Here is a 68,099-nt window from a genome sequence, read left to right as displayed (position 1 = left end):
CGCGTTAGATTGAGCTTCCGATTTTGATATCCTTCTTCTTAGATTTGGCTTACTAGCTAGCTACAATACAAAGAGTTATATGTGGCCGCCACGATATGGGTCAATATTCCATCATTTTTGGTCTATTATCATCATCATCTTCAACTAGTCAATATCTTAATAGTTAATCTTCCTTAAACATTCAACATTTCCAACATACTTGGTAACATAATGTATAACTCATGTAGAATAAGCATTCAGCAAAAACAAGTATTGATGAGTTAATAAACTGAGGAATTAACCCAATCGATTTATACTAAATAGAGTAAACAGATAAATAAATTTTTTAGAATTTACATTTTGAATAGATTCATCTCTAAAAAAATTAATAAAGTTTTTTAAGATAATAAATATGAACATATTATCTTTAAATTAATCCTATAATTAGGATAAAAAAACTTAATTTAAACTAATTTGACTATGTTTGTTATCTTAAAAAATTTTATTAATATTCTTTTAGAAACTAATATATCTAAAATATAAATACTCATAAATTTATTTGTCATTTTATTCTACTAAATAATAAAAAAATCTTTTGATATATTATCATATCTAGCTGTGACTAAGGGTGAACGCAGATCGAATCGAATTGGATATGGCCAAAATTTCAATTTGGTCCGCACTAAAATCATCGGATTGGATCAGATCCAATATCCGCAGTTTTTAAAGGTAGATCCGATTCGATCCGATCCGCAATATCGGATATATCCGCAAAACACAAAAATATTTTTAAAAGCTTATTTTTATTAAAAAATATCAATAAAATTCATTTTTTTATTCTTTTAAATATATTTACTCTTAAAATAATATTAAACATACTTTTCTTAAATAATAAATTAAAATAGTACAATATATATGATAATTATTTGTTGAAATAAAACATGAAAAGAATATTTAGTTATTTATTTCTTTATTTTTGCGAATATGCAGATAGCAACACAAAATTTGCAATCTGATCCGATTAGTGTGCGGATTCAATTCGATACAATCTAAAAGCTTTGCAGATCAAATCTATATCTACAATTTTTAAATCAAATTCAGATAACACCACAAATATACGAATTACATTCGATTCATGAACATCCTAGGTATGACTTGTGAGTTGTGAGAGAGAAAGATTGCAAATCATGTTCATCAATCACGCAAACAGTAAGAGCAATTGACCAAAAAAATGCATTACACGTTTTAAATTAATTAGGTAAATACTAAATAGGCACTGAGAATAGTGGGCTTGTGGCTAAGTACGTAACATGAAAAGATGGGATAAGATTGGATAAAGTGGTAGCGGGCCAAGTTGACCTTATTGGCCCATAATAAGGGACAGTGTGTTGGACAAAATGCTCTCTAGGGACCCAAATCAGATACACCATTTAATCCTTTCAGCATTTAATTTGTTTTGACTTTTTAAAAATTAAATCTCCATAAAATCTTCATTGACAAAGTTGATCCTAAGTTAATGTAGTTCTAAAAAAATCCTTGTTCCGAAATTTCTGGAGAAATTTCTTATAATTTAAATTATATATTAAAAAAATAAATGAAGGTTTTCCATGTTATAAAATAAATAAACCAAAAATAAATAAATATAAAATAAAAAATATAAATAAAAGACTTTAATATTAATATTCATAATATTATTAGCTTAATATAATAAAAATTATTCATATATATGTATTAATATATGTTGCAAGAGAGAGGAGAGTTTTATATATTATTATTATGTGTCTTATCTCAGATTATACTATTTTATTTATACACTCATAATGGATATTCTTTTCAATCTCTATGAAATACAATTTCTCTTGATAATATAAGTCTCTCAACCTTAAAAAATTTAGCTGTCTATGGACATCTATATCACAACTGTTCATACCCTGGCCCAATGATAAGGGCCCAGGTCCAACTAAAAGGCCTAATCCAATAGATTAAGCCTAACTAAGCGCCGACCTTCACATACAAAGTCGGTGTTCATCACGACCTGCTCTAAAGAAGTCGGACATGAGATTAGCTAGCAGATAAGCACTCATTCAAATGAGTAACCGCCCCTGAAATCTCTCTAACCGCTTCACAAAGCCATATCTTAACCTCCCTAAGATAAGGGACGGTTATCATCCTAAAGATACAGCACTACTCCAACGGTGGTTATTGGCTCACCACTATAAGTACACTGACACTCCTCAGGTATCTCTAAGCCCAATACTCTCTAGACCTGCTCACACCCTTGCTAACTTAGGCATCAGAGTGTCTTTGCAGGTACCACCCCCCCCCCATTCACTTGTGAACACACGTCGGAAGGAGGCTCTAGCGTGCAAACCAGCTCGGAGTCTACCATCCTTAGACGATTGGGCTAACTAGCGCTATCCACTCAGTCCATCTCCGGTTACCCACCGTAACATTGGCGCCGTTGCCGGGGACCCGAGAGATCATCCATTAATGGCGGATAGATCCCACGAAGAAGTCCATGCGGAAACAGATTCCGAAGAAGAGAATCTGGACGCAGGTAATAACAATGCGAACTTAACCCTCCATCAAGAGGTTAATGATCAGCCGAGAGAAGGCACCTCCGGGGTAAAAAAACCCGAAGGCAAACCCCTCAGACGAGCGAGAATCGGAAAAGGGCGGACCATCCCACGTAACTGAACTGATGGGGTTAGTCCACAGCCGCCTGGAGCAGTTAGAACAAGAGCGGGAGAAACAAAAGGAGACAGAGAAGTACCTAAGAGAGGAGATGGAACGGCGAAAAGAGTTAGAAAGGAAACTCTCAAAGTTGGAATCCTCCCTCAAGAGTCACAATTCCCGCGACGACCAAGAAGAGTCACTCTTAGGTGAAGAGGATCCTTTCAGCGAGGACATAATGAGGGCAAAAGTTCCGAGAAACTTCAAAAGCCCTGATATGGACCTCTATGATGGAACCACGGATCCAAAGCACCACCTAAGCAACTTTAAAAGTCGGATGTACCTAGCGGATGCTTCCGACGCCACACGATGCAAAGCTTTCCCGACCACTTTATCAAAAGCAGCAATGAAGTGGTTCGACAGCCTTCCCCCACGATCGATCACTAGCTTTGAAGACCTCTCAAGGAAGTTTTTAATGAGGTTCTCAATTCAGAAAGACAAGGTGAAACATGCACCGAGCCTCCTGGGAGTAAAACAGGAGGTCGGAGAATCTTTGCGAGCCTATATGGAAAGATTCAACAAAGCATGTTTGGAGATCCAAGACCTGCCCACAAAGGCAGTCATAATGGGGCTAGTCAATGGGCTCAGAGAAGGTCCTTTCTCACAGTCCATATCCAAAAGGCACCCCGTTTCTCTAAGTGATGTACAAGAGAGAGCCGAAAAGTACATCAACATGGAAGAAAACGCCAAGTTAAGAGACCTGAGCGGACGACCTGGACCCCCTCCCTCGACAAAGGAGAGGGAAAGGGAGACCAAGAAAAGAGAAGAGCTCGGTCTCGAAAGGCCAAGGAAATATCACTCTTATACTCCACTGAAAGTTTCTATAGTGGATGTATACAGAGAGATTTGCAACACTGAAAGACTGCCACCCCCCAGACCTATTAAAAATAAAAAAGGGGGGAGCCGCAGCGACTACTGTGAGTACCATAAAATATATGGTCACTCCACCAACGACTGTTACGACCTTAAGAATGTGATAGAAAAGCTGGCTAGAGAAGGTCGGCTTGATAGATATCTCATAGAAAGGTCGGACGGCCACGGAAAGAGGAAGCGAGATGATATGGACAGAAGAGACCCACCACCGCAGACCCCAGAAAGACATATCCATATGATCTCAGGGGGATTCGCAGGAGGGGGACTCACCAAATCCTCTCGCAAAAGACATCTCAAAAGAGTCTACCAGGTCGGGGAAGAGTCACCCGACCTCCTTACAATTTCATTCACAAAAGAAGATGGGCAAGGAATAATCCCTGGACACGATGATCCAGTGGTAATAACTATGATCCTAGCAAACGCCCATCTCCACAGAACCCTAGTAGACCAAGGAAGCTCGGCGGACATTCTCTTCAAGCCTGCTTTCGACAAGCTAGGGTTAGATGAGAAAGAATTAAGGGCCTACCCCGACACCCTGTATGGATTAGGGGACACACCAATAAAACCACTGGGATTTTTGCCCCTCCACACCACTTTTGGAAAAGGGGAAAAATCAAAGACTCTGAGTATAGACTTCATAGTCATCGATGTGGGGTCAGCTTATAATGCTCTAATCGGCAGAGCCACCCTCAATTGACTCGGAGCAGTGGTATCTACCCCTCACCTCTGCATGAAATTTCCGACCTCAGCGGGAATAGCAACGGTAAGGGGAGATCAAAAGCTAGCAAGAAAGTGTTACAATGAAAGCCTAAACCTAAGAGGAAAGGGCAGAGAAGTTAACACAATAGAACTCGGCGGTGCGAAGGCCAAAGAAGAGCTACGACCACAACCGGGAGGAAAAACCGAGGAGATACAGGTTGGTGAAGAGGAAGGGAAAAACACTCACATAGGAGCCAACCTAGGGGAAACTCTAAAACAAGGGTTGACTAAGCTCCTAAGAGATAATTCCGACCTCTTCGCCTGGAAGGCCTCCGACATGCCCGGGATTGACCCCGAGCTCATGTCCCACAAGCTCTCGGTTTATCCAGGATCCCGACCTGTACAACAAAGAAGACGCAAGCTCGGCCCAGAACGAGCCCTAATAGTAGAAGAGCAAGTACAGGCGCTCCTGGAAGCTGGTTTTATTAGATAGGTCAAGTACCCAACATGGCTAGCCAATGTAGTGCTAGTCAAAAAACAGAATGGTAAATGGAGAATGTGCGTCGACTATACCGACCTAAATAAGGCATGTCCTAAGGACCCTTATCCCCTACCAAGTATTGATACCCTAGTGGACTCCAGCTCGGGGTATCAATACTTATCATTCATGGACGCCTACTCGGGATATAATCAAATTCCGATGTATGGGCCCGACCAGGAGAAAACATCATTCATCACACCCCGAGCCAACTACTGCTACGTGGTCATGCCATTCGGATTAAAGAATGCAGGAGCCACATATCAAAGGTTGATGAACAAAGTGTTTTCCTCCCACTTGGGGACCCTGATGGAAGTATATGTCGACGACATGCTAGTAAAAACCCAGAAAGAAGTCGACCTTTTATCCGATCTCTCACAAGTCTTCGACACCATAAGGCTGCATGGGATGAGACTAAATCCGGCAAAATGCGCCTTCGCGGTGGAGGCAGGAAAATTTCTAGGATTTATGCTAACACAAAGAGGGATTGAGGCCAATCCCGACAAATGTAAAGCCATCCTAGAAATGAAAAGCCCGACCTGTTTGAGAGAAGTCCAACAGCTCAACGGCCGACTTGCGGCCCTCTCCAGATTCTTGGCAGGATCGGCACTAAAATCCCTTCCACTATTCTCCTTATTAAGAAAGGGATGCCAATTCGAATGGACTCCGGAATGCGAGGAGGCGTTCCAAGAGTTCAAAAAGTTTCTAAGCCAACCTCCTATCTTAACCCGACCAGTACCAGGGAAAGACCTCGTTTTGTACTTGTCCGTAGCAAACAGGGCTGTCTCGTCAGCCCTGATAAAAGAAGACGAGGTCGGACAGCACCCGGTCTATTTCATCAGTAAGGTACTACAAGGCCCTGAACTAAGGTACCACAAACTTGAAAAGTTTGCCTACTCCTTAGTGATAGCCTCACGAAGGCTACGACCTTACTTTCAGGCTCACACAATAAGAGTCCGCACAAACCAACCCATGAAGCAAATCCTCCAAAAGACGGATGTTGCAGGGAGAATGGTTCAATGGGCAATAGAGCTCTCCGAATTCGATCTAAAATATGAAACTCGGACAGCAATTAAAGCTCAATGTCTCGCCGACTTCGTAGCAGAATACGCAGGGGACCAAGAGGAAAAGCCGACTACATGGGAACTCTATATAGACGGATCCTCCAACAAAACGGGAAGCGGCGCAGGCATAATATTGGTCGATGAAAGAGGAACCCAGATAGAGGTTTCTCTAAAATTTGAATTTCCAGCCTCAAATAATCAGGCAGAATATGAAGCCTTGATTGCTGGGCTAAAATTAGCAGAAGAAGTCGGTGCTACAAAGGTGATGATATACAGCGACTCGCAGGTGGTGACCTCCCAAATAAGTGGAGAATATCAGGCAAAGGACCCTAATATGAAGAGGTACTTGGAAAAAACTTTGGAGCACCTTGGGCGCTTTGCAGAAACCGAGGTAAAACACATAACTCGGGATCTGAACAGCAGAGCAGATGCCCTATCCAAGTTAGCAAGCACCAAACCAGGAGGGAATAATAGAAGCCTGATCCAAGAAACCCTCCAGGAACCCTCAGTAATAAAAGATAAGCAAGAAGTGCTTGAGGTAGTCGGTTGAAACCTTGGATGGATGAATCCCTTAGTCGAATACTTGAAATTCGACATCCTCCCTAAGGAGGAAAAGGAAGCCAAAAGAATCCGAAGGGAAGCACAGCATTACACTTTGGTGAAGAATGTCCTTTACCGAAGAGGGATATCAACACCATTGTTAAAATGCGTACCGACCTCAAGAACCACCGAGATGTTGGAGGAAGTACATAGCGGGATCTGCGGAAATCATCTCGGAGCAAGGTCACTAGCCAGAAAAGTTATCCGAGCTGGATTCTACTGGCCGACCTTGCAGAAAGATGCCACAGAATTTGTGAAAAAATGTCAACCGTGTCAGATGCATGCAAATTTCCACGTGGCTCCACCAGAAGAGCTCATTAGTATCACTTCTCCATGGCCTTTTGCAAAATGGGGAATGGACTTATTAGGTCCTTTTCCCCAAGCGCCAGGACAAGTCAAATACTTGATCGTGGGAATAGATTACTTCACAAAGTGGATAGAAGCATAACCATTAGCCACCATCACCGCTCAGAGAAGTCGCAGGTTCCTCTACAAAAATATCATCACAAGATATGGGATACCTTATTCCATCACTACGGATAATGGAACCCAATTCACCGATGCTACCTTCAGAAGCTTAGTGGCCAGCATGAAAATCAAGCATCAGTTTACCTCGGTAGAGCACCCACAAGCCAATGGGCAAGCTGAGGCAGCTAACAAAGTCATACTGGCAGAACTAAAGAAGAGATTGCAAGAAGCAAAAGGAGCTTGGGCTGAAGAGCTCCCTCAAGTGTTATGGGCCTACAGAACAACACCCCAATCCGCCACGGGAGAAACACCTTTCCGACTAGTCTACGGTGTAGAAGCCATGATTCCGATAGAAATCAATGAGCAAAGCCCAAGGGTAATTCTCCACGACGAGGTCGGAAATGTACGGGGACACAAAGAGGAGCTTGACTTGCTCTCCGAAGTCCGAGAAAATGCCCAGATAAGAGAAGGGCGTTGAAGCAAAGGATGACTGCAAGGTACAACAAAAAAGTCATCCGAAGAACATTTGCTCCAGATGATTTGGTCTTAATCAGAAACGACATTGGAGTCAACAAATCGGGAGAAGGAAAGCTCGCCGCAAATTGGAAGGGACCATATAAAGTCAATGAAGTCTTAGGAAAAGGTTATTATAAAGTAACCGACCTAAACGGCACTGAGCTACCAAGGTCGTGGCATGCTTGTAATATGAAAAGGTACTACAGTTAGAAGCGAACTCTACTCCCTGATGTACTCTTTTCCCAACTTCATGATTTTTTCCAAAAGGGTTTTTTTCTGGAGAAGGGTTTTTAACGAGGCATCATAGTAGAGACTAAGGGAAAATTAGGCTATCAAGACCCTTAGTAGCAAAAGAAGGTACCTCCCCAATTAATAAAGTTCTTTTTCATTCATAATATCTCTTATAATATCCTTCTTTATTTTTCTAAGTCTTTCTACGAAACGCGCCGACTTAAGCTCGACAAAACGTGAAAATCCCATGAACCGACCTAGATGGTCGTCAGGATAAAACGACGAGGTACAAGTCGGTGTAAAGAGGTTATATGAGTCGATCGTAAAAACTCGGAAACAAATCCGACTCATAAGTCGAAGCAATATTCCGAGTAGGAAAGCTCGGAAACAAACCGATCCCTAAATCGGAGCGTAGAACCGAGTAGAAGAAAAACGCATCGCAAAAATAACCTAAGTCATAAGAACTCGCTAAAACAAAGTTGAGTATAAGGGATAACAAAAAGAGATAGGAAAACCTAGGAAGAAGTTTAAAGGATGTCCCGAAAATCCTTAAACGAAAAACAAACAAGCCAAAAAGAAAGGTTTTCAAGAAAAAGCTAAGGGGAATTCAGAAAAGCATACACGCACAAGGTAACTTAAAACCCTTATCCAAAAAAGGGTATTTTGTTAAATCTAAACCCTTATTCAAAAAGGGCACTTGCCAAAGTATTTTGTTAACGGCCTTAAAAGGCCAAAAGAAATTGTTCAAGCGTCACCAAACAACATGAAAATGAGTTTAAAAAAGGGGGGACTCACAGGCCGAGCCCCCATATAGCCATAAAAAATAATTTACTTCTGCAGAGGAGTAGACGAATCACCACCAACAGAGCCGGGAGGAGCGCCACCAGGACCAGGAAGAGAAGCTGAAGAGGAAGTCGGAGGAACAACTGAAGAACTCGGAGCATCTTTGGAACGAGGAGGAGACTCAATAATCCTCTGCCCCCGAGTCTTCAAATCTGACTCGGAAACAACCTCGGGGACAGGAGGATCCACGATAGCACCATCAATGACGACTTTATCAGGATGTAAAGGAGAAAGGTCTAAGTCGGGAGCGATAACTCTGACTTGCTCCAGGAAAATTCTCCAAGACTCCTCGGCACCATCCGCAATAGAGTCCTCCAACTCGGCGTACGCATTCCGAGAATTCAGCAAATCCCTCCTCACAGCTACAAGATCCTGAAATAAACTTTGGTAACTATCCTGTGCTGTCTTCCTCAAGTTTGCCTCCATAGTACAGCTTACTCTCCTTCTCCCGGAGACTATCCCTCTCCTCCCTCAACTTGGCCACCTCCGCCTTTAACTCCCTCTCTTGATCTTGGAAAGCAAGAAGCCTCCCCTCCAACTCCTCAACCTTTGAGGTTACCCCCAAAGAGCTGAGGGGAGTCTTCTAAAAAAGATCTAAAAGTTTGCCACAAACATCTGCTGCCCTAAAACTCTCCTCGGCCATGGTGGTAAGGTGGTTTCGAACAGAAACATCATCCATACTTATAAAAGGATAGATGTTCTTTCGGACGAACGCAAGAGCATCCGCCTTAACCCCACCATCAAAAGAAGAAGAGCCAGACTCTGAAGCCTTGCGCTTCTTCTTCTCTGGCTCAGGAAGAAGTTGGGCAGAAGGGAGTGGCCGGGACAAGGTTGAAGAGGAAATTATAATGGGCCGAGAGGGAGTACCCACGTTTTTAGGAGGAGGAGGAGGAGGAGGAGGAGAGGCGATCGCCCTGGCACCACCAGACCTGGCCCGGGACTTGGCCTTAGCCTCCTGAACTCGTTGGTAAGACTCCTGAGCATTCTTCTTTGCCATATCTGCAAAAGAAACAACTAGCAAAAGTTACAAGTCGGTAAAAACTCAAACCGGCAGAAACAAGTCGGAAATGAGAGATGCATGCACTACCTAGTTGTGACTGAACAAAAGTCGGCGTCCCCTGGAGAAATTTTCTCGTATCTAAATACGGGGCCCTCCCCCACGCTTCTCGGAAAAACTCCACAATAGCCGCCTCCACCTCGTCAAGGTCATCTAGACCATACTTCTCACAAGGGGAGGCCGCCAACCAATAAAGGGGAAAGCGAAGGGAGGAGTGCTCATCCAGAAAAAAGGGGTGGTGACCCTCTACAGCTTGTAATTTGAAGAAATAATTTTTGAAATCATGAAAGGATTCGTCAAAAAGGGTGGAAATCCTCCGACCTTGTATGGCTCGGAAAGACACCCATTGCTGTTTGTTATTTAGCCCACTAAAGGGCTTAGTCATATGAAAGAGAAAAAAGAAAATCCTCAAAGAGGTCGGAAAATCCAAGGCGTGGCTAACAAACTGATAGATTTTCAGAAAGCCCCAAGAATTAGGGTGAAGTTGGGTAGGTGCAACTCGACAGTGGTGCAAGACAGATATTTCAAAATCCGAAAAAGGAAGGAAAACACCCAAGCGGGTGATCATACATTCATACATGAAGAAAAAATGAGGGACCGCCTCATCGGCCCTCCCAAAACAAACCCGGTCTTCCGGACCCGGGACTATCAACTCATACTTTGGCTCGTCCTCCTCCGAAGTACAAAGCCGGTGATGAGTACGAAGATGAGTGATAAACTCAGCATCGACCAAAGGTTCCTCCCCAAGGACAGTGTCATCAACCCACAGAGAAAGAACATCTACAGAGGCCATTTTTCTTTATGAAAAATGACAGAAACCTACAAAAAGGAAAAAGAAAAAGAAAATCAAAAAATACGGTCCCTAAAGGGGAGGGATGCGAAACCGAAAATCTACAGATCAACCTATCCACCCACAAAAACCAAAAGCATGCAAACATAAGGCATGACATGAAAAAAGTGAACACTAACCTTTATCCGAGAAATGAAGGTTGGGAAAGGCAGAAAATCTTCAAGCACAAGAATACGACACGTACAAAAAAAGAAGAAGTTTGAAAGATTGCAGAAACGGAAGAAGGAAAGAGAGGGAAAGTATTTATAAACATGCTAAGGGGCATAATGGTAAAAACGAGGCAGTCATTAATGAGATTGCACCGTTACCAAAGCCCTCAATCCCTAAATGCTTCCCCAACGGACACGACGCTTGAATTGACGTAACTGTCAGAAACAAAAGGTCGCGAAAATCACGTCGGTTTCAAAACCCATGAAAGTCGGCTACGAACCCGAGTTAAATACTTGAACCCAAGCCTTAAAAAAAATCTTGGGCTCAAGTAGGGGCACTGTTCATACCCTGGCCCAATGATAAGGGCCCAGGTCCAACTAAAAGGCCTAATCCAATAGATTAAGCCTAACTAAGCGCCGACCTTCACATACAAAGTCGGTGTTCATCACGACCTGCTCTAAAGAAGTCGGACATGAGATTAGCTGGCAGATAAGCACTCATTCAAATGAGTAACCGCCCCTGAAATCTCTCTAACCGCTTCACAAAGCCATATCTTAACCTCCCTAAGATAAGGGACGGTTATCATCCTAAAGATACGACACTACTCCAACGGTGGTTATTGGCTCACCACTATAAGTATACTGACACTCCTCAGGTATCTCTAAGCCCAATACTCTCTAGACCTGCTCACACCCTTGCTAACTTAGGCATCGGAGTGTCTTTACAGGTACCACCCCCCAATTCACTTGTGAACACACGTCGGAAGGAGGCTCTAGCGTGCAAACCAGCTCGGAGTCTACCATCCTTAGACGATTGGGCTAACTAGCGCTATCCACTCAGTCCATCTCCGGTTACCCACCGTAACAACAACTATTTACAATTTATGGCATATTAAATATTTATTTATTTATTTATTGTATTAAACAAACAAAGATTAACCAATCCAGTATTAAATTTGAGTTTTATTTAAAAGTTTATGAGTTGATATATGTACGAGGGGAATAATAAACTAACAACATCGATTAATGCAAGTTGATTATTGTATAATATTATTATAGAATAAAGACAAAGTTGCCCTTTCCATATCAAAAGCCCTTCTCCTTGTAGATACTGCATCATATATGAAAATAATTCAGTAATATAAATTTAAGTCATAATAGAGTGACATCCATCTTACTTTAGTTCATAACATTACTTGATGAATCATATCGTTATCCTAATACAAAAATAGGAGAAAAAGCATATGACAAAATCATATGATATATACGAATTTTTCTTTGGTACACACGGCTATCAACAACACTAAGTCACTAATTGCTCATTTTCATCATTAGTGCAAAATGCAATTGCGTCATGTTTTGGGACTAAATCTCTATTTTAGTCCTCACATTTATGCGATTATTCATTTTGATTTTTGAACTTTAAAATTATTTATATTGATCCTCCAAATTTAAATTTGGACATTAATATGATTTTTTGACTCTTTCCAGTGATGATTAGATAAATAGAATGTTGAGATAAAATCCTTTCTGTCACGTTGGACGTTGTAACGGCTAATTAATGTGGCGAAGATTGTATTTGTATCCAATTTAAGTACTCATTGTTTAAAACTGTGTCATTATAACTCAGATAAATAATAAGATAATTAAGGTTTTAGGGACTAAATTAGATACAAATACAATTCTCGCCACGTCAGCTAGCCATTGCAGCGTCCAGCGTGGTAGGGAGGGTGTCATCTTAGCACTTCGTTTGCCTTATCATGGCCGAAAATAGTCGAAGGACCACATTAGTGCTTGAATTTAAATCTCGAAGACCAATATAGATAATTTTGAATTTCGGAGACTAAAATACGTAATCGGGTGCATCAGAGATTTAGTCCATGTTTCGGTCATAATTTCATGTTAGGCCACACAAATGCGGAACAATAATATCAACGTAAAAATCCACAAATGTCCTAAGCTTATTACTTTGAGAAAGAAAAAACTTGAGGAATATGCATGGATGTCCGTCATGAGTGGCTTCACCACTATGATTGTTAATGGCACGGAATTGAAGATATTGACTTGACAGAGTTGACTTTCTTTGGAGGACCAAAGTGAAAATGATTATACCTATGAAACTAAACTAGTATGAAAAGAAGAAAAAAAGGAAGCTCAGATATATATTGAGTCCTTATGAAGGGTATATTCCAAGAATAAACTCCTCCACTCACTACTTCAATTTCTCAAAGCCTTTTTCTTTTATGTACCTTCCAAACTTCAATTTTTCAATTTCTTCTTCCCTTAGACTAATAATAGTAAGTACCACATTTGTTTATATTTTGTTTTAATAATAATAATAAGTACTACATTTGTTTTATATTTTGTTTTAATAATAATAATAATAATAAGTACTAATAATTTCTCAGAATTTGAGTTGTGCTGTAATGTATGTCCATAAATGGCACTAAGGCCTTGGTGCTAGCATGGTTTCTTCCTAATTGTAATGCATTTCCAACACAGAAGACACCACCAATTTGATTAGACTTAAGAGCACCACTAGCTAGTACCTAACCCCTCCTTTGGCCTCTTGCTCTATCTTAATCAAAATCATGGTCCATGGTGGAAAAGCCACCAAAATATGGGTTGAGCCTGTTATTAGTTCTTATGCTTACTTTGGATGATAAGAAGGAAGCTAAGAGCAGGTAAAAAAAATTGAAAAATATACATTTTCTTTTCTCATTACTTGAGTTGAAAAAAATAAAAAAACCAATTCAATACATAAGTATATTGCGTTAACACAAGATTCAAAAAGGACTGCACGCAAAGAATATAATATAGACAGTCTAACCTGATAAAGTTGTGACTATTATAAATCAATGAAGATTTTAATAGTTACCTTATATAATCAATGAAAATTATGTGGCTAATTTAATTTTAATATATGTTACACCCAAAGAGACCATTCTTTTATTCAAATTTATGATTGAGTGTCCTTAATAGAACCTTAAGTTCAAGTTAGCTTGCCAATCAAGTTAGATACTTTTTAAGTGATATTTCTTAATGGATGAACGTGATTAATTAACTTTAGTTTAAAACCAAAGTTAGTGCAGTATACTAGTATTAGAACAACACAGAGTGTTCCTTCTCTTCATTGACAAAGAGAAAGTTATGCTATGTTCTACAGAAATCTTTGTTAGATTATTTGAAAAAGAAGGAATCAAATTCCTGTCTGATAAAAATTAAAATGTATAAGTGAGGGGTTGATGTGTAACAATTAGGACAACAACAACAGCAAACAAGTTCAGCTGTCATTGATGGCAAGCCAATAAGCCATGTGTTCACATCAAACTTTTCTTTATTATGTTTCTAATTATTATTTTTTTTCTTGAAGAAAAAGGATCTCTAGAGAGAAACGGAATTGCATCCTGTCCATCCATTGTGTTCCTTTTTGAATTGGCTCTGAGGAGAGTATCTGATCCATCAATTGTGCCCACCTTATTCATGATCATGCATTCTTCTTTTCACTTCATATCAAGATATGATTATGATATATATATGGTTATGAATAATTTTGAATAACAAGTTCTCTTTTTCCATAGAAGTCATCACGCAACTCGCGCTCGCCGCGTATATTTCTCTGTCCCTTTCCCCTTTCAATCAGAATCTTTGTTACTTACAAGCCTCAATTCTCAGCATGTGTTCCATTCCCTTCACTCTTTATGTCCAAAAATCTAGCTAGCTTAGATTGCATCACAAAAACATTGGTGGCTATTGATATGTTAATGCAAGAACTAGCTAGAATCACCAATGGTTGAGCATGCTTAAACTTTTTGACTATTCATGATTCTGCACTACTAAGACAAGTACTAAACTTTTTTCAGTTTGTAGAAACAAGTAAAAAAAACAAGGGAAAAAGAAAAAATTGTTAGTGTTGCAAGTATGAGGAGTGTTGAAGTTAGTCCCACATCAAAGAAAACAAAGAAGAGTGAGGAGTTTATAAGATGAGAGACCCATTAATTTGACACTTTAAGGTTTTGAGTTGAATGTGGTGTCTTCTCTCTCACTTAGCGGTTATTCTCTCTCTCTCAAAAAACCGAATTAGGGTTGTGATACTAGGATAAAAATACACCCCCAAAATGTTGGGCTTGGACCTCACAAAAGGAGAGAAAAAAATCCAACAAAATTATGGTGCTGAATTTGTATTTTTATAAAAGTAGTAACTCACTATTGATATATATGCCTAACTTTAAGAGCTATTGAATAATGGATACTCTGGATTTTGGAATGTACATGCTGTCAATCTAGTTGCACATTTATTATGATTTTAGGTAGGTAATCTTAATAGTTAAATGATAGGAGAGTGACCCTTATGTCTCTAATTAGGATACACAGCTTGTTCTTATTACCAATTGAAAATACAGCACAACTTGTTGAAATAGTAAATTAAGGCTTTGCAGATTGCATAATTTACAGAACAAAAGATCAGGATTAGGCAGACCCTCTTTTACTGTTAGAAAGGGTGATTTGATTATTGGTGGGATCATGGTATCAAAATTATGATTATTCAAAGTGATCCTGCAACCCCCTTTAATTGAAATCAGTGGCCAAATTATGAGTTTGATGAAAAAATAAGTGACTTTATTCATTTGTCTTTATAAGAAGAAAAACACATGTAGGCATTCTAATGGTGAATCTTCAAAGTGGAGGGATAATAGATGGGGTACTATAGATTAATGTTGCCTCCCACTATTGTATTATTAACTGTAACATTCTCCTAACCAAACCTACCTTAAAGATTACTTGTATGTAGTTAAAGTTATAATTACATAAATTTATCAACTTAGTAACGCTAGGAAGATAAAAAAAAAGGTCGAAATTTACCTTATTTAACATTCATTCATAAATGCGAATGAATGTTAAATAAAGCAAGTTCTAACTGTTTTTGGCTAATATTTTTTTGTTATCAAACATTTACGTTATCAGCTAAGCGATTTTGTTTACTAATTAGTGTGTACTAATTCACAAAATATTTTACTTACTCGTTTTTATACTAAAATCTATTGTGTTCCATGTAACTATTCATAGTTTGATATATTTAATTTGGATTTGTATTTTCTAAAGTTTGAATTTCACTTTAGAAGATAAAGTGTAATCTTTCACCGTTTATTTTATAGATGGAACCAAAAGAAAATATGAGAGAAAAATCATTCAAGAATGAAAGATTACACTTTTTTTTTTTAAAGTAAAAATTCAAAATTTAGAAGATCTAAATTCATTTAATTTACATAAGGTTGGTCTAATTTTATATGAGCAAATTACAGTCAAAGATGGGTAGAACTTGGAGGTTTGACTTGTTTGGTGAGAGGTTAATCAATATGACAAAGCAAGCACTAGCTAAATTTTGCAGTGAAATAATTGCTGCTATTTATTCTGATTAAACAAAATCATACTTTTGGTCTTGAATTCCATGGAAAAGTGAGAAGATGGGGTGGATAAAAAAAGGGTAAAACATACTGCAGCCATATCTTGATTTTCTTGTTGTTGAAAATAGCAAGCAGAGAATGTTTAGAATTTGTTCTTGCTCTGAATATGTATTTTTAAGTGATTGAATTTGGAAGAGAATCACACACTTGCCTTAATTATTGGAGAGGTCAAACTTAAAAGGACTTTTGATATTGGTTCTTCATTCCACGGAAGAGTTAGGATTGAAATAAATATGATAAAAATAGAAAAATAAGAACAAGAATATAAGATGATAAGTTCTAAAGCCAAATCATGAACATATTTCTGGATTCACTTAATACAATATACAAGGTGACCTTTTCACACATTTGCTATAAGAAAGAATGAAAATAATTATTTTCCTTGTTAGAGAATAGAATCTATCACTACATTTCAATGATTTCATTGATCACAAAAGTGAACTTGATAAAAAAAAAGTAATGGGGTAAGTTCTATTTGTGTCCCTAACATTTAAATCCTCCTATTTGTATTCCTAATGTTTATAAAAGTGATTCAATGTTATCCTATTATCAATTATACTAACAAATCAGATTATATTTTTCAATTATTTTCACTTGGATGTATTCATTCTCAATTAGGTCTCACTTAGATGTGTTCGATTTTAATATTATACCCACTATTTGTATTTAGATTCAATTATATCCCTAAAAAAGTGAATTATGTAAATGTTGTAGGAATTAGTTTCAACTTTTGATAAGCTATTTTTCGGAGTAGATCATCGATTCCATCCCAGACATTTGTATTCTAACTTCAAAAAGAAATTCTTAAAACTCAAATTAAAGCGTTTATGGTGTGTAATTGATGGCAGGATAATATTAAATCACTTTTACAAACGTTAGGGATACAAATAAAATGATTTAAACGTTAGGGATATAAATAGGATTTACCCCAAACGTTGGGGACAAAAACGATACTTTACTAAAAAAAATAATAACTATTACAAGTCTCTTGTATATAAAGAATAAAGCTATTATCTCACTTCTTTATCTAATTCAATTTATTCATCTATAAATATAAACTAACTTTTTTAGAATAAATTAGGCCACTCAATTTTAAGTTAAAAGACTAAATTTATAGTAGTATTTGAATACATGAATTCAACATTTTTATGAACAATGATAATGATATGAACTAATTAAGGAGCAAAGGTGCAAGGAATTTATCCTTTGGCATAAAGCTATTACTGAACGGTGCTGATTGAATGGCAGTAATAAGCATTAAGCAGTGATTGTTTTCTTTTCTGATCGTTGAAAATGAAAATGAAAATAATAATTCTTACTTGTCAAATTCTAAACCATTCATGAGTTTTGCACCTACTGAATTTTTATATAGGTATATTTTGCCTCCAAAATTAAATATGATTAAATAATTAAATAATTATAATAATTTTAATTTATATTAAATAATTAAATCATATTTAATTTATTAATAATTATAATAATTAATTAATTAAATGATTAAAATTTTATTTAATTAATGATTTATATTATTATATTTAGTTAGCCGTTGCAAAATTAGCTATTGAAAATTAGTTGTTATTATGTTACCATTATTATTAATAAATTAATATTTTGTTACTCTATATAATATATATACCACTTAGATATAAATTAGTATAATCTCAAATTATATATTGTGTATTATTGTTATGTATGAATTTATTTAATATTAATATCTTTTAATAGTGAATTATTTTTAAATTTATAAATTTAAATTTTATTATTGAAAAAAATTAAATACATTAATTTTAAGTATTTTAATTAATTAATTAAGTGAAATTACAACAGGGATTAAAGTTAATTTCTCTTAATAGAGAAGAGAGATGCTTTGAGTTCCTATTTACTGTCTATGACGCGAGTTACTTTTTATGATAACAGAAACTCAAAAACTGAGATAAATTCTCTACTAAAAATGATCTAAATTTTTCTACCATTAGAGTTGCTCTTATTTCTCTTAGAAAACTAATTAATTAAAAATCACAATTGTACTTATCCTAAAGCAGTAAAGCTACCAAAAAGCGATTACTTAAAAACTCAAAAATATTAAAACTTTATTATACTTTCTGCATTATCTAACCTACTTTGTACGCTGCATTATTTGGACTTTGAAGATGTGATATTTAAAAGGCTAGACACTCACGCATGCTTGATTCACGAACAGGTAAAGTTAGGAAAATAGGTTTCTTCTTTTTTTGGTTAAAGTTTTTATATAAATCTTTCATGTATGATCTAGCTAGTACCATTAATTTAAAAGGTGCAAATCCAGACAAAAATATATAACATATGAGAGAATTATTGATAAGAAGATAACATGCATGAACAGATTATTCATTTTCGTCAATTAGAATGGTATCACAATATGCTATGATGTTGCCAAATTCAAGTAGCTAGGAATATAATATTTAATTATTTACACCCATAATTAACGATGATAGTAACAATTCAGCAGTGTGAAATTTCACCAGAATCATACAACTTCTAGTAAATAGTTTCAATGCTCTTCCATTTTTTTACGGAAGATAGAGAGACTCGAATCTGCGACCTCTTAGATAAATATAGGGACACTATATCATTTGAGTTATAACTCGCTGGTCAGTGCCGCTTCATTAATCAATAATTATAGAGGAATAATGAAAAAAAATAGTACCAAACAATTAATTAAAGAATAATTTTTCACATACAAGTTTTTTTTATACAAGTCTGTCATTTATATTAACGCGCTTTGAACTGGATGTTTTTACTGCACTTTTTTCTTCTTCTTACTGCACGTTCTTCTTCCTCTTCCTCTTCTTCTTCTTTTCTTTCGTTTCTTGCTTTCTCTTTCTCCTTCTTTATTTACGTGTTTTTCTCTCAGTTTTATTTCTTCGTTATTCTCGATTTCTATTATTTTTTGACATCAAGCTCTGAAATCGTTTTTGAAGAAGAAGAAGCAGCAGCAGAAGATGAGGAAGAGAAAGAGAAAGAATTCTGAATTATATATAAGGTGTACTTCAACGAATTTTGGGTGTATTTCTGTAATCGTTTGAGTGTATTTTCATAATGTATGGCGTGCTTTGGAAACAGGAAGTACTTGAATAACGTGCATTTATTTACTTTTGAATATGGGAGTGTAATGCGTGTATTTTATTAGGCTTGTACCAACTTGTAAGACTTGTAAACCAAAATGTTCGAAAGATAAAATAACTTTAAATTTATTTTATTTAATATTTATTAATAAATATATCTAATAAAATAAATTTGAACGGTATAGATTGAAATTTTTTTTGTCTCCTAAATATTATTGTAATAAAACAATTCCGTCAACTAGATATATAGTTGAGCACTTAGGAGAGAATGAACAAAAATATTAAACATGTCTATTATCACTAGAAGTTTTGAATTTTTTTTAATCTTTAACAAGTACCCTAATGACACTGGTCAAACAAATTCATATTAATAATTTAAATCAGATTTGTTTGTATGAAACAAAAAATATTAAAAACAGTTCTACCTTTGTAATAGATTGTTTGATTGGTCAAATTAATTAAAATGAATCTTAATTGAGATCATGAGAGACCACAAAAAAGGTAATCAATAGGGACTGGGTCTAGCAAAATGGTGACTGCCATTAAATCTTACCAATAGAGAGATATCATATATTTAATGTTCTATTATATTTTAAGTGACAATATTTGCACTATTTTTTCATATATATATATATATATATATAATATTAACATGTTTCTTATTAGCCATACTTTTTATTTATTTGTCTTTATTTTATGTGCATAATTTTATACTATAAATTTATTTAATGAATATTTCAAGACATACATATGAAAATATAATAAAACACAAACTTATTTTATAAGAACAACTAAAAAAAACAGATAAATTCAATCTTCGTTGTTCTAAAAAATTGGATAGTTCTTATTTTTCACATGAAAATGATGCCATTTGAATTAAAATAGACTAGTTTGTTTCAAAAAATTGAAATATCTGATTTCAAGACTTATTAACAAAAATATAAGATATTTACTATTTTAACTAATTCCACATGTAGAATAATTAGTACACATTTAATAAAAAAATTATTTTTATAATTTTATAATTACATATATTAATGTGTATTGAAGAATATAACAGCATTTAATAAAGACAACTTATATAAAATAAGATACGCTTTTAATTTTGATGTAGTAATAATATTTTATAGAATTATTTAATCATTTATGATTTTTTAGCAACTAACCATGCAAAGTAAAAATTAGTTATTTTAGTTAATCTAGTATTATATGATTAGACATACCTATAAAACTGATTTTTAATAATGTTCGATACGCGTATGTTTTTGTGTTCGGCTGTGTCTTAATAAAAATGAAAATTTCTTCTAACACATTTAAACACACATAAATATCATCTATGTATAGCCTTATATATATGTCATTTTTATATGTCTTATAAAAATTTTAAATTCGTGTGTTGATTGTCCAGTATCTGTATTAGTGTCCGTATATCATTGTAAAATTTGAATGGGAGTGAAGTGACGAAAATGCCCCTACAAGCTTGTAAATAGTAGCCAGTGATAAAGAACATGATACACCTGCCAATGCCACTGCCGTTGCCATGTTTCTTTCTTCTCTTCCCTTCCTTATAAATAGCCACCATTGCAGTGTGTGTTTCTCAGACAAAACCAACTAAGAACAGAGAGAGAGAGAGAGAGAGAGAGAGGAATAATGGGTGTGAACTCCAACAGAGTTGAGCACTTCGATTCCCATAATGGCCAAACCACCACCACCACCATCAAAATCTCAATGCCACCATCCCTTGAAATCCACAGAGTAGAGCTTCCACCTGAGAGAACCACTCTCCAGAAACTCAGGCAAAGACTCTCTGAAATCTTCTTCCCCGACGACCCTCTCCACCGCTTCAAGAATCAACCATGCTTCATGAAGCTCCTCTTGGCTCTTCAGTACTTCTTCCCCATTTTCCACTGGGCCCCCACCTACACCATTTCCCTTCTCCGCTCCGACACCATCTCCGGCCTCACCATTGCCAGCCTCGCCATCCCTCAGGTAACAACTTTGCGTTCGCTAATGTTAATGCTTCATACTACTATATATATATGAACCTACATATATTTGAACTAACTTGTGTTTCTGTTTCAGGGAATAAGTTATGCAAAGCTTGCAAACCTGCCACCTATTGTTGGATTATGTTAGTGTTCATTATCGTTTCTCAGTTGCATTATTGAATTATTATTGTAACCTGTGAAGTATATAAATATGGTTACACACATTAACTATGATGCAGATTCAAGCTTTGTGCCACCATTGATATATTCACTGCTTGGGAGTTCTAGACATCTTGGTGTTGGACCGGTTTCAATTGCGTCTTTGGTTATGGGATCAATGCTTAGTGAGCAAGTTTCTTGCACGCAGAATCCAATTCTGTATCTGAAACTGGCTTTCACTGCCACTTTCTTTGCTGGTTTATTTCAAGCTTCACTCGGTATATTAAGGTACTCATTCTAATTCATGCATGCATCCTCCTCTGTTTTATTAATCATGGTTGAATTGATTAATATATTATATATGTAAACAAACAGGTTAGGATTTGTGATTGATTTTCTATCCAAGGCAACACTGTTGGGATTCATGGCAGGTGCAGCCATCATAGTTTCTCTGCAGCAGCTGAAAGGGTTGCTTGGAATAGTGCACTTCACCAACAAGATGCAAATAATTCCGGTTCTTCAATCTGTTTTTAAGCAAAGACACGAGGTAAGTATGTTAGTTAACCAAGTTTGTTTTTTTTTTTTTTTTTTTTTTTTTTTTTTTTTTTATCTTTAGCTGCTTTACATCTTCTTAAGGTCAATGACTCGAGGCTAATAATTTTCCACTACTAAACTCTCTCAAACATTCTAATGGCACTTATTCTTTAAGACTCCAAGATTGCTACGACAAAGACATCTCTTTTTTTGAGATATGTTTTTGTAAAGAATTGCAAGAGAGAATTAGATTCCAAAACATTTTTCTTTGGAGAGTAAAACATGTTGTTCTCTTTATTCTTTTTCTTTAACTCTGTTGTGAATGCAAGTGTAATCTTATATACATGCATGTTCACTGAAATATTTGAACAATTTGTGCAGTGGTCATGGCAAACAATTGTACTCGGATTTGGCTTCTTGGCCTTCTTGCTGATAACAAGACACATTGTAAATTTCCCTATCTTGCTTAGATACAAGTATATACATGCCATTGTTGTTTCTTTGCCATTCATTTACCTCTTAAGTTCTGAAAATTCTCCATAATTTCTGCAGAGCTTAAGGAAACCAAAACTATTTTGGGTTTCAGCAGCTGCTCCCTTGACATCAGTCATTCTGTCAACTATTCTAGTCTTTCTTCTCAGACACAAGGCTCATCAAATTGCAATTGTAAGAAACCATTCATGATCTTTCATTTGTTTCCATAATACAGAACAAATGCATAAATACTAAGGGCTGCTCCTAATAACTCTGTCTCTTTCTTTTCTTGGACAGATTGGGAACTTACCAAAGGGTCTTAATCCACCATCTTCAAACATGTTATTCTTCAATGGCGCTTACTTGGCTCTTGCTATCAAAACTGGCATAGTCACAGGACTCTTATCTCTCACAGTAAGCTGATTAAAAACTAGAAAAACTGTTGGTTACAGAAGATTATCGATTTCATTCTATATTCACCACTTTATTTAACTTTCACTTACTCTCCTATTTCTATTTATTTCAGGAAGGAATTGCAGTAGGTAGAACATTTGCATCACTGAAGAACTACCAGGTTGATGGAAACAAAGAAATGATGGCCATTGGTCTTATGAATATAGCTGGTTCATGTTCTTCATGCTATGTCACAACAGGTACTGAATTCCTTCTTATTTCAATCTGCTATAAATGATCTAAGAAGCAATAATTTTGAGAAAATCTCCATCCATATTTAAAGAGACAAAAATATACTTGCAGGGTCCTTTTCTCGATCCGCTGTTAACTATAACGCTGGAGCACAAACAGCAGTTTCAAACATAATCATGGCTGCGGCAGTTCTTGTTACCCTTCTATTTCTCATGCCACTCTTCTACTATACCCCAAATGTTGTCTTAGCAGCCATTATCATCACTGCAGTGATTGGCCTGATAGATTATCAAGGTGCATATAAGCTGTGGAAGGTTGACAAACTTGATTTCTTGGCCTGTGTGTGCTCCTTTTTCGGGGTTCTGTTCATTTCAGTGCCTTTAGGCCTCGGCATAGCGGTGAGCTCATAATTCGTTAATCTGTTCCTGAAGAATATATACACATTGCATGAAAATGTTGTTCAATGTGATTAATACCATCTTACTTAACCAAAACCTTCAGGTTGCAATATCAGTCTTCAAGATTCTGCTTCATGTTTCTCGACCAAACACTTTGGTTTTGGGGAATATACCAGGAACACAAATATTCCACAACGTAAACCAATACAAAGAAGCTTTAAGAGTTCCTTCATTTCTCATTTTGGCTGTTGAGTCTCCAATCTATTTTGCCAATTCAACTTACCTTCAAGAAAGGTTTGTAAAGGATATTTCTTCTTTGGTATAATTCAGAATAGAGCTAGGATATGTCAGAAGCACTGAATGAATTCATGATGGAATATGATTGATTTGAGAGCTTTTCCTTCCACAGGATCCTGAGATGGGTTCGCGAAGAAGAAGAGTGTACAAAAGCAAATAACAGAAGTTCATTGAAGTGCATAATTTTAGACATGACAGGTACAGATTCCGTTGGAACTTACTGGCTAAGTACTAGTTAATTATCTAATGTTTAGGCAGAGTTTCACTAAACAAATAATTATGTTTTGTCAGCTGTAACAGCCATAGACACAAGTGGCCTTGACACCTTATGTGAACTTAGAAAGATGCTGGAGAAAAGATCACTTCAGGTACATAGACTGATGGAAACATTGAAGAAGGTCTAAAAAAATGCTATCAAAATTTTGTTTCTAATGTCTACATTACAATCATCTACTGCAGCTTGTATTAGCAAATCCTGTTGGGAGTGTGATGGAAAAGTTACATACATCAACAGTTTTGGATTCTTTTGGATTGAAAGGTGTTTATCTCACGGTGGGAGAAGCTGTGGCTGACATTTCGTCATCCTGGAAAGCTGAGCCTTGATTGTTCATAAATGGTGTGCTAGGACGCAGGAAATAGACGACGTAGAAACCATCAAACTTTTAGAACATTTGGAGTTTTTTGCATGCTAGAAGTGCTCTTGTTTCGAGCAAAGAAAGCAGAAAGGGAAAAAAAAAAGAAACCTTGAAAATTTTGGGCTTGGTTCTTTCAGAATGTATGTTTGTATATCAGGTTTGATGGTTAGCATTATACTTCCTGCTACTTTAACAATTTTGACGTTTGTTAGAGGGAAAGAGCATCCAAGAGAGATGTTTTGATGATTTAATTCTGGCAGAGAAAATGAGTAGAACTTGTAATGGAAGAGAAAAAACAAAGAAGAAAGAGTGGAAATATGGTTTTCGGCTCCTTCTATTTGACTACTTTCGTGTTCAAGTAATACGTTTGCCGGCCATTAATATTTTTAAGATTTCTGATTTCTGAGTTATGTATGATATCTTACAAATTGGGACTTTATTTCAACAAGTAATAGTGAAAATCATACAGATGAAGATCAATAAGCTAGCAAAACATTTAAAAGTTTATCAAAAAGACAAAAAAACAACTAAACTTATATGACACAAAATTGACCTATATTTCCAAAATTTTAAACATATCCAAAAGTTCTTGGGGACAACTATATACAACTATTGTTTTCTTTTGCAATTCATTTACCTCTTTAAGTTCTGAAAATTCTCAATAATTTCTGCAGAGCTTGAGGAAACCAAAACTATTTTGGGTTTCAGCAGCTGCTCCCTTGACAACAGTTATTCTGTCAACTATTCTAGTCTTTCTTCTCAGAGACAAGGCTCATCAAATTGCAATTGTAAGAAACCATTCATGATCTTTCATTTGTTTCCCAAATACAGAACAAATGCATAAATACTAAGGGCTGCTCCTAATAACTCTATCTTTCTCTTTCTTGAACAGATTGAGAACTTACCAAAGGGTCTTAACAACCAGCAAGACAATGCTTTCTCTTGACTTCAATGCTGAAGTTACATATGCCAATCAAGCATCTGCAAAGAACACAAGAGTAATAAATCATACAAAACTGGCACAGAACAAGTTTAAAATTGTGCTCCACAACCACAACCAAGATTGCAGTTTAAAACCATTGTCATATCCAATTAGCTGGCCAAACATCTGTAAAGAAGAAAGTTGCTTACTCGAACGATATCGTGTTATCGGTATCTCGCAAAGTTCGCGCCTGATGCAGAGATATTCCCCTAGCAGAGCCATCATTGCAATTCCAATACCATTCACAATCCACCAAGTTATGGAAGAAGGCCAGCCACCATACACAATGCATATAAAGCTATGAACAATGTAGAGTGTAACCGAAAAATCCAAGCATTTCTTTGCCCTTTCAATCACATAAAGCATATACACTGCCCTGCATCAAATAAAAACCAAACCTTTGAGCAACTAAAGAGTTCAATTCACAACCCTAAAGTACACAAAACCCAAAATAACTTAATAATCACAATTAAGCAGATTAAAATACGTACCCTGAAATTGAGGTGAGGATAAAGGAGGCAATGACACACCAACCGGTGAAGGTCGAGGTAGTGACTGTAACGAAATCGAAGAAATAAACGAGGGTCATTCTTGAGACGCGAGTTCCAACGAGTATGGCCAAGAAGAAGCCGAGAGTGACGTAGTACAAGCATTGAAAGCATACAATCTGAGCAAGAATGAGCCATGGGTCCCACACCACCGCACCATAGAACATTATTACTGAACTCCAAACCCTGAATCCTAAAAAAAATCCCCAATTGGAGAAACCCCAATAATATCCCTGAACTATTATTGCATTGCACTAACTTCCACCATCTCCAATTCTACTAATATGAATAAAAAGGAATGAAATTTAGAAAACCCAGCTATGTGGGTAACATCTTTCGAGATCAAACCTCCGCGTCATGGCCATGGGCACTCAGATCAGATTGGAAACACAGCAACAATCGGAATTTCGGTAATTTGAACAAACGGGGAGAGAAGATTCCTACTTTCTGTGAATATTCCGAGATGAGGTGAAAGTGTGAAACAGTGAGATTCAAGGAGCGAAATTGCAACAAATTGCGAGATAAAAGAATGAGAATTTTGAAAAAAAAAAGAAATTAAAAATTTGAGCTCAGCTAGGCAGTTCCATGTGTCGTTTCTACTTAAAATTGATCGTTTTGAATAATGGATATCAACAAAACGACAAGCTTGATCTTTTTCAAGCAAAAAATAAAAATAAAAAAGAGGAAAAAAAAGAAAGAACTGACTTCAATTTCTCCTTACATAAATTTTTATTGCCAAATGAAAATGCTTGAAATTGCATGAAGCCAAAGCCAGAATAAAGTACAACAACATCAACTTCCTCACATGAAAATTTATCACAAAGTAATAGTATCATTCTCCTAAGTTATTGGGGGTTAGCCTTTCTTCTTCTGAAATTCTTCCTGCCATCAACAGTGACCTTGCTTTCACTTTCATCTTTCTTCTGCACTTGCTCATTATTGTTATCTTCAACTTGTGATTTTAAGCTGCTGACCTTACTCCTCAAGCGCAATATCTCACCCTTTGCTAAAGCCAATTCTTCCTCCAATTTCTTCTTTCTGTTCTCCAAATTCTCTCTCTCCTTCCCAAGTCTCATGATGAGACTATGTGCATCCTCCATGTTTTCCTGAGCCACTTTGTATGCATTTCTTTGTTCTGTAAGGGACTTGTAAATCACCTCCTTCTCATTTTCAAGACCAGATATAAGAGATTTAGCTCTCTCTAGTTCATCAGAAAGAATCAGAGTGTTTCTGTTCATTTCGTCCAGTGATTTGGTAGCCTCCTGCAGGGCCATTTCAAGAGTTTCCCGAGCCTTCTTGTCTTTCGAGACTTGCTTCTCCAAAGCTTCTAGATCATTGTTCAGTGAAGTGACTAACTTCCTTTCTTCATTCAAATCCTCAGATGTGGTTTCAGCCTTTTTGTAGATGTCAGCTAATTCTCTTTGTAGGCTATCACGGCTCTCCAGAGCAGCCTTCAGTTCAACGGACACGCTTTGCAGCTCTGCTTCAACTTGCTTCAATTGTTTCTTTGCTGTTGCAAGTTCACTGGCTAGCAATTCCGCCTCACGGTTTGCATCATCAAGGCTACTCTGTAGTGACTCTCTAACTTCAATGAGCTCAGATGAAAGTTTAGAGACCTCAACTACAAGCTCATTGTTCATTTTATTTGATTCAGTCAGATATTTTTCCAATTCAGCTGACTCGGTTCTTGATTTTCCAAGATTCTCCTGAACGATTCGAAGTTCGAACTTCAAGTTATTCACTTTCTTAGATTCATTTTCCAGAGATTCCTTCAAAACCTCTCTTTCTTGGGATAAATCCTTAATGGTGGCTTGGTTTCTGCTTAATTCATCTATGACAAGTTCAAGTTGATCCTTTAGCTGATGAAGCTCCTCTTCTTTTTCTTTTAGAGCCTTAGCATCCAAAGCAGCCTTTGTTTCAACAGTCAACTTTAGGTCATTGTATTCCTTTTCCATGATCTTATACTTACTCTTAGAATCGTGGTTTTCAACAGTCAAGGAAGTTATTGTTGAATTTAGTTCATTCACGGCAGAATCTTTGGCTTCCAATTCCTCTTGGCTCTTTAGTAGTTCGTCTTTCAACCCTTGAATCTGAAGCTGAACGTTGGATAAGTCATCCTTGGTTTGCTCGTAGACAGAATTCAAATTCCTCAATTCCAACTCCTTTTCTTCAAGGGCTGAGTTGAGACTTTGAACAGTATCTTCTTTGTCCTTGAGATCCAAACTTAACAGATCAATTCTCTTTTGTAGATGTCCAATAGAGTCTATCTTTTCCTTCAAACTGATTTCAAGATCCAACTTGTCTGCATTAGTCTCCGATAGCTCAGTTTCAAGACTGTCAACTTGACGCTTCAGCTCCCCAATCAAATTTTTCTCACTTTTTAGCTCCTGTCCCAAGCGGCTGACGGTGCTGTTTGCAGATTGTAATTGGTTCATCAAAGATTGCTGCTCTTCCTTTGCCTTTCCAAGAAGCTTCACTTGTTCCTCCTGCTCATTCAGTAACTTTGATTCATAGTTCCTCTTTAAGGAAACAATCATCTCATCCTTTTCCTTCAGTTCGCGGCGCAACTGCTCACATTGACAATCAAGTATACACACGACTCAAAAGCTAAATAAACAAATACACTCAAAACAATACATTCACAGAAAAAAGTTAAGCATTCAAAACCAAACAAAAATCAGTCGATGCTGTTACTTCAATAGCAGGATAACAAGGAAGAATACTTATTCATTTCCCTTAATTTCTGCATGAGTTTCTTTGGAAAGATACCTTTTTTCATTTCCAATAAATACTTACCATTTCAATCACTATAACAGCCGAGGAATTCTCTTTCTGAGCAGATGCATAGAGAGCACCCACCATAGCAGAAGAAAGTATTCCTATTACAGCCAGCGGTGACATAAAGGATGAATTTGATGGCTTGTCTGTTTCAGGTGCCGTCTGTAGTAAGATAGAATCATTTCTACACAGTTTAGAACAAGCAAGGGGAACAAATATGATAACCCAGCAGTTAACTATTCAAACAAGAGTATAGTATCTGAACACAAAAGCAATCGAACCTCCATGTTCTTGTCATCATCCTGTGCCTTCACCTCACTTTCTTCTGTTACAAATTTGCCACAAACACATAAACAATGCTCAAGAAAAATACAAACAACAAATGTCAAAGTATGGGTGAAAACTTTCAACTTGAAACCCCAAAATTAATTTAAAGGGAAATGGAAAAGTTGGGAAATAGATAAATTACTTACTGGGTGATTGAAGAGAAAGAGCTGGGGTATTCTTGAAAGGGAGAAGTGGAAGAACAGCGAAGCCCATCAACAAAAATGCTCTCTTTCTGCAGATTGGATCATGCTGTTGCTGTTGTTGGCGCAAGTAGCACGAGGATCGGAACCTTCTGGGAGCTAAAGAAGAAGAGGGTAAATGATAGGGGAGGAAGGAACTCCCCGCCATAAAGGCCATTATTTTTGGGGTGCCACTTCACTCAGACATAAACACAAACACAAAGTATGCCTTGTTCTGTTTTGTGAGTTGGTAGTTCACTCCATGATTTTGTGCTATCGAGGGAGTCAACTCATGTTGGTAGCGACTGTAGTTGGTGATATTCTCGGTGTGAGCTCAAAAACAAAACAAGCTTCCTTTTCCAATTATTTTTTTATTTTTTATTTTCAAAAAACGAAAGGGTCCTTTTCTTTTCTTTTCTTCTTCTCTTCTTCTCTTCTATGAAAAATGGAAACACCAAGTTAATCAACTATCCCATTAAAAAAAAAAAATCAATTATTACTTATTAGTAGTACCTCCTTAAGTTTCTTTTGATAATTATCTTCTTAAATACTACTAATCTACTATTATCAACTAGTAAAATTAATTTTCTGTTTTTAAGATTCAACTTTATGACAATGTATTTACAGAATTGTGTTTTTTTTAAGAGAGATAAATCAGAATTTATGCTCATATTCTATAAGATTTAATTCATTTTTAGTATCCCCCACCCCACCCTTTTCTATTTTCATACACTAGATCTTCAATTCTTTATAATTATAAACCTTTGCCAAACTCTAATTTATTAGGTATTGATATATAGTCATTTAAAGTATTGAAAAAATAATTAAATTATTACTTTTTTTCTTTTAAATAGTTACATTAGTTGTCAATGAGTAATAGCTCAAATGGCATAGTCTCCTTATACTCAATTAAAAAGTTGCAGGTTCGAATCTCTTATCTTTGGTAAAAAAAAATAATAATAATAATAATTAAATTAGTTATGTTTTGTGCCACTGAAAATTTTATTCAGTGGAACGTGTCTCAAGAAAAAGAACTGTGCAAAGTATTGAGAAGTAAATATCATTGATATCCATTAACCAAGAAAAAAAAGGATCCAACTCCAGTTCAATTGAATCAAATTAATTTATCAAATGGTTTTAAACATCACAGACTACGGGTTAAGAAAGAGGAGGAGCAAGATATTTACCGAAGCAAGAAAACTTAAAACATTGAATAAAGGAGGTAAGTCTAAGCTAAAGCTGCAAGACATTTTCTCTTATGCAAGGTGTGTATATATATATATAATAAATTACAACAAATGTTATAGCAGGTTGATTTCAAGAGTCTAGTATATTAGAATCTTCATCAACCTTACCAACTGCCTCAAGTATTGATGAGTAAGTGATAAGGTCATACTGAAATCCAAGTGAACTCATTTCTTTCATAAGTTTTGCAGCTTCTTCAAACTGACCTGCTCTGCTGAGACAACCAAGAACGGTGTTGTAAGAAACTGCATCTGGCTTATTAGTAGCAGAAGCCTTCATTTTGTTAAGCATTTCCATTGCGCGCTTCGGTCCACCTGTTCTAGCTAAGCCATTTAGGATTATATTATGCGAATTTACATCCGGGGTGCAACCATGTTCTTCCATGGCCCTAAAGAGGGAAAGAGCTTCATCCATCATGTCTACTCTCACCATCCCAGACATGAGAGCATTATAAGCATAAACATCTGGAGCGCATCCGAGTTTTTTCATCTCGTTAAAGAGATTGATAGCTTCGTTGAGTCGACCACATTTTCCGAAATGTTTAATCATCACAGCATAGACACGAGCACTTGAACGTCCGCAGTTCTCTTTCAATTCCTGGAACAGTTCATTTGCAGCCTCATAGCGTTTTGCTTTTCCAAGGCTATTGATCAGGCTGCAGTAGGCAGCAGGACAGGGTGGGAACCCTTTTTCATCCATCTCCTCAAGAAGCAACAAAGCCTTCTCCAGTTGATTTGTTTTGCAGAAACCATCGATGAGAATTGAATAGGTAAATGAACTTGGGACTACTCCATCTTTTTTCATCCTCTCAAGCCACAAAGAAGCCTCGGAGGGTGGAGCCCTGGCATCAAATAATGATTTAATAATGGTATTATATGTCACAACATTTGGGGTGCAGTCCAGCAATTTCATGTCCTCAAAAAGTTTAATAGCATCCTTTAAGCGATTTGATCTGCCCAGGATGTTAATCAAATTATTCATCAAAACAACATCAGGTCTACAACTATCTTTCAGCATATTCTTGTATACGCTGTATGCATCATCAACCCTCCCAGATTTCCCCAATCCTCTTATGAGTTCTGTATAAGTAAAAACAGTTGGGGAACAACGTTGTGTTCTCATCTCCAGGACCAGGCCCAAAGCTTCATCAACCTTACCTGACTTAAAGTATATCCCCATCAAAGTTGTATAAATTTTTTCAGTTGGTTGCAAGCCATTCTCCTTCATTTCATCAAATAATCTAACAGCAGAGTCACCACGATTTAGCTTTGCAAATGCTGATATAAGTGCGTTATATGTAACAGTATCAGGGAAGCAGTGACCCTCACTGCACATTTCATTATACAGCTCATGCACTTTCTCGTGATGCCCCTCTTGCATCAACATCAAGATAACGGAGTTGTAAGTGCTTGCTGTAGGTCTGCACTTGCGACCCTTAACATGATAAAACACAGATAAAGCCTTGTTGACCATCTTAGCCTTGCCCAAGATCTTCACTATTTCAGACAATTCAGCAGGACCAATTGGACATGAACTTTTAATCATGTCTTGTATAGTCTTCCACAGTTCACCAGTGAATCCGTGTTCATCCAAGCAGCGTATCAAAGCCATGTAAGTGGTTGAATCATGTTCAAAGTTCCTTCTCTTCCCAGCCCACTTAAAGAACTGAATCTTAACATTTACCTCAACATCAACCTTCAGAACCTCACGAACCAGGCGAGCATTGACCTTCATTTTCAGCACTTCCAATGCCTTTTCTGCGTCAGGTCCCCATTTAAATATTTTCAAAATCCTAATGAATCTCTCATCCAATATGCGAGCGTTATGGCCATTCCTCGAATCACATCTTCCTTCCATGGGAAAGCTAAGCTTTTCTTCTCGGGAATTAGGCAAACGAAACATCTGGACAATCTCATTTTCTGCCAGTTTTAATCCATACATAACACAATCAGACATGAAATTGCATCCATTCAAATCAATAACAAACAAAAACATCAAAGTTGGCATAATTATTCTCCTTCTTAGATGCAACAATCAAGGTGATAGCAAACCAAACTTCTAAAAACTTGGTATATATTAATGAAAAGCACCTGTTTGCTTTATTCTCTGAGAGAACGGAGGCCAAGTTGATATCTTCCTTGTTGTGGCAAGAGATCCAGAGAGCATTGCTGCTACCGAAGATAATATGAACCTAATGAGGGACATCACGGAGTAAATAAGGGATCGTACATAAGTACATACTAAAAGTTGGTGAACCTGGTTCATTAGGAGTTTCTCTCTTTAGCTACAATTAAATGGAATAGTGTTCTTAGTTCTTAATCAGTAACATAGGCTTTCTTAGCTGGACGGTGTGGAAGACTAGAAACCAGTTCATATTTCAAAATATAGAAATTAATCCAGAACCAGCAATTATCAGAGCAAAAAAGTTGGAAGCAGAATTCAACAGGGCAACTAATAATCCAACAGGCAAGTTACCTGGAAAGCGCCGCCTAAAGATTGAGTAAGGGTTAATGTTGACGCAGCGTATGATGGAAGAACAGGAATTGCAGCATCGGCATCACTTATTAGGGATTACAGGGGAAACTTGATTACTGGAATCTGGAACAGCTGCGAAAATCTTGGCAAATTCAAGCATAGCTGCTGAGGCATTTGCATTCAGAATTAAGAATCTGCAAATTGAAATGGCGATGGTAGAGACAGACAATCGAATCGGACACGAGCTCCTCCAGTAGCTATGGCGGGAATAATCAGATCGGAGGCAGGAGCGGCAGCTGGCCAACGAGGGAGGAGAAGCGCCGTTACGGATGAAGCTTCTTTTTTTTTTTTTTGGACGTGACGGATGAAGCTTCTGATGTTAGCTTCTTTAGTTTTTTTATTTTTGGGCTTGGCTTATTTTTTTTGGGCTTGGTTGGCTTCTTTATTGTTTTTAATTCTCTTCAAATTGGGGGGATAGGATAGTCACAGAGAAGAGTTTTATTGGGCCAGAAACTGTGCCGTCTCTGCGGCTTCGGGGTGGGTTCTGGGCTTGGCATAGCCCACGACCAAAAATATATTCTGTATTTTGGGTTCAAAAAAGGATTTGCTGTATTTTATTTTTACCAAATTGGAGAGAAAGGTTGTTTTGAGGGGTTACCAATAGTTGCTATGAACCAAATGAAGGTTATTAGGGAGTAATTAGTTAGTCGATTAGTAGTTATGGAAGTATGAATATAAATAAGGGACTATATTAGCTGCAAAACAGAAAAAGAAGTAATACTCTTCAAATATTTGACAATAAGGTAGATTTGGAGGAGAGACAGAGACTGAGAAATAAAAGCTGAAAGATAAAGATTAAAAAAAGTCTCAGTATTATGTTTAATATAAAGTAGAAGACGAAAATAAAAATAAAACTCTAATTTAATTTGTATAAATGATAAATTTAAAATTAATTAATTGAAATGGGGGTATTTCAAGTATAAAATGTTATTAAAATTTCAGTTTCCGTCTCTAAAAATTTTAATATCTTGTCTACACTTTTTAAAAGTACTGAAATATAAAAATTTTAGTATTAATCTCTGGACCAACAAATATTCAAAACAAATGCTACCTAATTTTCCGGAGTAAATAGTCAAATTGGTCTCCGAAAGATAGCCCAATCTTCAAACGAGTCCCCGTAAGAAAAAGATAATAAAATTTGTCCTCGAAAAATTTAAAATTGGTAACGTTAGTCCTTCCGTTAGTTGGATGATGACGTGTTACGTTAAGTGCCACGTGGCATATGATGACGTGGAGGCTAATGCCACGTGTCACAAGATGATTGGTTGACATGTCAGATCGGTGACACCTGACATGCCACGTGTCAGGTCAGTGACACGTGGCATGCCACGTGGCACTTGACATGTAAAAAAGTTATTTATAATCAAAATAGTCCTTGAAAGTTCAGACGTAAGTCATTTTCATCCCTAAAATTTTAAAAATTAATCAAATTAGTCCTTATATAATTTTTTTATTTTTTCTTGATAATATTAAATTTAAAATATTTTTTGATACTACTAATTTTAATAGAAATGTAATTGACAATAAAAAAATTTGTAATTGTATCTTTTCTTCTTAAAAATTTGTTCAATAAAATTATATCTCTCCTTTAATTTTTGTCAAAATCTCTCTTATTCTTTTCTATTATAAAACATTTTTCTTACATTATTATATTTTGTTGGAATATATATATATATATACTCAAAATTGAAATGTAGGTATTTGTTAACCTAAACAAAGTTATATGCTCAAAATCAAAATTTATGTATGTTAATCTAAATGAAAGTAATAACGTAATGAAAAAAAAGATGTATAAATTTTTATTAAATTTGTTTAGGTTAACATACATAAATTTTTATTTTGAGCATATAACTTTATTTAGGGTAACAAATACATACATTTCAATTTTGAGTATATATATATATATATATATATATATATATATATATATATTCCAGCAAAATGTAATAATGTAAGAAAAATGTTTTAGAATAGAAAAGAATAAGAGAGATTTTGACAAGAATTAGAGGAGAGAGATAATTTTATTGAACAAATTTTTAAGAAGAAAAGATACAATTACTAATTTTTTTATTGTCAATTACATTTCTATTAAAATTAGTAGTATCAAAAAATATTTTAAATTTAATATTATCAAGAAAAAATAAAAAAATTATATAAGGACTAATTTGATTAATTTTTAAAATTTTAGGGATGAAAATGACTTACGTCTGAACTTTCAAGGACTATTTTGATTATAAATAACTTTTTTACATGTCAAGTGCCACGTGGCATGCCACGTGTCACTGACCTGACACGTGGTATGTCAGGTGTCACCGATCTGACATGTCAACCAATCATCTTGTGACACGTGGCATTAGCCCTCCACGTCATCATATGCCACGTGGCACTTAACGTGACACGTCATCATCCAACTAACGGAAGGACTAACGTTACCAATTTTAAATTTTTCGGGGATAAATTTTATTATCTTTTTCTTACGGGGACTCGTTTAAAGATTGGGCTATCTTTCGGGGACCAATTTGACTATTTACTCTAATTTTCCGAGACACTTTGTTTTCAATGATAACATATTTCTTGAGAGAATGTCATGAGAAAAATTGTCCCTTTTAAAAAAATATATTTTTTTTATTTTTCTGATTTTTTTTATTATTAAAAATTTACTAAACATACTAAAAAATATATATATAAAAATTTATTAAAAAAATTTTTATCGATTTAATGGCGTTCAACCACATACAAATACTTCGTCTTAAAAAGTATAAAGTTTGCTAGCGCTTGTTCAAATATATGATAAAAATTAATAAAAAGGTTAATCATTTAATATTTTTTGTTTTATTTTTAGAAAGAAGTATAATAAATTGATCATGACAAAAATAGACAATATTTTTTATTTTTTGTTTTATTTTTTAAATGAAGTATAACAAATTGATAATGATAAAAATAGACATTGACATCAATTTTTGGCACATATATAAACGGCTTGTGTAATTTAATCTCAGTGTAAGCCTTCTTCTCTTCACATAATAATGCCTCAAATAATAAATAGGTTCCATTTCAAAATTTCCATAGCTAAAAAGTAGTGAACTGAGATAATGTTTATCCATTTGAAATTTAACCGTATTCATTCTAGAATAAGAATAGTTCAATGAAAATATGAAATATTCAAAATCTCAATGGCCAATATGCTAGGTGCATTGATCAAATCAAAGAGTTCATTCATTGGGTTCACAGTAATGACAAAACATAAAATGAAAAACTGATGAGTGAGGGCCAGTGGCCTCTTTCTGTCTCATCTAGTGAACATTATAATGCATTTATCTTTCTAGAAGTTACCAAGATTCAGAAGGAATAGAACTCTACCAAAACTATCATAAAACCATGAAAAATTGGATCATGACAACCAACAAATGACATAATTTGCATAGCAATCATAAATTCAATTATTTGGACAAAAGCAGACCCTTGAAGAAGAGATCATGGTAACTTGAGCCAGGGGAGCTGTCTGTTGAGTTAGAACAAGTTTTCTCCACTTCTTCCTCGGATCCACAGTTAAAGCTGCAAAATGCTTTGTCACCTCTGCAAGTTATTAAAATGAGCTATAATTAGTTCTTCACTGCAAGTTATAACAAAATGGGGATTGTGAGATGTTGGGACAAACCTGAATATGTTAAAGTCTTTCCCCTCTTCCAATTTCTTGTGACATGAGTAACAGAAGCTAGAAGCATTGTCAGAATGGTAAGGGGGTAAGCCTTCTGAAAAAGTAGAAACCTGGGAAGATCCAAAAGCATGTTCTTCCTTTTTGCCTAACTCAGTAAAGTCACCTTTGTGACATTCCAGGATGCAGTCACCAAAAATATGAGTTCTCTTAGGATTTGGACCATGAGAAATTATGCAAGTATAATCCTCAGAAAGCTCGATATCTCTTGCGGAAAGCGAGCCTATGTACCCTTTACTAAAATCAATGGATACAGGAAGTGAAGATGATTGAATCTTCAAAGAATTATCTACCTCCAAACTTCTACCTGCCACTGGAGCCAAATTCAGTGCAGAAGATGCATTTTCTACACAAAAATCAATTACTCCCAGATTGGACTTGTGATTTGCATAGATTAATGATGAAGAAGGCCTCAAGGAATCAGGCAAAGAAGTCATATTACTTTTGAAAGGTTTACCTTCATGACCTAACTCTTCTTTGCTAGAAACATCATCAAAGCTTTCAACTTCAAATTTGGAAATTTTTGTTTCAGAAGGAAGTGAAATCACATAGTTTTTAGGCAAGGAATTTGATTTTCTGTGAGGGGACAGATATTCTTGGCTTTTCTTTGAGACTTTAAGAATGCCACTATTCATCAGTGGCCGGAAAAGCACATTTTTCAGCTGACAATTACCAAGGATTTCATCATCCTTAAGGTTGGCTTCATTAACAAGTGAACTAATAATGCTGAGGCCTACTTTACCACAGTTCAACTGCTTCTTGTGTCCAGATCCAAATGATGCTTTAGAAGACTTAACACCAAAAGGGTTGCTAAAATTTGAGAATAACTTGCAATCCAGAGGAGATGTAGGGCTCCAAGCAGATTCGGAATCCGGTATACCTTTTGCAGCAGGCCCCACCCTACAACCAGAATTGTGGAACAAGGAGTAGCTTATTTGCCTCAGGCTTGATGTATTTTCACCAGGTAAAGAGGAACCAGAAGAAGAATCAGCCATGAAATCGCAAATGTCCTTTTCACTTCTTCAGCATTATCTAGAGTCCCATTCCCCTTAAGAGGATGAAGCAGTCATTTCATTGCTGCACCAAATCCAAACATCCATAGGAAACAGTCTTGTATAAATTCCCATTCAATATAAAAATGGAAACAAATCTAAACAAGGCATGAAAAGTTGCCTGCTCCACTGCTAATTTAACCATGTAGATGGTTTAAGAGGTGTTACTTGAAAATTTTTGGCATCAATTACCAATAGCCAATAGGAACAATTACAACAATGGCTAAAATGCATCTTTGCCAAAAGCATTGGGAATTTGGGACATTCATTCTGCAGCTCACAATAAAAATCTGAGAACTCTTGCTGCAATAAGAGCAATTAAAAAAAAAAACACAAAAACAAAAACAAAATCTGAATTGACCAATTTAGGATGGTGAATCTAATGAGAATTTATGCAACCGAACAATTATTTTCCAGTACACAGTCGGTAATAAAATGCTGTAAAATCAACTTGGAAAAATATGGATTTATGAACGTTTAACAATGATCAAGCAAAACTTGGGGACTAAAACAAAGAAAATGAAATCAAACAAATCCCTTAAATTTCTACAGTCCACTGAACTGGAATTCACCATTTTTTTTAACAAATTGTTCATGAAAGCTCAAAGATTAGCAGCAAAATCAGTCTATAAACTTGGATACACAATCTGATTGGGCAATCTCACAAAAGCATCAAATGGGTGTCCGATTACTACCGAAAAAACAAATCTTTTAAGCCTAAAAATGAACTCCCAAACCATCTACAAACATCTGAAGAAGCCCGAAAAGGAAGAATGCATCAGATTAGTCAGAAATCGAAACACAGAGAAAGAGAGAGGCAAAAAAAAAAGAAAAAAAAATTGTGAACTCACCTACTTTGGTTTCTACACTCAGAGAGCAGAGAAGATGAGAAACCCAAATGTGGATACTTTGCTTGCAGATAGGAACATCAGTGATAACTGATAACTGATCAGCAAAGACCAAAACTTGCTCAGTGATTCACTCTCTTTACATTATTTCAGCTTTCGTTTAATCATCAAAATTGATTTTTTTGTTTGGAGGTTGCATGCATCATAGTCAGAGAACAGTGAACCACTGAGTCTTCCTATGTACTACTCTCTCTCTCTCTCTCTCATGAATCATGATTGAGAGCTTTCAAATACGTTCAATGATCAATACAGTGTACCCGTATTTCTACCGTATAATACATAATGTCATTTACAATAGTTATTGCATAAAAATGGTTGAGTAGTAAATAAGTTTTATAAATTTTATTTATTTCATAAAATAATAAAAATGAGCTTGCAAGTATGGGGACCCAAATTATATTTTGTTGAGTTTAGACTTCTGATTTTTTGTCCTATGTAATTTTTGAGCTAATAGGATAAATTTGATTTGATTAAAAGTTATATTTTATAGCTAATATGCACATTTTACCATAAAATTATCAATGAAATGTTATATAATATTTGTTACACTATATACATTAATCATACATTAAAGTAACCTAATTTAACTTGTTTCTTTTTAAGTTAATTTAGAATTGAATTTAAACTTTGATGTTAATCTAGTAAAGTATTAAGATTTGATCAAAATTTAATCTTGTTCAAGTTATATACATCCTTAATATTTATTAAACATTTTAAAATTTACCAAAAAATGCATAATAAACATTTTAATATTTATATTTTAATATATATTTTATACTAATAACTGATTTTAGTGCATATATAACATAACTCTTTATATTAATATTATACATAAGTTAGTTTATAAACACTTTTATAGCTATTGTTTGATTTGAAGTTTCTTAATGTATACATATATGAATAAGTACGATTGAAGTCATAATTTTGTTGTTAGTAGTTAGTTCATGCATATAAGATTACATTTAAAATGAATTTAATTTTTTCTAAATTAATTCCTAAATTTATTTTTTCTTGTTAAGGTACCATATATAAAATAAACAGATTTTGATCATCTTTTTATACTCCTTAAACAGCTTTTTGAAGCCTATATATTGTGATTTGGTGATTTGCAAAATGCAATTAATTTAAAATAATTGCTATGGTGTCTAAATTTTAATGTCTAATTTACAAAAAATAATTAAAGTTAATATTTAATTTAAAAATATAAAACAAGTAAATTTTAAATTTTTTATATTTACTTTAAAAAATTGGTTTGATAAATTTGATACCAAAACAAGAGCACAAGAAAATTGGCCTTAGTTAAATAAATGGGTTGGTTGGTTCTTGGTGGTTCAACTTTTTGTGGGATACTCGGCAGAAAAGGACAAAAGAAGAAAGCTGAGTGGGGTTCGAAAACATATGAGCAGTGTCCACAACTTCTACTATTAACCATAAAGTTACAAACATTATTTGTGGGTCCAATTAGATATGGGTCACGAACTTCACATTTCAAAGCAGGTAAAAAAACACCCCCCTAAAAACTACATAAGTACATATCTAATTTTTTATTAAAAAAATTCTATTTATTTTCACTTTTTCAGTTTATTTTAGTTGTTCTTATATCGGAAGATTTTTAAGTGTACAGTAATACAGTGTATCAACAATTTTCAATCATTAATCTTAATTATATATATTATATATATTTTTTATAATTAAAATTAACGATTGATTTTCAAGTGTACTGTCATATCGGAATATCAGTAATTTTTAACCGTTGATCTTAATTATATATATATATATATAGATATATATATATATAATTAAGATTAACGGTTAAAAATTACTAAAACAGCGATACGACGGCACACTTTAAAATTTTCCTTAGTCATATACTAAAAGATTTAATAGAAGCCATACAAAGCATGTAACCAACAACAACAAAACAACAGCTTATCAAATTTTATGGAGAAATAGAAAGGGACACTATTCATCAATCATCATAAAATGTTGGTAACAATATTTTCTTTTTGGGTGAGATAAGGAAATTTTGTATGAAACGTCAATTTATAATGCAAAGGCATGGGTAACATCACCTACCTTCATGATTTAGCTGGTCCCAATTTTAGTACTGTATATCGTGTTATATTTAACTTCATTCAATGATTCCACCTTTGGCCTTGGATCTTTTTAGGACGTTTCATGTGTAAAATATGGTAATTTATATAAAATGAACCCAAGATAAAAAGTAAAATGTAAATGTTGAGAAAATGTAATTTATAATTTTTTTTCAGTTTTAGTTTAGATTCTACCTCACAGGCCACCGGCGATAAGACCAAAAAATAATGGCTTTCATGGATCATAATAGATGGATAAAAAAGCCCAAAATTTGTGTTTGGCCCAATAAAGTATTAAAAAAATTGGGCCGTGCAAAAATAAGTTAATGTACGCACCAGGCTGACGTTAGCAACTAGCATGATATATCTGCGAACCTTCTTATTCTGCTTCGCAAATAGTGTTTCCATTTTCGATCAATTCGATTCCATCACTTTTTTTTTTTTTTTTATGAATTTCATTTATGCAAAATTCGTTTTCTTAGGTGAATTAACACAGTATTATTATTCTTAGAAATTATTTCGCTAATTCTGCGTTCGTGTTTGTGTTTATCGGATGAACGTGGAATTGGAGCTCAACCACATATTCCATTATTTATGTAAAGTAAGTTTCACGATTTCGTTCTTTTAAGGACATTATTTTGATCTGGAATTGTTGAAAGATTGCAGCTTTCCTCTTTGTTTGATGTGATTCGCAACAAAGATGTTGTGAATTGAATCAATCAGGGGCAAGGTTGCATCTAGTTTAAGAGTTCTGTAGAAATTGGGATATAATATACTGTTTTTACGAAGTGGAATTGGTAGTCTTAGCTTTTCTGAAGCCAGATAAGATAGGTTACTCTGTGAAAGAACAAACTTTGTTGTAAAAGCTTTAGGAACCCCTTTCTTAAGGAAATTATAGTTCTGTAGATTTGGTTTCAAGTTACAACTGTGATCTGTTTCTGTATGGATGACATTGAGGATGATGCAAGGTATCCCCCAAACCATTATAGCGATAATCATATACAAGTTTATGATTATCAGGAACTTGACATGAGGGGTTCTTCATATTCTCAGCCAGTTCCAAATGAATATCTACAAGATAATAATGATGTGGATGAAGAAGATGAGGAGCAGTTAGGAGAGGGTGAAGATGATGATATAGATCGAAGAAATGGTTTTAGAATTTCCCAAAAGGATGCTGATGACAATGATGATGGGGAAGGTGACACAGATGGAGATGGAGATGGCAATAATCATGATGATAACATTGATGAAGCTAATGATGATAACCGGAAAATTCGTAACAATTTTCGGCTTTCCCAGAAGGATAACAATGATGATGAGGAAGGTGACACAGATGGAGATGGCAATGAGAATGATGATAACAATAATGAAGGTAATGATGATAACGATAACAGTCATGGCAATAAGATTGAAGATGGTTTGGAGTGGCACCCAAAAAAGCAAAAGCTGAAGAGTTTGGTATCTGCCTATGAACTTGCACCTCGGGTGCCAGCCCCATCAACTGCAGCTACCTCAGCTCCTAAACCATCTTCAGGTGGTAGGAATTCACTTACCGACTGGACTGAGCATGAGACATTTGTTCTTCTTGATGCTTGGGGTGACCGGTTTCTTCAACGCGAAAGGAAGAGTCTTCGCTCTGATGAATGGCACGAAGTTGCAGACGAAGTATCAAAGGTTTCAAAAATTGATAGGACGGATACTCAGTGTAGAAATCGTATTGATACATTGAAGAAAAAATACAAAAAGGAGATCATGAAGTTTCCTGCAATGGGTGTTGGAAGTAGCAAATGGCTTTATTTCGAAAGGATGAATATGCTAATGTCTCCACCACAGCAAACAAGTCTCTCCTGTGAAATGCAATCACAAAAGCATGCCATTATTAACTCAAGAATTAATTTGAACCATCCAAATGGAGTAGATAAGACGAGGAATAGTCCTGAGACTACAGAATCTACTAGCGAAGACGGTTCAATTGGGGCTCGTGGAAAGAAAAGGAAGAAAAGAAGATGCAATGATGGAGCTTGTTCATTCAGATTGCTAGCTGATTCCATTCATAAGTTCAGTAAGATATACGAGAAGATTGAAAATAGTAAAAGGCAGCAGATGGTGGAGCTGGAAAGGATGAGGATGGATTTGCATAAGGAATTGGAGACACAGAAAAGGCAGATTTTGGAGAGAATGCAGAGTAAGATTTGGAAACTAGAGCAGGGAGATGGCGAGAATGATGATTCTGCTGAAAATGGTATGTGATGTCATATGAACGAAGAACTATGGTTCCTACTGTTATGTGACATAGAAGGTAGACACTAGATTCACTAGTTGTTCAATTGGAAATTTGGGATTAGAGGCAGTTTTTTCCTTGTTCAAATTTTCCCTGTGAGACAATACTCTTGGCTCTTGCCTGGCAATGATGTATTATTATAGTTACCAGTTACTAGAATAATAGCTGGACAATCCAGCCATGTTATTCCTATCTTCAATTCATCACCAATGTTTGGAATAATGCTCTCTGTCCCCTATATTTAGAAGCAAGATCATGTAGTTCAATCCATAGATCATTTCATGTGATCTTGCATGTTTTCACTATATGAATTGAAAAATGATTCTTTTAACATAGTTCTGTGAGCCTCCTTAACATTCCCACTTCTTTCTTTGACAACACTGTCGAATACACCGTGATAGTTTGATGAAATTTGGCCATGTTATTCTTGATTTTCAGTACCTTATCATTCATTCCCATTACCGTGTTATTCTAAACAAAACATGTTAGTTAATTCAAGGCAAAAAGGGGCCGCAGTTTTATTTCATGTGCTTATAGAAATTGAATTTAGCTGTTATTATTGAGATATCCCTAGTAGCTTAACTTTCAACAATATTATACCAAAATATAAAGCAAGTTTTATGCCATTTTACGTGTAATTTCATGCTACATCTGTTGCTTATTTTAAAAAGCAGTATGCAGGAGAGTCAACTACTTCAGAAAATTTTGATAATTAGCAGCCAATAACCTTTTTGATAATTAGCAGCCAATAACCTGTCTAACGCATGAAAATTTTGATAATTCGCAGCCAATAACTATTCGGTGAGATGAGTGTGGTCTCCAATTGATCAAACAAATCATCCACAATACTAATAATGGGTGATAATTCAAGTAAATTCCAATGCCAGGGAAAATGAAATCAAGTAATTTAAAAAAAAAAAAGCATTGTAATTCCATTTGTGGATGGTACACAAATAATCTGTCCCTAGAGAACGTAGACTTTAAAAATAAAATAAAAAAAAAAATCCGGATCTCAAAAGACCATAATAGCATTAGGTAAAAACTTGCATAGCATCTAGTCACTGTGGAACTCCACCGCAACCTATTTTCCACGGCACAATTCATCCATATTCTTGTACAAAGGAAGAGAGAGACTATTGGAAATCCTCACGAATTTCAGCAAAAATTGACAACCAAAATTACGCAGAGCTTGTGTTTTCCGATTTATCAGTCTCCATTGGTTCTCCGGCCTCCGGCGGGGCCTGATTGTTCCCACTGTCCCCTGCATTCTGATTAGGACTGGCACTGGCACTGGCATTCTCCTGTGGTTGCTGCTCGCCACCCTGAGGTGGGGGAGTTGCTGGTGCTTCTGGTGTTGCTGGCTTTGCCGGTCTGGGTTTAGTCATTATTGGCTTACAGAACCTATCAATGCAAATAAAAAACATCAGTCATCAAAATCATAAACAAGATCAATAAAGGGATCAAGGATCAGAGAAGGGGGCAAAAAAAAAGTAGAAATCTGGTAAATTAGCAAGAATTTGGGCGAGTACCTATCAACGGCCTCAGCTTTCTTTCTTATTTCAGCTGACAGCAGCACAGGGGTTGCATATTTTGGAAGAATGTCCTGCTGCTGCTGCTTCTCCCGAAGCCAGTTCTCAGCCTCTACACATTCATTTAGGACCTAGAAACAAAGAAAATGAGAAACAATATCGGAAGTTGAAACCAAGGAAACCAAGCAGAAAAAGTTTTAAACCCATTACCTTCTGTTTCTCCTCAAGTTCGATGTGATCAAACTTGGGATCACTTGACATTGCAGCTTCTCTGTAACTATTTATACAGTAGATGAGTTGATCAATTACTGCACCCCTCTCCGTGTATTCTCTGTATCGTTCTTCAACCGGATCTCCTTGCTGCAAACAAATAAATCGACATTAAGATTTCAGAAACTGAAACTATCAAGACAATACTTAAAATATCCATCTGATTTGTGTGTGCATGAAAAACACCGACAAAAGGCTGAGAGAATTTTCTTACCTTCTTAAGTTCATCGAGTTTGGCAATGTATACACCTTTGGTTTCATCTTCGCCATCCTCGTATAACCAGTCTTCCACCTCCTGAAGTTTAGCAGTAAAAGCTTCCTTCTCCGAGTCGGTGACAAACTCTTGGTATTTGTCATTAAGCTGAAGTCATGCCAATATATTAGCTTGAGCATCAATCACTTCGACGTTAATAAGGAAAATAAAATAAATGCTCACCTTGTTTCTCATGTCATAAACATAAGCCTCCACAGCATTTTTCTTGTCCTTTGTTTCCTCCATCACTCGATCTTGCAAAGCCATTTCAAACTCCTTCTCTACAGCCTTCTGGACATCCACAGGTGCCAGTGCTCCATAAACCACCTCTGCCACAGGAATGGTAGTTTTCTTTACTTTCTTCTTTGGAGCCTCAACCTACAACATTACAATCAGAGTCATCAAATTATATACTATGGATAAAAAGAAATTGATCTAGACATGGATTTTTAATTAATTCTTTAGCAGTCTATGTAACAAATTTTGAGAGGACAAAAAATTGAGTTAATCTTAGATATTTAACATCAGATAATAATAGGACTTTCAGGACAGTCTATATACCTTGTTATCAGTCTCCATCTGAACAGGCTTGTCTCCTGCCTCCGGAACACCATTTTCACCTGCGGCATCAGCACCTGCGGTTGCATTGGCATCTGTTGTTGCCTTGGCATCTTGCATATTAACATCATTATCAGTCGAGCTAGGAGGTGCAGGAGCCTCAGCAGCAGCAGCTTCATCAGTTTCCATCTTGGTATCTTCTCCAGCTGATTCTTTGGAAACTGGAATCTCAATCTCTTCCTCCTCAATGAGCTAAACTCAACAAAACAAAACCAGGTAAAAAAAACATATTATGAACATATATGTTTCATGGTACACCAGAGACATTATGTACGGCAAAACAGAAAAGCATCCTCTAGGCCTAAATATACTTACAGTTGCAGACTCAACAGATACAATTCCATGTAGATTCAGTCGCACTCTAACTTTAATTTTAGCCTTTTCAACTTTGGTAGATTGAAATGGGCCAATCTGCACATATCAAAAGGTCAAATGAATGCTAAGGAAAAAGAAAATACAATAATAAATAAAGAGATCATGATAGACTAACTTACAGTATATGTGCTGATCTTAGCAGGTATTTGCAACTCACTGACATCGTCATATTGTACTTCAACAGTAAAGGTCCCTGGCCTATAAAATGTCAAAGCCTTGATACTTGGTATAGGATTTCCCTTGGGGAAAACAATGGTGCTTTGCTTACAATCTGGTCCACTATCTTGTGCATCTGGACCAGAACCTTTCCACGAAAGAGAGATTGAGAAAGGAAAGCTTTCATTGACCTTCACATTATGAAATAAAGAGCAACGTTATACCCAATGTCAGCCAAAGTAAGTGAACAAAACAAAGCTTGAAAGTCATAATCGCTCAAACATTTTAAACTAAGCCATTAAACAGAAGCAGGCAATTTAAGCACATTACAAATTCTGAATTTAATAACCCAGTGGGAGAAAAGTTTACCTGAAACTCTCTTACTTTAAATGTTGGACTAAGAATTGCACACTGCAATGCACATCCCCTGGCTACACATTCACTAGCATTCATTGTCCTTCTAGGATCCTTTTTGAAAAAGTCTGTTAAGATTTTATTTATGGCTGGTACTCTAGAACCTGAACCAACTATCTCGACCATGTGTATATTCTCAACTGTAAGTCCTGCTTCTGCAAGTGCCTTCTCCAAAGGTCTCTTCACACGTTCCAAAATTGGAATACTTAGTTGCTCAAACTCCTCACGCTTGATAAAGCCCCTGACATCCTTCTCATCCATTAGGCACTCGATATTCAGAGGTGCTTCTGGATTTGCACTAAGTACCTTCTTGAGCTTCTCACATGCAGCCCTCAGCCTTAATGAAGCTCTTGCATTCTGTAAAACATCAATTTTATATTCCTCTTTAAATTTGGCAGCAAAGTGATGGAACAGAACTTCGTCAAAATCCCTACCCCCTAAAGACCTGTCATATGAATGAGCCAACACTTTCAGCTGCCCTTTTTTAAAACCAGCAATGCAGACTTGCATGCTAGCATGCCCAACATCAACAAATGCAACATTCAGTGTATCATTTTCAGGAAGATCTGTTTTGTAAATTCCATAGGCCAAAGCAGTTGCTGTTGTTTCATGAAACAGACGAAGTGGATGCAAACCAGCAATAGTAGCAGCATCCATGACTGCCCTCCTTTGAAGATCAGTAAAATAAACCGGAATACCAATGCAACAATCAACTACAGCTGCATTTAGGTTTTTCTCGGCGATCTCTTTAAGATTTGACAACACCATTGCCATAACTTGGGTAGGTGTAAATGCTTTAGATTCACCCAAGTATCGTGCATGGATTAATGGAAACCCATCGGGCCCTTCAGTAACTGTGAAGGGCAATGACTTCAGATCTCGTTGCAGTTCAGGATCCGAAAATTGTCTGCCGATTAACCTCTTTATCTGTGAGATTGAATTCTTCGGGTTCATCATCGTAGATGCAGCCCCAGCTGTCCCAATGAACCGTTGTTTGTCACCAAAGCATACAACTGCAGGAGTTTCACGCTTGGATTCATCATTGAGCACAACATCAATCCCCCTCTGCCTTGCAACGGCAACAATGCAGCTCTCATTACCAAAATCAAAACCAACCACGCTCATCTTTGGATAATCTCCCACACGAGAAGAATATCTGAAAAACAAAAAGGTGCCAATTTCACATCTTATGGATAAATTTTCAAGAAAGTAAAGCACTAAAAATGACTAGCTACCATAGATGGAAGCATCAATAGCAAGCAGCTCAAGCATCAAAATAATATAAGAGAAGCTATTGTACATAGCAGTAATTAGATAAATTCAACAGCAATAATACATAATCAAATACAAATGATTAGTTCATAGTTTCATACATAGAAAATAATCTCTGAATCATCAGATCACATCCCAATTTATTCCATAAAAAAGCGATTTAACTTAAACTTAATCACATACTAATCATCATACAATGCTAAGTAACCAATCACAACAACACTGCTGCAAAATCTCAACATAAGAACCGCCAAAAAATAGTGTTAAGCCAGTATAATAATCAAGAACAAAGAGATGCAAAAACATAAGAGCACCAGCTAACAGATCTATCGGAAAAAAGATTGAAAAGGTAGCTAAATCCAAAGAAAAAAAAGAAGAAGAACTAGGGTTTACCCGTCAAATCGATCGAGGAGGAAGAAGAGACGGCAGAGAGAAAGGAGGAAGGGTTTTTGTGTTGGGGTTTCTGGAACAATCTGAAACCTTTGTTCAGCAACAACAACGTATTAACAAGACTGGCAAATGAAACGCTTAATAAAGGGCAACTTAAGACCCCGAGTATTTTGCTTTTGGGGCTGTTGTGGAATTTTTGAACTTTACTTCTAAATTTCTGTTAGAACCTTTTAATTAAGAAATTTCAAATTTTGAACTGGTGATGACATTTTTATGAATTTTGATTTTTTTATTTTAACTTTTAAATAAAAGAATCAAAAAGTGTGTTGGATTGGTCATGGACTCATGGAGACGTCTAGAGGATACTGCCTTCTTCTAGAAACATCCACGACCACCCACCCATTGGGATCTCTCTCGTAAGCCGTATCTTATGTGAGTCAACAAGGCTCAAGACTCATCATCAACATTTTAGATTTTTCTCACATGTTTTTTTTTATTTTTTTGGCATATTAGTTGGGCTTCTTTTGGGCCTTCAATTTAATATGCAAGTTTGTGGTAATTTTGGGCTTCTCTTTTTACAGCTTTTCCATGACTTCTATTAAAAATATAATTAGCATTCCAATCTTTAGGTTGGCTAGATTTGGGGTTGGACGTTTTGTTCAACAATCAATATTTTGATATTTTCAAATACTTCAGTACCCTTTTGTCATTTCATTAAAATTCAATAATATTTTATTTGATTTGATAATTTTTTTAAAAATAATGTATTACTTTTGTTCTTAAAACTTAAATAAAATGACTTAAATTTAATTGGTAAAATTTTATTTTTTTGAGTAGTTTATGAAAGTTACGATAACACTTGCATTTAATAAAATTAAAATAAAAATATCTTTTAATAAGTATAAACACTACAATTATATTAGGTAAAATATTTTTTAAAAATAAAAATAATTATAATAAATATATTTATAACAAAGAATATTTTTTCAGTTCTAGAATTTTATATAATATAAATATTAACAAATTATTCCATAAACTCATATTGAGAGATTGAAAATAAAAAAAATAAGTATACCTAAATATTTGTTATGTGTAATTGAATAATGAACCTCATAAAATACTATTATCGTTTAATATGACTAATAAACATAAAATATTATTCAATTTTAGTAAGAACAGTATAGGAACCAAATATATTTGTAAAGAGAGCAATACTGCAATAGAATGAAGTAATTAACATCACTTGAAAAAAAAGTCATGAAAAACAATAAACAATTTCTCAATTGCAAAATGTGATCTCTTCGATATTATTATTGTTTTAACACTAATTTAATATTTGTCTTATATTTTGATTAAACGTATAATTTTGAGAGAGGATTAAATCCTTATTCATTAACTCAAGTATGAAAAAGTAACTGATACATCTTTATATATTTAATTTTTTTTCTACTTACAGAAGTTCATTTCTAACGTGTGATGTGCATAAAATTTGTGAAGGTTAAGGTAAAAAATTAAAAATATATGAGAACTCCAAATTATAAAAAGTGTGTGCAGAAAAATAAATTAAATTTGGTGTTAATAATTAATATGGGTAGTTTTAGATATTTATTATTATATAGGATTTTATTAAACTTTTTAAGTTTAATAAGCACAACTCAATTTTAAAAAACTTTTAAAAGTATTTTTAATTTTTAAAAATTACAAGTATAAATATATTATTTTTTTTATTTACTAAACATAAAATGAGGTGCTTGCAAGTATTTCAAAAAAAAAATATTAAACCAAGTCTTAGAATAATTTTAAGATTCATTCTAAAAGTTAGGGAAAAAAATAATACTTTACTCTTATATTTATCGTAAATTAAATAGGACAATAATACATAATTCAATTCTATACACTTTATATTAAATACAATATAAAATTTTAATTTAATATCTATCTTTCAATTTGTGTCTCTTAATTTATAATTTTTAGATTTTTAGTCTTTTTTTATAGTCTAAAAAATTAAAAAATCCACTAAAATCAAAAGACTCAAATAATGAAGATATAAAAATTGAGAAAGAGATAATTTGTAATAGTAAAATTCAAATGTAAAAATTTATGTATAATTTAAAAATTTTTCACAACGACAATACTCTCAATGATTTTATTACCATATATTTAAAAATACTAGATATTCGATGAGTTCACTTTTAATCATAGTGTATATCAATAGTGTGAGAAAAATTAATTAAGTTCTATTACTCAAGTAACATTGAAAACTGTAAAGTGCTCACAAAAGGTGGTTAGAAAACGATATTGAGAAATTTGAGGGGATAATAGAGTATTTTGGAAGATTTTTTTTATCTTAGGAATGGATAAGAAGGGCTATAAATAAAAAAGAAAAATATTATATGTGTAATTTTTTTAATAAAATTCAATTAAGTTTTTTTTTTAATCAAAGAACAAAAATAGGGAGACTCGAACCCGTATCTTTTTAGGTGAATATGGAAAGACTATGTTATTTGAATTATAATTTATTAGCAAAATTCAATTAAGTTAAATAATAAAATTTGTATGAATGGATAAGTTAGAATAATAAAAATAATTTTTATTTATGTTAGATTAATTTTATTAAATTTAGTTTACAAAAAGACTTATACAAATAACATTATTCAAATAAAAAAAAGTGTTTAGTGTAAATTATACAAAGAAATAATATATATATATATATATATAGAGAGAGAGAGAGAGAGAGAGAGTAATTTTTTTCAACTAGTGTGATCTTTTGTTTAGATTTAGAATTCGAATTGAAGATACTAGAAATTATCTATTATAACAAATGATATTATTTTTTGCCTTTAACTACTAAGTTAAAAAATAATGATAAATTAATATAAGAGAAAAGCTCTACATTCATGTAAAAATTACATGGATGGTATCTAAGTAATTTTCACTCCACGCCCCACACTCTAATTTGTTTTACACACGCCTCTTATAACTTATATAACGAATTCTTATTTTGCGTTATCAACGTTTCTCAACGTAAACTTTTTCATACAACGTAAACCTCTCTATTCTTCTTCTCCTTCAACCTAATTAAATTCGTTATTCTCCTCTTTCACGTTTTTCTTCTCTGCATTATGGATCTGAATTGATTCAACGCAATTATTTTCGTCGTTCTTCTTCTTCGTTTTCTTCTTTGATCTGCACGTTTGAATTGAAATAATGAATGAATCAACTTCAAATCAGTTGAATGAGTGTGATTTTGATGATTCTTCTCAAATGCATCAATTTGACGAGGTTTGGATTATTAAATTTTGAATCAAAATTAATGAAATGAAATTTCTAATTTTATTTGAAGTGAATTGAACAGATTGAGGTGATCTACATCTGAATGAATTCAATTGAATTGATAATATGTAATTGTGAGTAATTGTGAGTATCAGTAATTGTGAGTAACTCTTAGTAAATGTGAGTAACTTTTCGATTCGGTAAGTACTAAAGAGGTGGTTCATTACTTTCATGTTTTTAGTTCGGTTCGTAGAAAGGAGTCTAATAAAAATTAGACTAATATGTTCTGTTTTCTCCCCTAAGCACTATATAATTGTTTTACCGTAATTAAGATTTCGGTTCACCATAACTAAGATTTCGGTTTACCATGAGTACTGTGTTCGGTTCATCATGAGTACTGTGTTCGATTCATTATGCACTATTCAAAACTCTTCTTCCTCACCTTTTACTGCTTCTTCACCAGAGGGAGAAGGAGGAAAAGACAAAAAAATACAGAAGCAACAACAACAAAAGAATGACGATAGGGTTTCAGGGGTTTAGGGTTTTAGGGTTTAGGATTTATGGGTTCAGGGTTCAGTGTACAGGGGTTTAGTGTGTTTCAATTCGGTTCGCCCCGTGTATTAATTTCGGTTCACCGTGTTCATGGTTGAGGATTTAGAGTGTAGGGGTCTAGGGTTTAGGGTTCAGGGTTCATGGTTCAGGGTTTTAGGGGTTTAGGGTTTACGGTAGGATTCAGACTTTCAGAGTTTAGGATTTAAGGTTTAGGGTTTAGCATTTAGGGTTCAGAGTTCAGTATTCAGTGTTCAGGGTTTGGGTTCAAGGTTTAGGGTTTAGCGTTCAGGGTTCAGAGTTCAGAGTTCAGGATTCAGGATTTAGGGTTTAGGGTTTAGGTTTTAGGATGTAGAATTTAGGGTTTAGGTTTTAGGGTTGTAAGGATTTAGGGGTTATGGGTTCAACGTTCAGTATTCAGGGTTCTGGTTTTAGTGTTTAGGGTTTATGGTTTAGGGATTCATAATTTTTTGGTAAACAGGAGAGCAATTTGGATTACTCTTATGAAACGAATCAAACTGACAAAGTTTGGATTATTCGATTTTGAATCGAATTGAATGGAATGCAATTGCTAATTTGAATTGAATTAAATGGACAGAGGTGTACTGAATTGAATTGGATTGAATCGAATTGATAATATGTAAATTGTAGGCAGAGTTATTTGAATTTGATTTTATATAATGGATTATGTTTCGTTCACTCAGTACTATACAATTATATTGTTTTCGGTTCACCATGAGTACTGTGTTCGGTTCACCATGAGTACTATGTTCGGTCATTCTGTAGAAAGCTGTTTGAATTTGATTTTATATAATGGATTATGTTCCGTTCACACTATACAATTATATTGTTTTCGGTTCACCAGAACTAAGATTTCGGTTCACTATGAATACTGTGTTCGGTTCACCATGAGTATTGTGTTCGGTTCACCATGAATATTGTGTTCGGTTCATTATGCACTATTCAAAACTCTTTTTCCTTACATTCTACTGCTTCTTCACCAGAGAGAATGAGGAAAAGACAAAAAAATACAGCAGCAACAACAACAAAAGAATGACGATAAGGAGAAAACACGTGAAGAAGAAGGAACGCGAAAAATGGAAGAGAATGAGGAACGCGAAGAAGAAGGCGAAGAAGAAGACGCTCCGTGCGTAAACGAGCGTGAAAAGAAGAAAAAGAAGAATAAGAAAAAGAAGAAAAAGAAGAAGCACGAGAGAAGAAGTGTTGGGCAATTTCGTGTATATTGGGCGCGTGTATTTTACATTTCATTTAATGGTATTGAATTTTTTTTGTGTTGGACCAACTTAGTTACATGGTTAGATGGATGTGTAGCATTCCCGTTAATATAATTATCCATATCTTAGAAGTCAGCAAATTTTGTTAAAATATATTTTTTTCAAATAGTCATATGACTTGGATTGTAAATTAAACTAAAATAAAGTATGACTCGAATTTATTAAAAAATATATATAGTAGTAAATTTTTTTAAATTCAAACTTGAAACATAACTGAAATTGAGATCTGATGGGATTTAAATATCTTTATTATGATTATTTGGTACGATTCAGTTAATATTTAATTTGTGCACAAAAGTGAAAGAGATCAAGAATAGTATTTTATTTAAATAAATTTTTTGACAGTAAAAAAATTAATAAAATAAAAAATGAAAGTCAGAGTACTTTAAATTAAGACTATAAAACTCATATGATATTAATGTTATAAATTTAATGATAATCAAATCGTTATTTTTCTTGTTTTAATAATTTCGTTATTTTAGAGAAATTTTTTTTCTCTCATTTGCCACGGGGATTAAATTTTGTGTTGTAAATTTTAATCATAAAAGAATAAATGACGCGGACAATAATACGACGTCGCATGACAAATATCCGATGAAATGGCGGGAAAATGATCACCCTCTACGACTGACTACTTGACTCGGTAGCTAGCGCCAACTGACCTTAGGGTTCATTCAAGTTAAAACTTGAAACAAGCTTGCTGAGAAGCCATTGTTGCGGGGTTGAAGACGAAAAGAATCGAAGAAAATGCCAACGTACAAGATCAGGGGAATCGACGTCGATTTCCCGTACGAAGCCTACGATTCGCAGATCGTTTACATGGACAAAGTCATCCAATCCCTTCAGGAGGTAAACCACGCATTTTTCGATTATTCGATTCTCTTTTCCACTTCACGGTTGATGATTCATTATTGTGCTGTGGATTTTGATTTTTTGTGTGCTTGTGTTACTGTGGCATGGCAGAACTGCAATGCACTGTTGGAGAGTCCCACAGGAACTGGTAAAACGTTGTGTCTTCTCTGTGCTACCTTGGCGTGGCGCAGGAGTTTCGGAAATTTCAGATTTGGTTTGAGCATGAACGCCAGTGATAAGTCCGAGGATAAAACCGAGATTTCGCATTCGTCCCTGCCATCGTCCCCGCCCTCGCAATCTGAGTCCTCAGGTTTACCTACAATAGTATATACTTCGCGCACTCACAGCCAGATCCGTCAGGTGATTCAAGAGCTGAAACGATCGTCTTACAGGTAAATTTATACCTTGCAACATCTTTTATTTTCTTACTTTTTGCTTTTTCAAGTGAAGTTTCTGAAAATTAATGATTCATAAATTTTCTGGTAATGTACCGTTCAATGTGATTCTAATTCGGATAATGTCATGTATAGTTTTTGTGGTGATATAAGTGTGCTAGGCCTAGGCATAAGCTTAACTGGTAGTCGTTGTTCATATGCAGGCCTAAGATGATAGTATTAGGATCTAGGGAGCAGCTTTGCATTCATGATAAAGTGAAGTCACTTCACGGGAAAACACAAACAAATGCTTGTCGAGCACTCTGCCAAAAGCGTAGAGGGAAGCAACGATGCAATCATTTACCTCAAGTTGCTGGTAACCTTTTAAGCAACTCCCATGGATACTGTCTAGACAGTTAAAATTTTATGTATGACCACCGTATAGTGTTATGCATTTCTGGAGTTAATGCGCTGCATTTCTTTCATATAAGTGGATCGATGTCCTTTACCTGTCATATATAAATGCTAAATCAACTTATTGCCAATTTTTTAAGAGCTTTGAAGAGTTATCATATTGACTTAGACTAGCTTGAGAGTGTTCCTGAAATTCTATTGCAGATTACTTGAAGAGCAATCCTCATCTTGGAGAAGAACCTGTAGATATTGAGGATTTGGTCAATATTGGCAAGAGTTTTGGGCCGTAGGTTTTCTTAGCTATGCTGTTTCTTTTTATAACTCTTTTATAAGAAAACCTTATTTACTATTGGCTCTTTACTCATCTGTATTCTTTTTGTCCTTTTTTAATCCCAATTAAATTGTTGATTGTTTGGACTTATATTTTAAAATTCCTGTCTGCTTTTCTCAGGTGTCCTTATTATTTATCAAAGGAGCTCCATAAGTCTGTGGATATAGTATTTGCTCCATACAACTATCTTATTGATCATGCATATAGAAAATCTCTGCAACTTTCATGGAGCAATAGTATACTCATATTTGATGAAGCTCACAACCTTGTAAGATGTTACAAATTTGTGATTGAGGAATATGATCTTCTGTGTGGAACTATTAATTGTCAAACTGTAATATATGTTTAGTATTTGCCTTATTGCTATCCTGTCAACGTATTATTGAAGCTTGTTCATGCTATTCAAGTTTGCTTGTTTTTATTTACCAACAGTTATCTTTGTGCAGGAAGGCATATGTGCTGATGCAGCCTCCTTTGATTTGCCTTCGTGGCTTCTAACGGCTTGCATTTCTGAGGCTCAAAAATGTGTTGACCTTTCAATAGAAAGAAGAGAAAAATCAAATGATAAGTCACAGAATCCAGATGATTTTGCGATCCTTAGAGGTGTGTTGTATAGTTGCAAAAGTTCCAGTTCCAATTTCTCTACACAATGTCATGATGCATGCTTTAACTTATTTTGGCAGCCTATTGAGAAAAAGTTATATATGCTAAAGTTTGTTTATTTTATGTTTACTTGATTTTCTGGTGGGCAGCTAACTGTCTTCACGTTGCGTTTTTTTTTTTTTAAATTTTCTGCTCAAGATGCTTTGAGAATTGTTTGCTGTATATTTTTTGGCTTCTAAGGTACAGGATGATGTTTTCATTCTTTCAGCACTTCTTCTAAAACTTGAAAAGCGGATTGCTCAGGTGCCTATTGAATCAAAGGAGTTGGGATACACCAAACCTGGGCCTTATATATATGAACTGCTAGCTGATCTTAACATCACTTCCAAGACTTTTAAAAAGCTTTCCGCGATAATTGCAGCTGCTTCAACCCTTATTGAGGAGGATAACCAGCAGAAATCAACTGGTACCATCTGCAGGTTGGATAGCATTGGTGAAATTCTTGACATTGTTTTCAAGGGTGGAAGAACTACTCATGCTACATACTATCGAGTAAGTTCTCTTAGGGTGTGCTTACGTGTTTGGTTTTGGGGAATTTTGGAGGGTTAACTCCATGAACGAGTTTTATTATTCGGAGGGAAAGGGTTTGGGGTTTTTGTTAGCCCTCCAAAGTCCAAACCTCCCCCCCTCCCCCCCAATTTTCAAGTTCCCCCCAAATTTTTTTTTTGGGGGAGGGGGGGAGAGGGGGTTGTTTCATTTTAAATTTGTAGAAATATATGATAAGCCCTCCAAACCCCTATTCCTTACCTGTTTTAAACTCTTGAACAAGAGGGGGTTTTAAAATCTTAAGCCTTCCCTTTCCTTCCCATCGCAACTTGTGAGCACTCCCTTAGTTTTTCATATTTCATGTGATGGTTTTGGTTGTCTTGTTTCTCTATAGTATTTCTTGGTCTTGCTTTGTATATTTTTACTTCCCTTGTACTATGATATCTAACCATTTAAGCTTTATTTCTTACATAAAAGGTTCATGTGCGGGAGTACGAAGCTAGGACTGCCAGTGGATCTAAAGGTACTTCTCAACTTATTATAATAGGTTGGGTGACATTTATGTTTAAGTGGAGCTGAAATGGTCTCAATATTTTTCACTTAACTAGCTTTCCATTTGTTTTGCTCTACCCATCAAATTTCTCAGCCAATCTATTTTACAATTTTGATGCATTTAAAATAAGTTTAGAAGTTTTATATAATATGTCATGTTGAAGCATTTGAGACACATATTTTCTGGGTGGTCTCTCAACAGGAATAAGCATGTGTAAGTTTAACTTGGATCTTTTTTAATATATAATACACCTGACAGATGTGATAGGTGGCTGTGTTTCCACTAGAATATAGAGCTTTCACTGCTTTCAAACTTCGTTCTACAGACATTCTGACTTGTTTTCTACAGATTTTTATAGTATTAGAATTTTAAACATCTTTTCATTATCAGTTGTTATATCTTGATATTCTGATGCTGCAGGAAATGTGTCAAGGACACTCAGCTGGTGGTGTTTTAATCCTGGAATAGCCATGGAAGAATTTCATAAGTTGGGAGTCAGGTCTATTATATTGACATCAGGGACATTATCCCCCATGGATTCTTTTGCTCAGGAACTGAAACTGTAAGTTCCTTTTCTTGCTGGTTATGTTTCATCTGACAATATGTTTGTTGTCATTAACTACTGGAGTTGATTCTGGTCATCTCAGAGATTTCCCCATTCAGCTGGAAAATCCACATGTAATAACCCCAAATCAGATATGGGCTGGAGTTGTACCAGTTGGTCCTTCAGGACGTACTTTTAACTCCTCCTACCGCACTCGCGATTCTCAAGAGTACAGGCAGGAACTTGGAAATGCAATTGGTATGTGACACTCTTATGTATATACAGCGTTTGGAGAAGTTTTATTTCTTTATACCTGAAAACTGCATATCTACCCAAAGGAATCAAAATTGCACTTTTTGAAATCTCATTTATGGTGTGAGCACTGAGCAGTGTATTCCTGTGATGGATGCTTTTATGTCTTGGGTGTATTTCTGACTTTGGAGTTCTTAAGATTGACAGTTTTATGCTAGTCAAACATATTATTGTTGTGCATGTTGTAATTTGGGAATTTTGATAGTTTTTAGTTGTACACGAATCATTCTTGGAAAGGTATGACTATGAGGTATAGTTTATATTGATTTTGGCTATGGATTTATATAATTGATCTTAATCACCTGAGTTTGGGACAAGATAGAGTTAAGCTGCCATATGATTTGATAATTTGTGTTCTTATCTAGTAATTAATTTGGAGAAGGACATGAGATGTGGCATTGTTTAAGGCAGACAACTATTTAGGTTTGATTATGATATTGCATAACCACATCAAGAACTTATGATAGGATGCTGAAATGTAAGGGAGAAAACTTAATTCAGACACCAAAAGTTACTATTGTATATATTTATTTATTTATTTGCATGATTTTATATGTGCTATGATATGATTTCATTAAAACTAAAGAAAATTCTATGCATTTACACTATAATAGAAAGCCAGGAACCTGACAGAATGGGGAAAAGAAAAACTGGGGATAGCTAATGACTGCCTACAAATTCATTTTCATGTTGTATTGCAGTAAATTTGGCCCGAATTGTTCCTGATGGACTTCTTGTATTCTTCCCCTCTTACTACCTTCTGGACCAATGCATTGGGTGCTGGAAAAGCTTGGTAAGAATCCAAACCACAAACCTAATGAAGGGCCGAATCTATTTGCTCTTGGCTCATGGTGCATTTTTTTTTTCAGAGTAATGAAACTTCAACGTCCATATGGGAGAGAATTTGCAAACACAAAAAACCAGTTATAGAACCTAGGGAATCTTCATTATTTCCCTCATCAATCAAGGTAAAATTATTGTTTATGTCATGTCACGTCAGTTAGTTGTATATTCAGCAGAGCAATATGAATTAGGCTTAATCAATTCTTGATATGTAGCATGGTTAAAACAACATTCTTTCATAATTATCATTTGGATGTTTTATATCCTAAAGTGGACCTGTATTGTGGTGTTTCTTTTTTCTTTTTCTTCTTTTTTTTTTTTTTTTTGAAAAAAAAAAACAGGATTACATATCTAAGTTGAAAGACACCTCCACATCTGGAGCAGTTTTCTTTGCTGTTTGTCGTGGTAAGGTATGGCTTGATTACAGTTGTTGATAAACAACTTACCATTGTGTTCTCATATGCATCATATGTAGTATGTTACACAGATGGGTATGCATACTTGTACTAATATGATACATGCGTATAGCCATATGGTGACTTGATGAGAGGGGGGATGGCAATATTTTTTAAAATTCTAGGATGCAATAACATGTAGACAATAAAATATTTCAAATATTTAGTCATATGTAATTCAGATAGAAAGATTTATAAAAGAACTAAATAAGCATTATACCAGAGATTGTACTGCAAAGCAACCAATAGCTTATTTTCTCACTTGGATGCATCTGAAGTTCACTTGTGCCAATACATTGCAAATAAACTTTTTTTCTCCATCTAAATAGGTAAGTGAAGGATTAGATTTTGCGGATCATGCTGGAAGAGCTGTGGTAATTACTGGTTTGCCATATGCTACATATACTGATCCTAAGGTTTGATAATCTTCTTTTCTTTTTCCATTTTCTTTTTTCAGTCCTCTGATATTTGAGAATTAGTTTGGCTTGAACATGTGGATCTAATTGCAGCCATTGAACATTCTAATACTAAATAATTGTTTCTGTATGTATGTGTTTATTAACAAATTGCACTCATTTGGGTTAACTCGCTAAAACAGGTTCGTCTAAAACGTGAATACTTGGATCAACAATCTCATCCACGTGGAGAATTAGTCAAGGTTATGTTTGTTTACTTGACCCAAATGTTGAGAACTTACACATGACATATGTACTTATTTTATGTGGTGCATAAACAGGTTTTAACTGGAGATGAGTGGTATAACCAACAAGCCTCCCGAGCTGTGAACCAAGCTGTTGGACGTGTCATTCGCCATCGACATGACTATGGAGCAATTATTTTCTGTGATGAAAGGTTTTAACCCTTAGTTGTTTTGATCTACTGTAAAATACATATCATGGAAGCAAGTAGCAAAGTTCTTTATATGCTTCCTGAAACAATGCTCTCTCTCTCTCCAGCATCTCACTTCATACAATGACTGAAGTATTAATGTAAATTGGAGTTGATATTGTCATAATAATATGATATGATCTACTTAGATTGTTTTATCTAAATTTACTGCAACACAGACACAAATCTAAGCCAGTTAATACATGTATCAAGATACGCGTTTGTATTTTCTTTATTATGTCTCAACTCTCAAGGAATGTTATGATACCTTTGTAATTATTAATTTGGGCTTTGTCCCATGCCAGTTTTTTATTAGGTTTATTCTTAATCCTGAAGTGGTTTACAGGTTTGCACATCCACATCGTCAGTCCCAAGTCTCCCGATGGATACAACCTCACATCAAGGTGATATTCTGCACCAGAGTTGTCTTTTTGAAATTCTTTTAATGTACTGAACTACTGATTGGTTTGTTAATCTTGCAGTGTTTCTCAAGATTTGGAGAAGTTGTTTATACACTAACCCGGTTTTTTCGAGATGTAACAATCCGCGGACCTACAAAGCTATCATTATTAGAGGTTGATGATGGGGGTCAGTGTCCTCCAGTTCTACATCTTTTTGTTTTGTTTTTTGTGTCAACTTGTGGTCCCTACTTCCTACCTCAGTTTTTGACTGTTATACTAAAATGTATTTAAAAGATAGTGGGTTTTAGATAGGTAGATGTGAAAAACATAGAGCAAAGGATTTTGTATGATATGCAAATATATTTTGATATTATATATTTCAGGTAATATTTTTGGGGCAACATGCAAGTGAATTGCTTTAGTGAATCTATACTAGAACTGTACTGAATTTTTCTTTTGATCTTCCATGTCTGTATATATGAATTTGATGTCTTGCAGAGAACAACTTTTTTATATTCTTATTTTTCTACTAAAAATATCATTGAGACAGATTCTGCTTCTTCACACAGGAAATGTGGGAGAAATTACATCAGCTGATCCCTATGATGATAAATTTAATGTCGAAAAACTTCTCTCACCTGTGGTAACTCCTTGAGTGTTGTAATGATTCTTATTTTGTAAATCATATAGAGCTACTACGGCTTTATGGCTTGTTAATCGTTGTATTTGTACATGCAGGCTACACCAGTGGCTGAAAGTTTTTCTTCAAAAGCTTCATCTTTACTTGGTACTAGAAAAGGCAGTACTTCATTCCTTGGAAAAATTATGCCTGCTAATCGATCATCTCTGGCGTCTGATGATTGCAACATTGTAGATTGTGTGAGTTCAAGAGATAAATGTGGCAGAGTTTTTCTTGGAAAGAAGACTGTGATACCACAAGAACATGAATTGGTTGATTTGACCGATACTCGTCAACTGGGTGAAAAATCAAAGGATACGCTGATAGCACCTTGTTCAGTCAAGAAACGTAGATTTATAACAGGAGAGTACAACCTGCAGCAACATTTTAGAGATTCTCACGAGCCTTCATGTGGTATAAATTCTTTCAATCAATTGGCTCATTCCTATTTCTAATTTTGTGAATCATAGAAATATCAGTAGATTTATAATGCATTGTCAAAATGGTCAAGGTAGCGGAGAATTGCAATGTAAGGATGAAGGGACCTTCCAAAAGAGAAGTCTGGAGATCGATAGTCAAAGAGGTGATCTTCCTGGTGATTCTGCACTTTCTGCTAGTAATGAAACCCAAGGATCAGCATTCCTTGCTCAGGTGGTATTCATTATATGTGATACTTTGATCTGCCTACATGCATGAGATGTTGGATCTCACCATCTTTGTGTTGCTTTCCTGTCTGAAGTATTTATTTTGCCTCTTGCTTTCCCTCTATTTTGGTATTCTGCATTCTGTTGAGTGTACTTTAATTTTTCTAATGTCACTGACATGCTTCTTCATTGGACTGTAACACTGTCCCTCTTACACTGGTGGGAAGACTTTTGGCTGCCCGTCACTGGCTTCCTTTACTATTGACTCTGTCCTGTGCTATAAATCGATACAGTCTAGAGAAAAATCACTAAACATTTTGCAACATAACCTGGCATAAATGAAGCCCTTTGTAGGTGATGTCAAATGTTACTGCTTGGAATGCAGGTTTATTCTGTATTTTACCTAGTTTTGCTTATCCTTGTAGGTGAGAATATTTCCGAAGTATTGAGTCTAGTGTCTTTGCTAAGCTGAGATTGATGTACATATCAAGTTTACTTGGATTCACTAACTATAAGTTTCAGGTTATTTGGATGTGGTTCTTTTAAATGCTTATATTCCAAATGAATCCGTATCCCCCAAATGATGCATTTTCATTTAGAAGCAGAAATACCTTTTGTTAGCCTCAACCCCTCTGGTATTGTTAATGTGGTTGTTAACATGGCAATAATTTTCCGTTCGTTACTTGTGATGCTAAGTTTGGAGTAAGATACTTTGTTTTAATCATATGGCCTACAGGTTCGAGAGAAGCTCAGTGCTTCAGAATATATAGACTTTGTGGGTTATATGAAGGCACTAAAGACCAAAGCAATGAAGATCGGTGAAGTTTTGCAGTGCATTTGTAGACTGTTCTCAGGACCCGAGAGACTACCTCTACTTAAAAGGTATGAGGGAAAGTATAATAGTAAAACCGGTCTTTCCTCCATTGAAGCTGTCCTTGTTAGTTGTTACCATTTGTCAGTAGCCAATGCTTGTTTTCTTTACTACTATAACATCCTTGTAGTATATGAGCATTAAGGTTGGTTAGTGTCTCAAAAAAATAGAGACATAGACACAAAGACACATAGATATGAACACAGATACATAAATTTTATAACATGTTTGATGATAATGCACAAGACACATCTATTTAATTCCAAAGTCAATTTTACCCCAAACCAAAACAACCTCAACACCACTACCACCACCACCTCTAATTTCCATTGCCACCACTATCGTCATTACTAATTTTCAATTTTATCTCTAATTAAAATTAACTACTCTAATTAAATATCAGTTACAAAATTCAAATTAAAAGAAAAAATGGAATAATTAAAAAAATAAATAGAAACAAATCTAACAAAAACAGATCTGAGAGGGAGGGTGAGGGTTTGTTGAGGTTGTGGATGACAAGCAAAGAGGGTAGCGGCAAAATGACGACGGGAATGATGACGTTGATGGTGGAGGGCGACGTAGTGGACGACGGGTGAAGAGGGCAGCGACGAATACAGATCTGGAGGCGAGGTGAGGGAGGCGTCGGCGCGCGCAAGCGAAGGAGAAAGAGAGGCAGTCAAGGACACAACAACAACGTTGACAGGGAGGCGGGGCTGGGGCAGGGGCAAAGGGGAGAGAGAGAGAGAAGGCAGAAGAGAGGCGAACAAAGGAGGGAGGCAGTGGCAACGCCGGTAGTGGCGGCAGCAGCAATGGTGGAAGGAGAAGGAAGTGGTAGAATGGAGGTAGGAAAGTCGATGGAACTGACAAAGGGAGGAGAGGGGGAGTTAGGAGGGTTAGGGTAAAGGACAAGATTGGAATTTTAAAAAATAATCAGGGATAGAATTGGAAAATTGTGTCATGGATTGTGTCTTAGTGTCACAGATTGAAAGAAATACACTAAATACATGTTCTTTATGTGTATTTATGGGTAACCGTGTCTATTAAAATTGTGTCTCAGTAAACAAACGGTGTACTACGTACTACCGTATCCATCTGGTGGACATAGACATGAACCAAACGGGCCGTTGTATCTAACACCGTGATCAGGCATTTGAATCAGGAATTGGTTGTTGATATTTATTAAAATGTTTAGTTATTTTATTTTTAAGGCCTGTATGTAATCCAACCTCTCGAAATAAATCCTCTGTTCACCTGGATATGATGATATTTTCATTATTATATCAATTATTTGAGAACAAACATGCATCTCACATTCTCACTCCCATAGCAGCCTATTCTATGAAGCATTTGTTATACCCCCAAAAGGAAATGCAGTGCGTTTTTATAGTTGTTTTTGGTCAGTGTTCGATGGACCTAATTTATGTCCGAACTCTTAATCTTAATGCATGAAGCTACATTGAAATTAATATAGATTGTATGTTATTAAGCAACCAAAAAATATTATATGTTGTTTTGTCAGCATTTTTAAGTTTTAGTTTGCATTTCCAATATGCGTTTATCTGTTTTCAGATTCAATTCGTTGTTTATTATCAATTTGGTATTTTTTTGAAGGCAGTTCTGAAAAGTGAAAACGAATTATCCCATAAGTAGGTTGTCATGCTTTTACCTCTAAGTCACAATTCACAAACGGGTTGTGAAGTCCTTCTTACCATTGTACTAATTCGTAATCTAAGGAGAACTGAGGATATGCTTGGGCCTTGGTGCAATTGCAACTATGGGAGTGAATGGAAGATTGTTTTCCCCTATTTGGAGGATGGAGGCACCGTCCGAATATTTTCCCACCAATTTGCTTGTGAGATCACTGGTCCTTCAATTTGGAGGGTGTAGAAGGCTTCATGGGATTGCTTTCCACCATTTGACACGTGAGATTCTGTGCCCCAATTTGGAGGGTGTAGGAGGCACCGTTGGGGGAAAAATCCAAATATATTAAGGTTTAGTCTTAAACAATAAACAGACTAAAACAAAGGATGTTACTTTTTTCTTTCCTTATGCATATATGTTATAAGTATATAACTAAGGCAAAACAAAAATGTGAAATACTCCGCTTTTTTTGTTTGTGGGATAGAGGTTCACCCTGGCTTTAATCTTGACAAGTTTATCATTTTTATATATGAAAATTCCAGTTCAAACTACAGAATAAATGAATTGGTTTATTTTTAAAGCACAGTTTTCAATAAGAAACTATAGAATTTTGTGTTTTAGGATTACAAAGTAGAATTCTTTCACTATCGCTTCATGTGTATCTGTACCTTATTTCCTATTGTTAATACGATACTAAGTAGCGTCCGGAACAACGTTATCTTCTCCAAGAAAGAATAGTGTTCGATTGTAATGCAAGGGGACCATGATATAGGCAATTTCACCATCAATAACAGTGATGTCTTACCGAAAAATACTTCAGAGTTAAATCACAAAGTTATGAGGAGAGTGATCATTTTTCTTCCGGACCACTCAAAATCACATGGTATTATTGCTTACAGCATGCGATTCCTAAGGAGGAATTAAACAGGAAAAATACTAAACTTGAAACTCATCACTCATCCACGTTTTCTTAAAACGTGATGATGAAAATTGTGACAATTCACTTGCAGCTGTATTTATGTCAAATAATGTCAAATCATCTAAAGATTTTCGACTAGCAACTACTATAGCTGCAAGTGAATTTTCACTTTAAGAAAAATCATGAATTAGAGGACCCAAATTCTAAGTTAAATTCTTTGGTCTTCTTGGTTACTCCGCTACCAAACCTAACAGTTCGAACGCTCCGGGGATGGGGATCCGTCATTTCAGAATTCGGACGCATGGCAGCGGTGACATCCACGAAGGCATTGAGTATGAACTTGTGCGACTTCTTCTCGTTTAGTCTAAGGTAAGAAAGCAATAGCTCCTCCATGAACTCCCAATCAATTACCTTTCCATGGCTTTTGAACCTCGCTTCCACCACGTCCTGCATGGAGCGCCGAAAATCCTCGTACGGGCTCGAACTGCTTCTCAACAGAGCGATGCAATTCTCAGGGAGCTTCTCATTCTCATGATGATTCTCATCATTCGAAGATGAATCGGTGTTCGTTACAGTCGAGTTTGAGCTCGATCCTGCATAGTGATGATCATCACCACTTCGTGTTAAACCATCGTCCAGGAACAGTGATCCCGACAAACCAGTTTTCACGAAGAATCTGTTCGATCCACCGAGGTCGCGTGGTGTTTCCGCCAACCTCAATGAATCGAACATCGGTATTAGTTTTGCACCTTGATCGTGTTGGATCTGTCCCGATGAGTCTACTCTTTTGTTGCTGGTGTTGTAGTCTTCGCTTTCTTCACCTTCTCTGAAATACAGAGACTTGAAATTCTCGTAGAGGAAGCGATCAACGTCGGCTAGGGTGGCCGCATCGTCTTTGTGGTTGTTGCTGTTGTTGCCGCCGCGACCACCACCGTGAGAATCATCAAAGGCAAAAGAAGGTGTCCTTGGGTGCTTGCATGCTGCGATGATCCAGTTTTTGGATGAGAAAAATGAAAACGAGTTAAACGGTTTCTGTGACTGGTTTTGTGATGAATGGCGAGGGCTTTTAACCTTAGCAAGGTAGTCTTGAAGGGTTTTCTGAACCTTCTTCGGCATCTTGCTTCTTTCTTTTCTTTTGTTATTGTATTGTATATTGTAGTTATGAGAATGTGGATGAATGAAGTGGTGCAAGGGAAAGTGTGTGTGGTTATAAATAAAAGAACACTAATGAATGGGCATAGAAAGAATATGCAATAATCCTTGATTATGATAATTCTTAAGGAAAAATATAATCATGTTTGACAAACTTGGGTTATGTCTCATTTATTTATAAGTGTGTTTTGTTAGAGAAGAATTTGGTAGAAAGCATGAGCTTGGCTGAGGATCATGCCTCTCGGCCGAATCCTATTGAAAAAGGAAAAGTATAATTTGGTTCAATGGATGTGAATTCGTTGACTACTGTATTATATTTTGTCAATTTTATAGTATTTATTATTTGGCGTCTAGTTTTTTTTCTAACTTCTTTTTTATAATAAATTTTAAATATTTAAAAGTTATTTATTTTTATATTTTTAAAAATACATATTAATTTTTAATTTTTTAATAAATTAAATACTAATTCATAGACATAGTAACACTCAAATAATTAATGGAGATATATTATTGAAAATTCATGAACTACTATTGCGGCGCCGGATGTCGAGTTTAAAATTGTTTCGAGGCAAATTGAGTGGCTGACAAATTAGTTAAAGAGGAATTAAAATAAAATGTTAGTAATACTTTGTAGTCTCGGTAAAGTGAAGAGCTGGTAGAATTACTATGCGGCGGTTTATAAAGTGAAAAGTTGGTAGAGTTGCTAGGCTTTAACGGCGGTTTGAAAATGTAACGGTTATCTTTTGAATTACGCGGCGGTTTATAAAGTAAAAAGTTGGTAGAATTGTTACACTTTAACGGCGGTTTGAAAATGTAACGGTTATCTTTTGAATTATGCGAGTTTTCTTTAATTTCTTTTAGACAATAGGAAAAAAGTAATTAACTTTTTTTTATTTCTTATTTTAAGATGTAATACTATGTTTTCATTAAATACTATAATTGACCAATTAAAAATGCACTTTTTGTAAAATAAATTATAATTCTCTTATCTACTTCTCTTTTTTTTTTCTATTTCTCTCTATCCTTCTCACTCTATATATAATTTATTAAATATTTATATATTGTTATCTAATTCAATAAGCAAATATCTCACATGATATTTTCTTATTAAAATTGAGAGGAAATATTTCTCTCCAAATTTAATAAACTCCCTAAATTCTCTCATCTATTTCTCTCCCTTTTTTTATTTCTCTTTACGCTTTTCACTCTATGTATAATTTATAATTTATATTAGTAATGTGAGAAATTAAAAATGTGTCATCCGATATTTTTTTATTATAATTAAAATAATTTTTTATTTTTAAAATTAACAAACTCCCTCTCTGAGTCTTCATCTTTAACTTTTTATCTCTTTTCTTTTATTTTCTATTTTTTTTATCTTTTTGTTCTAAAAAAATAAAGTTAACAAAATAATATAATTCAAATAAAAATTATTATTATTATTATTATTATTATTATTATTATTATTATTATTATTATTATTATTATTATTATATACATATTTTTTAAATTTTTTATTTAATTTTAAATTTTTATTGTTTAAATTTTAAATACTAACTTTTTAGACATAGTAACACTCAGATGATTAATGAAGATATATTATTGAAAATTTATGAGCTGCTTCTGCAATGCTGGGAGGTTGACTTCAAAGTTGTTTCGAGAGAGACAAACTGAGTGGCTGACAAATTGGTCAAAGAGGAATTAAAATAAAATGTTAGCAATACTTTGTGGGCACCGT

At 35.1% G+C, this 68,099-nt stretch overlaps 11 protein-coding genes across 17 annotated transcripts in view; 4 read left to right on the top strand and 7 right to left on the bottom strand.

The window, feature by feature from the left end:
• LOC130940982 (coatomer subunit beta'-1-like) overlaps positions 1–19 on the bottom strand; it is a 3,482-nt gene extending 3,463 nt beyond the window's left edge. The window contains exon 1 of one of the 2 annotated variants that reach the window (XM_057869304.1): positions 1–19. This exon is cut by the window's left edge and continues 182 nt beyond it. The gene's annotated coding sequence lies outside the window, so the exon portion shown is untranslated. The other variant, XM_057869305.1, reaches the window with a different exon arrangement.
• A 20,765-nt stretch (positions 20–20,784) lies between these two features.
• LOC130940980 (probable sulfate transporter 3.4) lies at positions 20,785–24,747 on the top strand. The gene is made up of 13 exons (XM_057869302.1): positions 20,785–21,158; positions 21,252–21,300; positions 21,397–21,604; positions 21,692–21,863; positions 22,232–22,297; positions 22,403–22,516; positions 22,622–22,738; positions 22,851–22,977; positions 23,081–23,367; positions 23,471–23,661; positions 23,777–23,862; positions 23,956–24,032; positions 24,124–24,747. The coding sequence occupies exons 1-13, from the start codon at positions 20,820–20,822 to the stop codon at positions 24,265–24,267; spliced, it is 1,977 nt and encodes a 658-aa protein (XP_057725285.1). The 5' UTR covers positions 20,785–20,819; the 3' UTR covers positions 24,268–24,747.
• Positions 24,565–25,427, top strand: LOC130940984 (probable sulfate transporter 3.4). The gene is made up of 3 exons (XM_057869309.1): positions 24,565–24,657; positions 24,974–25,087; positions 25,192–25,427. Exons 1-3 carry the CDS (start codon positions 24,565–24,567, stop codon positions 25,243–25,245), a joined length of 261 nt encoding a protein of 86 aa, XP_057725292.1. The 3' UTR covers positions 25,246–25,427.
• LOC130940983 (uncharacterized) lies at positions 25,046–26,411 on the bottom strand. 2 transcript variants are annotated; one of them, XM_057869308.1, is made up of 3 exons: positions 25,773–26,411; positions 25,431–25,657; positions 25,046–25,280 (listed from the first exon to the last, which is right to left on the bottom strand). In XM_057869308.1, exons 1-3 carry the CDS (start codon positions 25,994–25,996, stop codon positions 25,273–25,275), a joined length of 459 nt encoding a protein of 152 aa, XP_057725291.1. In that variant the 5' UTR covers positions 25,997–26,411; the 3' UTR covers positions 25,046–25,272. The 2 variants fall into 2 exon arrangements, with proteins under 2 accessions (XP_057725291.1, XP_057725289.1); XM_057869306.1 differs by lacking the exon at positions 25,046–25,280 and having other exon boundaries at positions 25,306–25,657; positions 25,773–26,347.
• Positions 26,412–26,530: 119 nt separating this feature from the next.
• LOC130940978 (MAR-binding filament-like protein 1-1) lies at positions 26,531–29,469 on the bottom strand. Of its 2 annotated transcripts, none has more exons than XM_057869300.1 (4): positions 29,081–29,469; positions 28,889–28,929; positions 28,626–28,769; positions 26,531–28,396 (listed from the first exon to the last, which is right to left on the bottom strand). In XM_057869300.1, exons 1-4 carry the CDS (start codon positions 29,289–29,291, stop codon positions 26,675–26,677), a joined length of 2,118 nt encoding a protein of 705 aa, XP_057725283.1. In that variant the 5' UTR covers positions 29,292–29,469; the 3' UTR covers positions 26,531–26,674. The 2 variants fall into 2 exon arrangements, with proteins under 2 accessions (XP_057725283.1, XP_057725281.1); XM_057869298.1 differs by having other exon boundaries at positions 28,889–28,932; positions 29,081–29,468.
• A 748-nt stretch (positions 29,470–30,217) lies between these two features.
• Positions 30,218–33,011, bottom strand: LOC130940371 (pentatricopeptide repeat-containing protein At3g16010). The gene is made up of 3 exons (XM_057868484.1): positions 32,834–33,011; positions 32,449–32,549; positions 30,218–32,277 (listed from the first exon to the last, which is right to left on the bottom strand). The coding sequence occupies exons 2-3, from the start codon at positions 32,522–32,524 to the stop codon at positions 30,431–30,433; spliced, it is 1,923 nt and encodes a 640-aa protein (XP_057724467.1). The 5' UTR covers positions 32,525–32,549; positions 32,834–33,011; the 3' UTR covers positions 30,218–30,430.
• Positions 33,012–36,074: 3,063 nt separating this feature from the next.
• Positions 36,075–38,750, bottom strand: LOC130940489 (FCS-Like Zinc finger 10). Of its 2 annotated transcripts, none has more exons than XM_057868622.1 (3): positions 38,512–38,750; positions 36,552–37,685; positions 36,075–36,469 (listed from the first exon to the last, which is right to left on the bottom strand). In XM_057868622.1, the coding sequence occupies exons 2-3, from the start codon at positions 37,601–37,603 to the stop codon at positions 36,334–36,336; spliced, it is 1,188 nt and encodes a 395-aa protein (XP_057724605.1). In that variant the 5' UTR covers positions 37,604–37,685; positions 38,512–38,750; the 3' UTR covers positions 36,075–36,333. The 2 variants fall into 2 exon arrangements, with proteins under 2 accessions (XP_057724605.1, XP_057724606.1); XM_057868623.1 differs by having other exon boundaries at positions 38,516–38,750.
• A 2,338-nt stretch (positions 38,751–41,088) lies between these two features.
• LOC130941682 (uncharacterized) lies at positions 41,089–43,137 on the top strand. Of its 3 annotated transcripts, none has more exons than XM_057870250.1 (2): positions 41,089–41,262; positions 41,715–43,137. In XM_057870250.1, the coding sequence occupies exons 1-2, from the start codon at positions 41,215–41,217 to the stop codon at positions 42,912–42,914; spliced, it is 1,248 nt and encodes a 415-aa protein (XP_057726233.1). In that variant the 5' UTR covers positions 41,089–41,214; the 3' UTR covers positions 42,915–43,137. The 3 variants fall into 3 exon arrangements, with proteins under 3 accessions (XP_057726233.1, XP_057726230.1, XP_057726231.1); XM_057870248.1 differs by having other exon boundaries at positions 41,100–41,262; positions 41,682–43,137; XM_057870247.1 differs by having other exon boundaries at positions 41,095–43,137.
• A 714-nt stretch (positions 43,138–43,851) lies between these two features.
• Positions 43,852–48,475, bottom strand: LOC130940792 (heat shock 70 kDa protein 15-like). Its single transcript, XM_057869031.1, has 10 exons — positions 48,226–48,475; positions 46,516–47,716; positions 46,110–46,337; positions 45,931–46,026; positions 45,559–45,807; positions 45,181–45,375; positions 44,959–45,105; positions 44,685–44,834; positions 44,475–44,605; positions 43,852–44,346 (listed from the first exon to the last, which is right to left on the bottom strand). Exons 2-10 carry the CDS (start codon positions 47,683–47,685, stop codon positions 44,124–44,126), a joined length of 2,589 nt encoding a protein of 862 aa, XP_057725014.1. The 5' UTR covers positions 47,686–47,716; positions 48,226–48,475; the 3' UTR covers positions 43,852–44,123.
• Positions 48,476–54,011: 5,536 nt separating this feature from the next.
• On the top strand, positions 54,012–63,791 carry LOC130940125 (regulator of telomere elongation helicase 1 homolog). The gene is made up of 23 exons (XM_057868175.1): positions 54,012–54,188; positions 54,303–54,583; positions 54,790–54,941; positions 55,184–55,265; positions 55,431–55,578; positions 55,757–55,913; positions 56,182–56,465; positions 56,937–56,982; positions 57,433–57,574; positions 57,660–57,814; positions 58,570–58,661; positions 58,738–58,836; positions 59,053–59,121; positions 59,496–59,582; positions 59,765–59,824; positions 59,903–60,018; positions 60,401–60,458; positions 60,537–60,642; positions 61,025–61,098; positions 61,194–61,548; positions 61,646–61,785; positions 62,515–62,660; positions 63,707–63,791. The coding sequence occupies exons 1-23, from the start codon at positions 54,087–54,089 to the stop codon at positions 63,789–63,791; spliced, it is 3,036 nt and encodes a 1,011-aa protein (XP_057724158.1). The 5' UTR covers positions 54,012–54,086.
• A 1,074-nt stretch (positions 63,792–64,865) lies between these two features.
• LOC130940601 (transcription repressor OFP14-like) lies at positions 64,866–66,496 on the bottom strand. Its single transcript, XM_057868792.1, has one exon. It carries the CDS (start codon positions 66,323–66,325, stop codon positions 65,390–65,392), a length of 936 nt encoding a protein of 311 aa, XP_057724775.1. The 5' UTR covers positions 66,326–66,496; the 3' UTR covers positions 64,866–65,389.
• Positions 66,497–68,099: the final 1,603 nt, after the last annotated feature.

This window comes from Arachis stenosperma, chromosome 7 (assembly GCF_014773155.1).
Source record: "Arachis stenosperma cultivar V10309 chromosome 7, arast.V10309.gnm1.PFL2, whole genome shotgun sequence".
NCBI classification, from domain to species: Eukaryota; Viridiplantae; Streptophyta; class Magnoliopsida; order Fabales; family Fabaceae; genus Arachis; species Arachis stenosperma.
This window is presented reverse-complemented; position numbering and strand designations above follow the sequence as displayed.

What these genes read in the sequence shown, in the direction of transcription:
- LOC130940792 (XM_057869031.1), bottom strand. Translation starts at nt 47,685, where the DNA reads ATGAGCGTGGTTGGTTTTGATTTTGGTAATGAGAGCTGCATTGTTGCC. An exon ending in TTTATGACATGAGAAACAAG is followed by an intron (nt 45,106 to 45,180) that starts GTGAGCATTTAT and finishes GCATGACTTCAG; the next exon opens with CTTAATGACAAATACCAAGA. An exon ending in AAAGCTGAGGCCGTTGATAG is followed by an intron (nt 44,347 to 44,474) that starts GTACTCGCCCAA and finishes TTGCATTGATAG; the next exon opens with GTTCTGTAAGCCAATAATGA.
- LOC130940984 (XM_057869309.1), top strand. Translation starts at nt 24,565, where the DNA reads ATGAGTAGAACTTGTAATGGAAGAGAAAAAACAAAGAAGAAAGAGTGG. An exon ending in TTGACTACTTTCGTGTTCAA is followed by an intron (nt 24,658 to 24,973) that starts GTAATACGTTTG and finishes TAATTTCTGCAG; the next exon opens with AGCTTGAGGAAACCAAAACT. An exon ending in AGGCTCATCAAATTGCAATT is followed by an intron (nt 25,088 to 25,191) that starts GTAAGAAACCAT and finishes TTTCTTGAACAG; the next exon opens with ATTGAGAACTTACCAAAGGG.
- LOC130940980 (XM_057869302.1), top strand. Translation starts at nt 20,820, where the DNA reads ATGGGTGTGAACTCCAACAGAGTTGAGCACTTCGATTCCCATAATGGC. An exon ending in CCAGCCTCGCCATCCCTCAG is followed by an intron (nt 21,159 to 21,251) that starts GTAACAACTTTG and finishes TTTCTGTTTCAG; the next exon opens with GGAATAAGTTATGCAAAGCT. An exon ending in TGGAGAAAAGATCACTTCAG is followed by an intron (nt 24,033 to 24,123) that starts GTACATAGACTG and finishes CATCTACTGCAG; the next exon opens with CTTGTATTAGCAAATCCTGT.
- LOC130940983 (XM_057869306.1), bottom strand. Translation starts at nt 25,996, where the DNA reads ATGTTCTATGGTGCGGTGGTGTGGGACCCATGGCTCATTCTTGCTCAG. An exon ending in ATCCTCACCTCAATTTCAGG is followed by an intron (nt 25,658 to 25,772) that starts GTACGTATTTTA and finishes TATTTGATGCAG; the next exon opens with GGCAGTGTATATGCTTTATG.
- LOC130940125 (XM_057868175.1), top strand. Translation starts at nt 54,087, where the DNA reads ATGCCAACGTACAAGATCAGGGGAATCGACGTCGATTTCCCGTACGAA. An exon ending in TTGATGAAGCTCACAACCTT is followed by an intron (nt 55,579 to 55,756) that starts GTAAGATGTTAC and finishes ATCTTTGTGCAG; the next exon opens with GAAGGCATATGTGCTGATGC. An exon ending in CTACATATACTGATCCTAAG is followed by an intron (nt 59,583 to 59,764) that starts GTTTGATAATCT and finishes TCGCTAAAACAG; the next exon opens with GTTCGTCTAAAACGTGAATA.
- LOC130940371 (XM_057868484.1), bottom strand. Translation starts at nt 32,524, where the DNA reads ATGCTCTCTGGATCTCTTGCCACAACAAGGAAGATATCAACTTGGCCT. An exon ending in TCAGAGAATAAAGCAAACAG is followed by an intron (nt 32,278 to 32,448) that starts GTGCTTTTCATT and finishes TAAAACTGGCAG; the next exon opens with AAAATGAGATTGTCCAGATG.
- LOC130940489 (XM_057868622.1), bottom strand. Translation starts at nt 37,603, where the DNA reads ATGGCTGATTCTTCTTCTGGTTCCTCTTTACCTGGTGAAAATACATCA. An exon ending in AAAGACTTTAACATATTCAG is followed by an intron (nt 36,470 to 36,551) that starts GTTTGTCCCAAC and finishes AATAACTTGCAG; the next exon opens with AGGTGACAAAGCATTTTGCA.
- LOC130940601 (XM_057868792.1), bottom strand. Translation starts at nt 66,325, where the DNA reads ATGCCGAAGAAGGTTCAGAAAACCCTTCAAGACTACCTTGCTAAGGTT.
- LOC130941682 (XM_057870247.1), top strand. Translation starts at nt 41,604, where the DNA reads ATGGATGACATTGAGGATGATGCAAGGTATCCCCCAAACCATTATAGC.
- LOC130940978 (XM_057869298.1), bottom strand. Translation starts at nt 29,291, where the DNA reads ATGGCCTTTATGGCGGGGAGTTCCTTCCTCCCCTATCATTTACCCTCT. An exon ending in TCTTTCTCTTCAATCACCCA is followed by an intron (nt 28,933 to 29,080) that starts GTAAGTAATTTA and finishes AATTTGTAACAG; the next exon opens with AAGAAAGTGAGGTGAAGGCA. An exon ending in CTGTTATAGTGATTGAAATG is followed by an intron (nt 28,397 to 28,625) that starts GTAAGTATTTAT and finishes CAATGTGAGCAG; the next exon opens with TTGCGCCGCGAACTGAAGGA.